Genomic DNA, 72089 nt, shown 5'->3' with positions numbered 1-72089 from the left:
CATGAGGTAGCTGGAGCTCGTTTTTGATAAATGTGGGAAAAGGCACTTCCGCATTGGGCTCACTTTTCAGGCCCAGAGGCAACGTCTTTTACTTTTATAGAGTCTATGAGCGGCGTTAAAATGCTGCTAACACTGTGCTTCCTGCAGACATGGTGTGAGACAGAAATAGCGATGTGGATGTGGTCCTACTTATACACTGGGTGTCTGCATAGGCGGACGTGTTCACACATGTTAGGTGACGGCTACAGCCTGCAAGCAAAGTCCCTGGGGGACTTGGCAGATAACAAAATCTAAAATGTATGTGGTCGAAAACATTTTTCTGTAAAAACAAACTCTTTACCATCATGTCAGATCTTGAGAGAGACATATTTCTTGTAGTAACATATGTGGCAATTTGTCAAGTTGTTTGTGCAAACCATTGACTGAAATCACCTAATGCAGCTCGGACTCCATGTGGTTGCAACGTGTCACATGTTTCAGTCTTATAGATACCACCAAGTGTGACAGATACCATGGCAGACATAATGTACTGTATGTACAGTTCACATGAGGTAGCTGGAGCTCGTTTTTGATAAATGTGGGAAAAGGGGAAGTGGCTGGGCCGTGTGTCATCTTATCTGTGTACCGTCCAAGCCACTGACTGTGCTGCGTCCTGGGAGTGACAAGCACAGTTGTGTGTGTGGTAGATGGAAGCCGCCTCGGGCCTGTCTCTTTCTACTACAGGGGGAGAGAGACAGTGCAGACTCAGAGGTTTTAGCTAATTCTCCCCAGGATGTTCCACTGAGCTGTGAGTTGATATGTACAAAACTGTCCAGAGTGAGAAGAAAATGTTGAAAAGGAAAGCAGAGTAATTGCACTTAGCTCATACCACCAATTTGGCTAAAGAGCAAACAAAGGACGTTTAATGAGTACAGGCCAGAGACATTTAATGAAATCCTCAAAATGACATATGGGTCAATTTGGCTGCAATAACCTTTGAACATTTTCTTCCAAAATGAGATATCCATTATTGGAAAAAGGTGAAACTTTGTCTTGCCAAACAGCACACAATGAAATGGTGAAAATAACTTAACCATAACTTAAAATAACCATTGACAGAACACTTCTACATGCTGGATTCTCTTTATTCTAGAAACAGTGATTAATGATCTTGCCCTAAAGTCGTTCCCCCATAGAAAATATATGTATTACATCTTGGACGTGGACCATTTTCTGCTCCTGCAAAGGTAACATTTCCACCCTGCACAAACCATTGGACTTTAGTTTGAACAAGTTGATTGATTGACTCATGGACTCTGGCCAATGTGTCCTCATTTGAACTGTCTGAATCAGCAAGGCCTCCACTGTGGTGGGAGATAAAGTTAGCTTTCTCCAAAACCGCAGCAGGTGGCCTGTGTTTGTTTCGTACACTAGCTCAGAGTCAAGTTTCCTCCTTACACACATGTTATCAATTAGTATAGATCCTCAGTGTGGTGGAGCCGATTGCTCAAAGCTTTCTGTCTTCTCTCTTCCAAACCCAAAGATATGAAGAGAGCAACAACAGGAACCTGGCCCTGCAAAAATGCAGTTTACATTTCAGCCTCTTTTATAATCAATTAGGTGCTGGAATTTTAAATAAACCTGGGAGCGGGTGGTCCATTTGCTGAAGCTTCATTGGTTGCAGTAAAAATATCATAGCAACCATCGTAGATGTCTATTAGCGATTAATTGAGTTTGCATGAATGTTTGTAGACAAAACATTTGGGCAAGAGAAACTGCAGGAAATAATGCAAGGCCACAGGTGTAGAACGGTAGTGCCTGCAAATGAATTCCTGAGAAGTGAGGCAGGCGTCTGAAGACCCTGGAATCTGACCGGACCCATCAGAGAGGAAAAAAAATTGTGTTTCCCGAAATCGTCCGTCACTTGGTCTCATTCAGAAATATGTCTGGGACTGGTCCTATGTGAAACACTTGTACAAACACACTCTGTCCTTTAATACGTCTTGGCTGTCGGTGGCTCAGAGAGCTGCCTCCGGGGAAGGGTCTCCTTCCAGTCAGTTTCCATTCAGAGGGAACCAAAATACATCCTGACTTGGCTATGGAGACTGTGCGTGTGCGCAAGAGAGACAGATGCACAAGCAGAGAACCAATGTGTAAGCCTCAACGTGTGATATGACATGAGACCAATTCCTTCTGCTGTAGAGTTAGCTATACGTTGGGCATTACATTGAAGGAGTTCCTGGTCTACTTTGACCATAGCTGAAAAATACTCTTCCAGGAAAACACAGGTGTATTTTTTTCAGTTACTGTTCAGCATTATGTGTCACATGGGTAGATCTTTTTTAAGGTTGGTGTGCAGATTTGCCTTTACTCTTATATGACCTCGTCACCTTGTCAGACATGTCAAAAATGGTCTCAGGGAGACTCTGTAATCCTACATTCAGGTGCACAAGGTAGACTCATTCTTCCCGGATCGTCAAACTTAAGCCCCTGATAACCATCTGACACCGGAATAGTTTGACATGTCCACACCCAAATCATTGCAAGGCAAACAAAAGGGATGTCAATTTACTGGTCAAAACAAAGTTGAACAGCAGAGCTCAACACAGCATTGGCATTTTCTTCACTGCTAAAGATGCTGTCCACATCATATTTGAGGGAGCATCTTTAATCCGCTTCCTGTGATAGGCCTACTTTGTCAGCTTGTCGTTGCTTTGGCACAATCCGTACAAATTCTGGCATAATTCCTCGTGCCCGAACTCATTGTTATGCTTGAAGTCAAACACAACAAAGACAAGCCAATTGGCCAAGTTGGCAACACCGGTAGTCTCATCTAACTGTAGGGGACAACACCCACTCTTTTCATGCATTCAATGCATTCTCGCTGCACTTTATCAGTGTAATCTGCCAGTGTCACCTCTATTTCTCCCCACATAATATGTGTTTGTTCTTGTTGTGACACTCATCCGGTGCAACTGAAGTATACAGTGACTACAGGTGAAAAGCAGCATTTTAATGAAAAGAAAATGATTGGGGGGGGGGGACAAAACAACTTTTATTCAATAATGAAAAAAAATATTTTTTTGAAATCAAAATGCCACATTAATGGAATTTACATTAACTGCTGTACATCCCAGGGGCACCTCACATACCTCCTGCGTTACTGCATATGTACAACAGCCGGAGAACCAAAATAAATGACGCAATTGAACACTGCAGACCTTACTTTTGTAAAAATGAGATGTATTGGCAAAACCCAAAACAGGCGAAACCACAAATTGTGCTTTATTGCCGTTAAATCCAGATGTTGGGTTATGGGAGCATTCGGGGTAACAGGTAGGGCCTATGACCTCGTCAGGAACTCTCTAAATCCCTCATCTCCCGGCGCTGGTCCTGATACAGCTCATTAAACTGTGATTATGCTGCTCCCAAGGGTTTGGGCCCTGGACCAGCTCATTATAAAGGCAACAGAAAACAGAGCTCGCAGAATGAATCGTAATAATGCCTCCAATCACTATCATCTGCTATGCTACTTTGTTTCAAAACAAAAAGCTTCAGATTGAACCTTAAGACATGCGTGAGCTCATGTAGTGTGCACAGAAATGTCAACAGGAAACCAAAGCTATACCTAAGAAAAGGAACTTGTGTGAATGTGCCATAGGGTGCTAAAGGCTATTATATAATCAGAATTAGTGGTTGGCTGACCCCACACGCCATCCCAACCACTCTGCTTCCGGATGAATGGCCTGCTTCGCCTCTTAACTATTGCAGGCAGTTACAGGGATCTGGTAGGCTGGTCAGATTAACCTGACCCTATCAGGAACAGATTTTAAACACAGGTGTTTGAGAGGAAACACCAGGGAGGTCCAGTTCTCCCATGAGTCTTTTAATCAAGACGGTTCTTGGCAAAAATTATACTCAAAGGCGGATATTAAGGTAATTTCACACAAAGCTGAACAGCTATTGATTCATACTGGTCAATGTTCTGCTGAAGATGACACACCTAACCCATGTTCATTTTTTAAAAAGGTATCACGATTGTTGTACTAGCAGTGTTGGTTTAGATATTCAAAGATATGTTCACCACAAAGGGCAATTTTTGGAGTTTTCTTGACGAAAGTAACTAAACCAAAAAATGTACACGGAACAGAAATGACAGCAAACACAATTGTCTGTTAAAGGTAGAGAGAAATATGAGATTTTAAGTGTAGAAATGCCACTTAAACACATGGTTACGAAAGGCTTTGTTTCACTACAATACCAATTGAACTGAAACCGCTTCACCGCATCATTTCAACAATCTCTCTCTCTCTCTCTCTCTCTCTCTCTCTCTGTCTGTAACTCTGTTCACCTACTTCTGTCTGGTATTTCCTTCAGGCAAAGATTAGAAGTGGTGTCAGGTATCCTGCTCTACGTCTGGCAATGTAACCCTCCTCTCGTGTTCTGACAGTCATTAATGAGGGCAGATAATGCAATGACGGAAAGTGTTAAAGCCTCTAATGGAGAGCATATCCAAATGTATGCCAAAACAAGCATTCTTTGTGAGGAGAGGACAGGATGTTACTAGTACCTTTGACCGGTGCCAGACTGTGGGGATTGGCCTCGATGATATCTGAGTGCAGTAGATGCCAGGCTGAATACCAAGACAGTGAATTTACAGACAAGGAAACAATGGCTTTAACAGACAGCAATAAAACCTTGGAAAGCCCTCTTTTCAATGGAGATTACACACTACGTTAGAAATGCAATTTAACCCTGCCAGTCATTTTAGTCTTTTTTTGTATTTTGCTAACACATGGCATAACAGTTCACCTGGCATCATCATCAGGTCGAAAGCTTTGCATTAGCTTTACATTATGCTAATAAGTTAAACATGCTAACATGATGAACATGGTCAACGTTATATTTGCTAAACTCAGCATGTTAGCATTGTCTTTTTGACTATGCTAGCATACTGGCGTTAGCATTTAGCTTAACATTTAGCCTCACGGAGCCGCTAGCATGCCCGTTGATTCTCAGTCGTGTTAAAAGTAAGGAAATGACTAAATCCTTACAGTTACTGCAGGAACTTTTAACTGGCTATGAAACAGTCTCAATTTAAGACTGATGCCACTATTTGACCTACATAAGTAAAGGAGTACATCAGCGAGAAGATTGGCTGTTGCAGAAGTAAAAAGAGAGATTTTCTAAAGGGAATCTGGTGATCAACAACACTACCACCTTTGTCCACAGGGACCGCCAAAATCTACACAACATGAAAATTCCTTGGAGTAGCTTTAAATAAGTAAAATTGTACTACTCTAACCATACCACGATTACTACTTTTTTTTTTTACCACATATTTACAAAGATTTTCCATTGGTTTAGTCTATTATGTGTTCCCTCCAAGAACTTCAGTACATCGACAGTAGCCTATAAACCAAAGCAGCATTTCTTCCCTTCTGTTTTTCTGTATATTTGATAGTCAGGTCTGCTGACCGTTTTCCAGAGTATTTTTATATTAGTGTATTTCAAAGCGAGACAGAAAGAGGAGAAGATGGAGGGGCATGACACGGGCCAGATTTAAATCACACACAGCACTGCGGTCACATACCACACATGCCAGCCTGCTTGAGTAACAAGGACACCAGGGCCTTAACAATGAGAAGTTCCTTAACGGAGAAGGAGTGAAATATGAAGGATACTGTAGAGCTGAGATGCAGGACAGAAGCCCTGAGCAGCACTCCACCTCGTTCTGGAGAAAGCTCATGTGTCATGTTCTCCGGGCTTCGACTCAAGTGTTATACAGTGCTGGATGTACACCATGAAGGGGTGGTAACCGTCGTCCTGTTAACAAAACCAAGTCTGTGCACCGGATGTGTTTATTTTAAAATCTCCAGTAATTACTTAGCTATGCCTTAAAGATACGCTCGACAGAAGAAGAATGCTGTGTGTATATTTAGAGTAAATGCTGGGATAGTTACAGTCAAAACACTATATAGCAGCACTAATACACCACTGACATTAAAATGAACGGCTTCCTGGCACTAATGTGCTGGAAAGTCATTCAAGGGAGACCTCGGCACTCGTATTCTATTAACGTTGCACAGAACATTTTCAAATCTGCGCTGTTGAGGGCTGCGGTTGGTGTGCCATCGGGAGAGCTTTCAAACAATGGACAGAAGGGGTTTCCGTTGCTTTATGATGGAGAACCTGAGCCGTGGCTGCATGCCATCCGCAGCGCACGGGCCGCAGTTAAGAGGAAGGAGCTGGCATCAAACGCAGAAATGTGAGGGACACACGCTCGGATGCAAAGGCGCACACGTCACTTTGATCTTCAAAGCAGTTTGATGTTCTCGCTGAAAAGACTAGAGAGTAATCTGGTCCTGCGGTGTGTTTTATCCATTAGAGACGAGGCCAGGGAGATGACTTTAGCAGTGAAGATGGCTACAAAGGTAAAACAAAGGGGACAAAAACATGGACGATCATTGCAGTTAATCATTAATTATTTAATATATATTTTTTAAAGGAAATCTCAGGAACAAACTAAGTACCTAAAAGGTGAAATTTCTTTTGAAATTTGTGGTAAGACTTGAAATGATGTGTAAGTGGTTGAAACAAAACACAAAACACACACACACACACACACACACACACACACACACACACACTTGAGGGAACTTGTTTTTTCGCAATATTGTGACTAACTTATCACGGGAGGTCCAGACTTCTGCCATATGCCGAGCCTGCAGGTGCAGGAAGTTGACAGCTCCAAACACTGGGCACATTTGGGTCTGTCACACGCCACCTTTTGATACTCGACCCAAAGTGTGTTGACTTTAAAGGCTCGTTGCATTGTGAAGTCTTTCAAGCATTCTGTAAAGCATTTAAATGATCAGGAACCAATTTCTTTCCACCAGCCAAACGTCTGTGTAACCAAACAGCAGCAAGGGGTCAGGGGGTTTAGATTGTGTCGTTTATGATTCTTCACTCTATGAATGCGCTGCAAAAATATATTTTTACACCTTTATATACGCAGATGACTTTTGAAATGTTTCTAGTTTTACTGTAACTTGAACTAAATTTGGAGTTGCAATGAAACCAGCTTTTTCCATCCAGCTGGCATGTTTTTCAGAAAAGTAAGAATTTAAAACTGGGCGAGATGTTAATTTTTTCAGTGTGGTCCATAATCGCTCTCAAATCCAGATTGCTTACATCTTCCCTCTCCACTGGGCTGACATGCGAAGTGGAAGCTCTTCATGTCAATGTCTCAAAGAACACTAAAAGAAAATTATTTGAACCATATGGTGGAAAAAATTAATACATGTTTTTTTTTTCCACTCTGTGCAGCTGTGCGTGCTGATTAAAAACACTTTTTGTACCCTTTGAACATTTTTAGAGTGATTAGAAACATGAAACTGGAATCTTAAGGTTGAATCTGAAACCCCATCTCTGACAAAAAAAAAAGTGCAGCCTGCAGAATGTAATAAACAGTAAAGGTTTGAAACAAGGCTACTCTGACAAATATTGTCTTTGGAGTGCAGCCAGATTCTTGTGCCAATGACTCTGTGCCAGAGGCAAAACTCATCCAAGCCCAGAGTACTCTCAAGTGGGCCTGAGTGTTGTTTTAGAGTTTGAGGCAAAAGAGAATAGGCCAATGGCTCCCTGTGAGATAAACTATTAAAACCCACTCAACACAAAAACACAGAAATCTGTGTTTCTTCAAAATGTAGACTGAACAGACACAAGACAGGTCGGGCTTTTGTTGAATCTTGATAGGCCGTATATGAGTAGTTCCTTGTGTTACGGTCCACATGCAGGTAATCCTACTTCAGCCCAACCTCATCTAGCTTGGCTTAGTCATTCATGTACCGTGTGCAGCCCCATTGTTGCACTATATCCTGGCCTTTGTGTACGCTTCAACTTTCACCAGAAGGGACTTTTTGGGTGCTTTACGTGTGTGTGTGTGTGTGTGTTCTGTGTGAGTGTTTGGCAGCTTTCATGCCATGCATAGTTGCATTTAGGAGGTTCGGGAAGTACCATGCTTTTACCATACTTTTTTGCACATACATTTTTTGCACATACATTTTTAAGTGAGATTTTGTCATGGTGTCCAACATTATTGTATTCTGATTACGGTTAATTGTTTATGACAAATTAGAAAAATACTTCAGGGACTTCTGAGAGGACCATTTCGATTCCCCAAATTAATGAAATGTGGAAAATTTACATGCAAACTAAAAATGTAACATCTTTTTTAGTCTGCTACCTTTAAACTTCATGAATAGTAATTAAATCTGTTTATCCCCGTTTAAAGCTAAGCTAAGCTAAGTTAATCAGGTTTGTGTGTGTGTGTGTGTGTGTGTGTGTGTAGTGCAGCCCGAGGCCTCTGTCGTCTTTCCCATGCCCCACTGTCACACAAGCACACAGTCACGTCTCAAGCTAAGGTATTTCCTCTGTCATTATTATCATTATTAATAATATTTCTTTTCATAGCAACCTGGTGAGGACCCCTGTGCTCGGCTGCATAGCTTGCATTTTTGCACACAAGCTGTTTATACAGCTGCGTATCCTTTCGGAGCCCCATTCGGGCCCAGTTGGGTAATGCAGATGTTTGGGTTCTGCCTGGTGCCATCTGGTAGCTCTGGCTCCCTGCAGTACTCAGCTGGACTTGGATTTCATGGTTGAAGAGGAGGGAGGACGGTAGATATGGTGTCTACAGTGTGGGAAATGCAACAAGAACAGGAGAAAAAAAGAGAGACAGGGAAGGAGGACAGAAGAGTGATGAGAAAGAGCAGGGAGCTGAGAAAATGAAAGGGGGCATTAGCTAAGAAGTGATGGAGGAGGGGGTTAAAGTGGTGAGAGAAGAGAAGAGGGATTTAGGTGTGTAAGGAGGCAGTAAGTGGATATAGGCCAGCAGGGGCAAGAGCATGGAGGGAAGGAAAAGTGGTAGTAGGAGGAGAGATGGAGGGGTGGATGGTGAGAACTTAGCGTGTGAACGTGGGCATTAGGAAGCAGGAAACAGCAGGTCGAGGGGGACTCAGTGCAAGTGTTACACAGTGTTCTGGTGAAAAAAAACACCCACACATGTGCGTGATAATCATTTTCTCACTGACTTGATGGATACAAATGTTTCTGTGTGGTGAGTAAGATTTCTAACTCATGCTTGATTGAAACCTATTAAACACAAAGGCTATAACTGCAGTATAAAAGTATCAAACGAACTGTGACAACATTATCAGTACATCAAACCAAACTTTGAGTCGTGGGTTATATATCAGTGATGACACACTACTGCTAAACGCAATATTTGAGTCATTACAGCCAAATCCTGGCCATGTTCCAGTCCCACTCCTGTGACAATGCTAATACGCTGATGCTTAGCAGGTAAAATGTTTACCATGTTCACCAACTTAATTTAGGATCAAGCAAAGTGTCTTGTTGATCCAACCCCCGACGAGAGCCGGCCTCCGTGAATAAAGAGAAATATATATGAAAGTTATACGAATGGTACATTATTATAGAACCAACATTGCTAAACCACGAGGATTGGCAAACCGTACTCAAGTTCATGGCCTCAGTTTAAAGATTCTGTGGGACATGGAATATTAGCCGAATAACTTTTGAAATATTAAATGACAAATCATCAAAATGTACAGTTATGTTTGCTGCTAACTTTGAAGAGCGCCTGTGTAGTTTTAGGAAAAATGAAACCTCGATCAATAATGTGGGTAAATTTAGTTGAGCTCAGCTTTCATCACACTGTAACACACACACACAAGCACAAAATACGTGACATCAAAAAGTAAATTCTTAACTGATCTTGACTCATGAACTTCTACATCGGTGAACAAAAAGAATTGCTAGAAACATCACTGATCTGAGAACTGTTATTCACATATTGAAACGATTATACATTTTGATTGCAAAAATATTCTCAGCAGGGTTTTGTTGAGTGTATTAGTCAGTCAATCAGCAAGGCTGTATACAGCTGTATCATGTTGAAAGAGGGTCAAAACAATGAAACATCTGGACAATTACTGCTCTCCAGGCTTTTGAACAACAATCATGTGACCTTGGCAGGGAGACGTCTGTGCCATCGGACTTGTCATACTTGTCTGAGGGTTTCATCTGGGCAAAGAATTATAGAGAAACATGATTGTGCCGGATACAGTGCTAAAGAATATGTAATCAGTGCAAAATCCATCAGAAAAAGTCCAATATTTCTGGCATTTTTAGTTAGAAATGTGATTGCACAAAAAAGTTTGGAAAGCTAAGTAGAAAAGCTGAAGATTTGGACAGAAAGCAAAAAAAATACAAAGAATAACACCTCAGCTTTTGCTTCTTTTAACTGATTATTTTCTATATTGTCACTCATATGTTGTCATAATCAATCCCATGCAGGGATCCCTATCACAGCACATAACTCTGTCCTTGAACCTTTTGAAATGAGTTTGATTTCCTACCAGACAACAATTGGCCCACATGAGGAAATGGAGTTTGCCGCGACAGACACGGTAAAAATGCCATATTGGCTCACTCCATTTAAAAGTCCATGTACTGTCTGCGTCTCGTAGCCTTGGGCCACGTCAGTCCCTCCCTCCTCGCTGCCTTTCCTGTCTACAATATGCCCCTGCCACTCTTTGATTCAGCTCAGCTGTAATAACAATAAATCAGAGGTTTACAGGTTGTTTAGGATGGAGGGGAAGGAGAGGGAAAGAGGGAGGAGTGGAAGGAATGGGGGAGTAGAACTTTTATTTCATCCAAATTAGTGTACAAATAAACTACAATGAACACTGGTAAACTATACAGTTAAAAGACAATCATGAATCTTTAAAATGTAACAAATATACAGAAGCAAAAGTTAAAGGAAGGACAAGCAGAGTCTGGATGTAGGAGCATTAGCGAAACTTTTATTAGGAGACTGACACACTTAATAGAAGCGTATCCTGTAGGAACCTCCTTAAGAGTTTTGTTACTGCCCCATAGGAAAAAATGACCATACTATAACCTGCAAGGTGTTGATGATCGATTTCAGTGACTTAACTATCGTGTTGGCAAGCATTGACATTTATGGCTTTGAAAAGGTTGCATTTAGATTGCCTGGATTTCCCTATTTTCTACTTCCAAATACCCTTGGAGTGCTGGACAAAAGAATGTGCACTTTTACAGCCCATGTCCTTGTGTAATTGGGAGCTACCAACATCTCCAGGAGAAGAGGGATCAGATGTGGTGCAAAAGTGCAATTTGTCCCACTCTAACAGGCGCAACCAAGCTAACACCAGAGTCAAGGAGCTGTCAATCAAAGAGTCTGCAGACACTCAAGTGGTGTAATCAGCCTAAATAAGTGAAATCACCTGTGGGTGTACAACAGGTGTGCAGGGCCTGTCATTTATAGAATACTTGTTATTTCTCACATCAGAGGTGAAAGTGTCTTTCTTCTTTCACATCTTCATGCGAGTAAGTGCACTTATCCTTGCATGTATGACTTAATTATCGCAAGGTCACATTAGGTAAAGACAAACAAACATAGACTGTCTCATTTTTGTATGTGTGAGAGAATGTTGTGCAAGCAAATGCTGCTGCTGTCAGATCTTTGGTGTTTATTTTGCAGTTACTGATTACCAAAGATGTGTCCATGCATAATGGACATTTGGCTTCCAGACTTACTCCGAATATTCTCTCAGTGTTTAAACCTCCATCTGGTGGTCCACTAGGGGGCGGTGCATTCAAGTCTGTCTGCTTACCGGTGCACGGTTACTGAGGTCAAGTGAAAAAAGGCCCCCACTTACCATTTGAAGAAAAGTGACATAACATCTACTCCAAAACACATGATGACAACATGGGATAAACAAACTGCTTTCTTTTTTTTAAAATGTATTTTAAGCCATCATGTGTATTTCAGGGTTGTGAACGCTGCAGTCAGAAAGGCCTCTTTATCTAACTAAAATCAATGTGTAAAGATTGCATCAAACTGTGAAGATTAAGGGACACTGTGTTGTCTCTGCAAACAGAAGTCCCGGACTGAAACTAACCTCAGTTAAAGTGCAACACTGAATTTCAATGACCCCTCCTAACTGGAGTTGTGTTTGAGTGGAACACTCGCCGTCTGAGAATCTCCAGAAAACTCACATCAAAGTCGCCCTCTCTTTGCATCTCAGTTTTACGTCTTAAATAAGACAGCCCATAACTTTGAGCTTGGACCTGTTTTTCATGTCACAACAGAACAATCGCAGGATCAAAACGTCTCGTTCTCTCTCTCCCACTCTGTCTTGCCACAGACGGTTAAGGTTTTACTCCTTCTCTTCTCACAGAATCCCAAAACAAATCACCTCATAAAATCCAGACTCAGTTTGCCATATGTGAAAATGTATGGCTCCCACGGGTGCCCTGGAGGAAAATTACTGGCTGCAAGACAGCGATAGAGGATCCTTGTTTTCTTGCTTTCCTCTTTGGAAAAAAAAAACCCGAGTAGGTGCAGTCAGAGGGACTGGATGTAGTTTTGGTGTGGCTGGGTGGTGCTAGGCAGGCCTCGTTATCCACTGTGACCTTCAGTCGCTAAACCTGTCAGAATGGGGGAAGCACTTTAGGCTGTTCCTGCCTATCATGACTACAACTTTACAAGGAAATGATGTTTGAAAAAAAAAGAAGCTTTTTATTCAAACTGGTTTCTTGAGAGGATTTCATTGTTCAATATTTCCTCAGGACCTGAAGCCGTAAAGTATAACATTTCATTGGAACTAAACATCCATCAGGTTGTTGTTTTGGTTTAATTAGATATGGGATGGAGGAAATATTGCAAACACTGCATGGAGAAGAAGTTTAAGTATTAAGTCCTTTGTGTAAACAGTGCTGCATGCCATACAGCAGCACTTGTCAAAACCGACATACACATCATGTATGTTCATCAGAGCAGTGTTTGCTTATTTTCAATCTGTGACCAAGGTGTCTTTGTGCCTTCAGTTTATGTTGTCATTAATTCAGACTGTTTCCCCTTTTAAATATATATATATATATATCTTTTTTTTTTTTTAACCATAGACTGGTGGACCTGCATTATGGGACCATTTTAGCTCTGTTAGCTGTCTCACGCTATTTTAAAATCTTTCCCACTGATCTGATTGCCAGGCCTGCTTTATGCCACATGGTGGTAATTGGCCTGATATGAGCCACCTTTGTAGCAGTAAATAGGTTCCTTCAGAGTAAAAGTCCTTCGCCACTTACATTCAGCAATTCCTCGGTTCTTTTTTGGTTTATAACGTGTTTTTAAAATTTGATGTTCGGCAGAGACAGAAGAAGAAAGAGTGAAAGAGACTATGGATTCTTGTCTAATTGTTGCACTGTGCCATCTGTCTGTCATACAGCCCGAGGCCACAGCACATCAGTAACTCTCAATGATTGTCTTCTTCTGCTGAGTCATTTCAGTGAGTACGCTGGAAGTGAATATAATCTTTTCCCCGTAACACAGTGAGTTTGTACGAGGAAAAGGTCATTCAATTTCACACTTTGTTGTAATATCGTTTTAACCCTACACAGAGTTAAACCATACTGTGACTAACTTAAAAGCTTTACTTTCTTCATCACATTGCTGTTATCTGTGTTAATTTTACAGTTTTCTCATTTGAGGTTAGCTTAGTATCTCTTTTTCACAACAATGTAATAGAAATAAAATTTCAACAGAACACTTTTTAATGTATTCTATAAACCACATGAAAGCACATCGTCGATGATGCAATCACGTACACAATTCAAACACACATGCAGACTTGAGTGAGCTTTTCAAACTCAGTAGTAATTGATCACCATGTCATCTGTTATCAGAATTCAAAGGTCAAAGGAGCAGTTGGATGCGTTGGGTATAGATTGCACATATCATTGACGAGGCTGTTTGAGCAGTGTGACTCATGGGACGCTGGGTGTTTAGTCATTACTCGTGACAAGGATGTGTCAATAGTGTACGTGCATTTTTCTACAACCAAATTATTGGGATTTCATTTCAATATTTTAACCACTTGTTCACTGCGGCTGTGAGCTGGGCTACCCAGTGTGTTAGAAAGTGATGCCAAGGGGTCTGACAAAGCGTCAGCATTGTGATGAGTTGGGAAAGAGAACGTGTTGGCAGGACACCAATACTCAGTTAAATGCTCTGAATTTTGAATTTAGCACCATTAATTATGGGCATTATCTTCTGACTGTGTAAGGGACTTAATGGCAAGTTAAGTATTTTTTGTTGTCATTGTTGTTATGTTCAGCTCATTTGCAAACAGTGCCTTTACACCACAGCTGCAAATGTCCGGCCTGGATTTTGTCCTCTCGTGGAAAATGTGAATGTTCGAAATTATGGGAAACTTTTGCTCCACCAACATGTAAACTTTGAAGAAACTAATTGTGGGTCATTATGCCTGCTACATTGCTCTGTTACTCCTCTGTGTTTATTTAACTGAAAGCAAACCCAAAAAGTTTGACTCTAATTGTGTGGTTGGTTTATTTTGTTTGTGTAAAGCAGCGCTGTGTTCCTCCAAGCTTTGGATTATGTTCTGTGATATCTCCCAGTGCGGCACTTTGTGCACGGACTACTTGCATGTCTCCGTATAAAACATTTGGATCGCAAAGTAGTATTTTTTCCCTCTTTTAAGCAAACCCCACAATGCCCTCTCCCGCCATAAAGTCCTGGTTTAACATTTGATCTGAGTGGTAATACGTGCTGCCACATTTATGTTTATAATATGCGTCAGCCTATATTGCTTTTGAACATCCGCCAAGCGCTTCGAGTTCTTCGACCGGCTTGTTGTGACCAAGCTGAGCCACGAAAATGAAATGGTCCGTGCATCAACAAGTAGGCCGCAAGCCTGCAGGCCTGCACAACACTACACACATCACCTGTGTCTGTTTTCTGTCATGCAGGGACTGACATAATGGCAGTGAATGGGTTTGGCACCGCAGTCAGGATGCACGCTGAAGGACAGACATGGGTCTCTCTTTATCTAGCCGAGAGAGGGGCGATGTGGCAAACCTGGATTTCATAAGAGGGCCCACTCTCTGACTCAGACCGTTAGTGTGTGGTAAGGCCGCACGTCTGTTGGGAAGAGACAGAAAGAGGAGTGATCCTGTGGTGTGACCATTCAGCGGAGCGTGGAGAAACCCGTTGACCTCGATATCCCTCTTCTTCTATTCACGCTCCTGCTGTTTCTTTCACCACATGGCTATCATGTACCCACTTTTAATAACAGGCCTGAGTATGTGAGTCATGTGTTAAGAGGCATGCATGCAGGACGTGTGCGTGTGGAGCACGTGTGTGTGTGCAGTATTGATCAGGTGTCTGGGGTTGATGTAGAAAGGGCTGGTCACGACAAATTCAATGATGCAACCGCTCCACACACTTCTGTCTCTCTTTGGCTTTTCTTGTCCTTCCTTTAAGACACTTTTCTGTTGCAAACTGTGCGGACCAGCTTCTCATCTAACAAATCTACATTTTGCTGCGGGGGATTCTACCTAAACCTAACTGGTGAAATAGTTTACGTGTTCTCCGCTGGTTAGGGTTTTAGGTTTTGGATGTTGTGTGTGTGTGTTTGGGTTGGGGGTCTGAACATGACAGTTATAGTTCCTCATTATTCAGACCTCAGCAGTGGTTTCACAGCCCTATGCGGTTTGCTACACCAGACAGCAGTTATCAACAGTCTATCTCTCTCTGTGTCACACGCCACCCACCCCCTGTCGTGCAAACACAACCCACTCAAGATGCAAACAAGTGTTAACCTGTCAGCAAATGTTTTTTCGTAGATAATTATATGTGAAATATTTGGTGATGGCGTGGTTATGTTTTTTCGTCCAAATAGTTTGTCTGGTTATCAGCAATGCTTTATCAGCTAAATTAATTGGCAGGCTACAGATAAGCCGCCTGTGAATAACAGAATTCAAATGCCACGGTTTCAGTTTAAACAAAAGCGGTTGGCTATCAGTTCGTTGGGCAACGTGGGTTATTTGCAGCATAAATCGGTCACAGCTGTGCTTAGTCACTCCTCTCTGTCCCTGTCCTGTATAACTCATTAATGTGTGTATGTGTGCAAACGGTGTGTCCCAATCTCATGTTATATATACAGTATATATATATATATATATAAAAATATATATATATAAATATATATATATATATATATATATATATATATATATATAAAAATATATATATATAAATATATATATATATATATATATATATAAATATATATATATATATATATATATAAAAATATATATATATATATATATATATATATATATATAAATAAAACTATACATTATAAATATACACTGCGTGCTAATCTTCGTGGTATACTGCTTTTGCGGTTAGCATACATGAAATTAACTTTGCTTTTTTGTGTCAGGAAATGATACAAGTCATCGATAGGAACTGCAACTTCGGAGAGATACTGCCAATTTCAAATTTGGAAACTTATCCATGCACCAAACCAAAACCGAAGATACAATAACATACTTTTTGTTTTCCAAGATCTTCCCCGAGCTGTCTCACCACTGTTCACGATGTGTCTTAATTGCCTCCAGATGCTGTTGTGAGACTTTTTCTTTTCCTTTCTGTTGTGGATTGCATTTTGTAACAATGGTGTCCATCAACAGCACATTCAAAAATCAGTTCACTTTGCATACTGACATCTTTAAAAGGTTTGGAGTTTCTTGCAATCAAAGAAAAGTTATGTTCATATTCAGTATTTCTGACCAAATTGAATTGCGTGTATCCTTGAGGTTAAATGCATTTCCATCCTCATAAAACCTCTGTGGAGACAATTTAAAAAAACATGCATTTTTAGATACTGCCAGTCATTTTCTTTTTCACTGCCTTTATTGTCACATTGTCACACTCCTTTGTGAGTTGTAGCGCTACTAGTGGACAAAAACTACACAGCCTACCTTTAAGTATACTCAAAGAGGATTTTAAACAGTAAGATCAGTTTACTGACCACAAGGAGTACTACTCAAAAACAGTTACAAGATGTTTTCTATGGCTCTGGCAGGAGTTTACTATGTTCTGAAAAAATAGCACTGATTGAGTTTCTCAGATTGAGTTTACAGCTTTTATCTTCTTTCTAACATAAAAGAAAGAGTCAGACGGAAAGGAAATAAATAAGATCACAGAAACAGCTAAACAAAACACTAACATATAGAGGGACACATTTTGTGTCGTGTCCCTGGGGTGCACACAGAGGACATCGGCAACTGTGCTCAGATGTGCAGGAGGCCTGGCAGCGTTTAAGCTCTGCAGCTTTGCATCTCGTCTCACGAGAGATGAGAGGATGCAGAGCCTGGCCAGAGGTCAAAGGCCAGCGTTGCACTCTCTCTGAGCTCCGATCGAATTACAGACGTCTGAACCCACTGACACATCGGCGTGTGTTGAAAGGCTTTGCTGACTCATTTGAAATCCCATGGAGAGGTTATTTATTTGTCAATGTCAGGCTTTTAAAATTAGAACAAAGAGAAGAACAAGGAGGAAGAGGGCATCAGTGGGGCTCATATTTGCTCGTGAGTCATTCGAGGAGTTGTGGAAACAGCATGTTAGTCCCTCTGCTTTTTCTTGTGGTTGATAGCAGAGGCATTGCCGTGAAACAGTGTTTCCTTGAAGCACCACATGGATTTTAATTTGTTTTTAGTGTACTCGGTAACATGGGTGGCGTCAAACATATTTTGTAAACATCCAGATGAAAACTTACAGCGTTAGGGAAAATTTTAGCCACCTATCTTCTCTCGATTTACTTTTTACACCATCAAAGAAACCAAAAACATGCGTGCAATATAAGACCTGATGACTGAGCTGCTTGATATTTGGCCCTGGTCAGGAACTGTCACTTTCATCTGCCTTCACCCGTCCACACTTAGGAGATAAAGCTTTCATTCCTACAGATCCTCCTATTGTCTGTGACTGCCCTTTGTCATGTACATCACACCTGACCCCGACACCCTTTGACCCTGCCGGTCTTTTGAAAGAGACATGGTTGTGACAGATGGATGGATGTTTTTCTGTTTTGTTGTAAAGACTTTGGTATGTTCCTAGTGCTGCCTGATAACCCCACGGGACCAAAAAAACGACTGACAGTAAGCGTTCTTCACATTCCTGCTGCAGGAATGTTCAGTTTTCAGACTTTAGGGGGATCTGGTGACATCATAATGCATCATATCCTGGTGGCGGACTCAAAGTCTCCCCCTTAGGGGTCTTTTGAAGTCCAAAAAAAGCAGGAAGTTTCCGAGCAAAGGTCATTGTGATGATGCATCTCACCCTAACAAACTGTGAATGAACTTGCTGATGTATGCAATGGTTTCCGTGGCCCCTTATCTGAAACCAGTTTACCTTGGCTTTGGAGTAAAAGATTCTGCTTTAAATTGACCGTTCCACAAGAGCGATCGTCCAATCATAGTTTAGCAACCATTACCAGGCTCAGCAGGCCTGTCAACTTTGAATTAGTCCACCTGCTGAGGCGGCGTGCAACAGTGTAAGAGTTGTACTAAACATTTAAAGAGATCGAAGGGTGGTTCCTTTTTTCAACCTTTCTAAAGCCAAAAACACAAAATGGTATTAAATGTATTAAACTTTGTCTGTTCTAAAGGTGCAATCATTAGCATTTTCAGCAACTAGTTTACCTACAGTAGTAACCTTAACACTAACATTATTAACTATGTTAGTTTGTGGGGCTACAGGTTACCTTAGAAATGGAGGGTCAGAAAACATACACTGTGTAGTATTTCCACACTGCGTGAGAGCTGGTCCTGGATGCTTCTATATCAGAGTGTAAGGAAATGCTAGCAGCTTTGACCGGGAAGTTTACACTCCAGCAACCCAAGCCAATGTTAAACGCTTTTCCTCTTGCAACGTTAAAGCTACTATGAGGAACTTCAAGTTTGTGTTGATTTTGGCCGGAGCTCTCACTGCAGGTTGAAGGCAGCATCGAAGCCGGTTCTGGATCTGTCCGTGGTGGGCTGGTTGCTGGAGTCTGAGCTGAAGAAGTTTCTGGTGAACCTGCATGATTTCATCTTATTTCGCACCAAATCAGACCCGGTGGCACCGATGACAAGCATTAAGAATAACTAAGTAAAGATAGTCAATCTTCTCACTGATGGTCTTGTTTACTTATGTAGGTCATATAGAGACATCAGTATTAAATTGAGACTTTCATAACAAGTTAAAAGTTCCTCACAGCAATGTTAAAAGTGAAAACATACAACTTTGATGTATGTAAGTATGTAAGCTAAGCAGTAAAACAAGGTTATGTTAGAAAGGTCAGATCTTATATTTTCCTTTATCATATATAATTATACTAGAACTAGGAACAATAAACAAGCCTCACTACAATACAAGAAAAACACTTTTTGTCTGGGACATTTAGCTTTATTCTTTTAGCGTGATATAATGCATGTAGCCATTATATGCACATTTAGGACGGTCAACAGCAATAAATAACAATGAAATAAATTTTGATTGTACTAAATCATGAAGTACGGGTCATTTGTTTTAGCAAAATAATGGTATGACATAACCAGACACACCACTCATACACTTACACATAGAACCATAATCTCACCCCTAAATCCCATTCAATGGCTCACACCCAGACATGGTTTTGTAACACTGTAATACTTTAGGAGATGAAGGTGAATGCTTTTCTAGATCTTAGCTGATCAAGTGATGAGACGGTGAAGAGCTCTGGCAGCAACTTGGCGAGGGCAGGTTAGGAAAGAGGAAGTTTTCTCTGACAACTGAGTGTAAAGAGAGGAAGACTTTGCAGGGACGAATACATTTAAGAGACAACAATGTTTCTGTTGTCAGATCATTTCTGATACCAGGGAAGATGTTCATCAACTCAGGATTTAAACCCGGGTCGTCTAACCTCTTCACCTACGTGCAACCAAATAAAACCCTATTATTAGTCTAGATGATGATACAATCAGTGGAGTATTTTCATGACACACACAGGGACTTCTAACAGAGGTGAAGCAGCTCCATCATGGCAGGTTCAGACACATAACACAAAATTCAAATTGCAAGTCAAAGGGGAAAGAAGAGGGAGATTCAGGGTGTGGTGGGGAGAGGCTGGCTGAGACACGGGGATGTCTGAAAAATCCTTGGAGCAAATATCTTTCCCTTCGCTGACTTCCTGTTTTATCCTGTTTTGGCTGTCTGGCTCATCAATTCCGTCTTTCTTTCTATTTCTCCAGGTTTCTCTGTGGTGACCCAACCCAGCTCGTGTTTTGAATATAAGTTTTCCTTTTGTTTTAAATTGCATTTGTCAGTTTCCTGTACCAAGACATAATACAGTTATTTTTTCTGTGTTAATACAAAATTTACAAAAATGAGAAGAAGCTCTTTTGGCAACCAAAGGGATCACGCCAGCCACGAAGCCAAATCTGTCCAGGGTGTCCTGACTGTTGTGACACTATTGCGTTGACAAAATCTGTCCACAGACAGACAGACATATAAACACCTGGTAAAGTACTCAAAACCACGTCTGGGGTAGTTCCTGAGGTGTCTCCAGGACCACAATTAGCCATGATGACACACACACACACGTAGACAGAGAGAGAGACATGATTCATATGTTAGCTTAAGAAACTCTCCTTAAGGTATTCTAGTAAGTTCTGTGTCCTCACATTTAGAAAAAAAAGTGATGTCCTGCTCTTTTTGTGATGTTGTTTGATTGTTCATTTCTTTATTGGGGGTTCAACATGATTTCTGGTTTTCTCTAATAGAATAAGCAGCAGCCAGGTATTGATTTTGGGGATATAAACAATACTAAGCTGGTGGATTCGTTTTGAAATAAATTGTCTTATACCAAATCAGATCAAGAGATGACTAAATCGATCGTTTAAAACTTAGAATTGAGTGTTTCGTCATGTCATAATGTTCCTCGGTGCATTTATTGTTGTTGCAGATCTTGAAATGTTTGTTCGGCCTGTTGGGTCACTTAAATGTCATGATCACTACACGTCACTTGATGACATTTTTTGCTGCATGTTGTAGCTCTTTAAAACCAATCATGATATATTGCAACGTTTGCGTGCCACTGCTCAGAACATCACTTGCTGTCGTTACCACCCACCTGTCATATTAACAACCAGTTATTCAGCTGGTAAATTACACAGTTACAGTAATTAGAGACTTAATCTGTCCGCAGTGAGGAAGCAACTCAGTCTGCCAGGCAACTTAATGTTCATAATATCTGTCTTGATTAAGTTTCAATTTTCACTTTGTTTCTCGTCATATTAAATCCTTTCGCAGCTCTTTTAAATTAAATGTAGCTGCAATTTGGGAACAGATTATATGAGATGTCAACATGAGGGCAAAAATAGAGCTCTGCAGTCTCGTGTTGCTTTGAAAACTCAAATTTACAGCAGATTGCCAGACCTCTTTTATAACTGACTAAAACTGTGATTTAGTTAAGTTTTCCGTGAGGTGTTTCAAGCATCTGTCATCTCTTCGAGTCATTTCATCACTCAGCCAGTCCACAAGGGAAGGGTTTCATTCCTAAATTTGATATCTGTTTAAAAACGGCAAAACATTTTCTCACAAAATGACTGCTGGATTTAATATTACCGTGTAATATTGAAGTTGACAGTCACGAATAAAACACTTTAATTCTAAGGAACATAATCATCTGCACTGGGGAAGCATTCATCATGTGGTGACAATGTGCATGCAAAATAGATGCACAGTGTGTTACAGTGAAACCCTTCACACTGACTTGTCCAGCAGCCAGCCAGGCACTCTCCAGCTCCAGTCCTCACCCCTCAGGGACAGTGGCTGGCAGGGCGCCCTGTGTTTTTGTCTCAGGCACGCTATGCCTGTCTGCCACTCGCAGTTCCTCTGGCTGCAGTAACTCGGCCTCAGCCAATCACGGTGCGGCTCAGGTCGCCACAGAGGCCAGACAGGGGCGGTGTCCTCCTCTGAGAACACGCAGACGGAGTGGGAGAGGAGCTCACGTGAGACCTGTTTATTTGTCAGAGGAGAGATATCGACAGTGAAAGATAAAGGAGAAAGAGAGAGAGAGAGAGAGAGAGAGAGAGAGAGAGAGAAAGCATGCCTGTGAAATTAAGTTGAAAAAACTTTCAGTTGGCGGGAAAGCAGGAAGGGAGGGGAGGAGGGGAGCAGATGGGAGTAAAGGGAGGAGGAAGACGCGAGACACAGCACTGGACTGGCTTTTATTTTATCGACATTTCCACTCATCAGCTGTTAGTCATTGCTGTGGCTCATAAGCTGCACAAATCACTCTACGTGACCAATTACTTTAACCAACCAGGGACTGTATATGATTATTTTGGTTGGCCTCTCGGGCTTTTAAGGAAATCTGGTGATTAAATTACATTGTTCCGTTTTCCAAGGTAAACCAGTTGATGTACTTTGTTTGGAGGAGGAGAGAGAGAAATAGAGATCAAGCAAATCTAGAAAAAAGTACTGTTTGTTAGCCATATTGAGCTCTTAGCTCTGACCAGGTAGCGGATGAGCTCTCTCACTGAAAACAGCTGCCTGCGCCTGGAAACGAGGCTGTTGAGATCTGTGAGAATGAACCAGAAAGGTTGCCGGGTGTAAAACCAAAACAATGAGCTGAAAGACGCAAAAAGTAAAATCCCAGAAATCCTTGAATCCTGGGAATTGTCTGGAATGCATAAATGATACAACTGGCATGTTGATACATAAAGATGAAACATATACAATTTTCAGCCGTATGCATGACAGTGACCTGTGACCACTGTCTCTAACGACATTGTGGTCTTTGATATTTGTTTGTGTGGTTGTGTAGCTTCCTGCTCCGCCAGCAGCACCTGTGTCGCCTCCATTTGTCAGTGTACACGTCTTCAAAACCTAATAAAGAGAGGAGGAGGAGCTTTCTGAAGAATGATTTGATAGTCACATTACTAATGCTGAAAAAATGTCTTTGTGATTGACTTTTAATTTCCAGTTCAAGTAAAATAAATAGGACTTTTTTCATATGGAAAACCCGTGCCAGAAAGTGTCTAAACAGCCAGTCCAATCCAGCACAACAACTCTAAGAGGCAGAAAACAGATTTTCACTGAAAAACAAAGCTTGCCAAAGCTCCACAGTGCTGTTATAAATCAGCCCAAGCATACATGTCCTGTGTGGATAATATCCCAACTGTCTTTGCAACGGCTCCCCTGCCCTTGTTTTCTCTGCTCGAGTGTTGGTCGGCCTCCAACTAAAGCACAGGCCCCTTTCTACTGGATCCCTTCACATTTCCATCACTATCACTTCACCATTTGGATCTGCAGTGGGCCTCATTTCTCTCTGTCCCATCCAGGAGGTCAGTACGTGGTCATACAGTAATAATTGAAAAAATGTGGGATGAAATGAAGGCAAACAAAGGGGAGATGCGGCCTCTTTTGATGACAAATTGACCAGCTGAGCTTTGTTTTTTGCTCACATTGTAAAACAAAGAAATTATTACGCTATTGGTTATTACATCAGCTGCATTGCAATAATTGGCATTACTTCACTCTCGTTGACGCCAACATGGACTCACACAGGAAAGAAAAAAAGCCTAGTTTTCCTCACCCATCTGATGTCTTTTCCATTTTAGCCTTTAATGTATAGACCACATACAGCTCATTACTGCTTCTGTCATATCATTTCCATTGACCTCCATTGATTCAATTAGCAGTCAGTGCTGGTTAGTTCGCTGACAGAGACCTGACCCCTTTAATGACCTGGTAGACTCTGACTGATTAATTAACTTACTAACTCATTCATGCTTTAATCTTCCATCGCTATATTCTTTAAAAACTGTAGTGTACTTTGAGTACAAACAGAAGTGCAGAATGCAGTAGATGGTTTTGTCATGAATATCATTATCAAGAAAACGTGTTACATTTTGACCGTGGAACCATCTAGCAGCTCCATCTGGGAAAACAGATGCTGGTCTTATTACATTTTCACTTCCCATCATAACAGTAACATCACCAAGAATGTAAATCTAGCAGGAAACGATGTTCTGGCATTTCGCCTTCAGCATCAGCTTTACCATCACCATAACGATGTGATAAACAAATAAACTCCATAGACAGCATTCCTCTGCAGTGATTAATGCGAGGCTGTGACGATCACGTGCTGCCCTTCATTTACAGTCACTGCATATGATACATGTTTCATTGGGTGTGGAAGACATAAACTGTAGTCTACTTATCGATACATGTTTACGATTCAACACAGACACAACACCACCAGAATACAAATCAAACTGATCCAGATCTCCTTATTTGAGTTATGGCTTGCAAAACAACTGATTAAAGCCAAGGCATGTTGTCGTGTTGGACTTGTGTGGCAAGGAGAGATTCACGTTAAACAGGAATGTGCACAACACACCCATCTCTTTCTGTGAGTGTACAAGAGCAACACACCTTCAAACATATGTTTAATCCCATAATGGCCTCTTATGGGTACTAAAAATGTTTGCTCACGCAATCAGTACAAGTACGAGAATATTTTTTTCCCACTTCATGCCTGTGTACAGAGCGTGCAGCCAGCATGGGAAAAGCCTTCAAATGAAATTATACTAGTCACCTGTTCCTAATCCGGAGGCATTAATAGACGAGTGGAAGTCGTGTGAGCTGCCTGCGGTTCAGTCATGGTAAAGACATATACCCGTCTCCTCGGGCACATAAAACAGAGACGGGTCCAGGCACGACAGAGAAGGGGAGAGGGGAGGATGCGTGTGATGGCGAGAGAGAAAAAAAAGTGTAGATGAAAGGTAGCGTGACGGAGGAAGGTTTTTCACCAGTTAACAGGCAATTAAAGTTGACCTCATAAACACACATAACAACGTCCCTATGTCCTATTTGTGAGATCTCACTGTGTTCACTGCATGATATGAATAGCATTAATATAGTTGCCTAACTTAAATGATTATTGTAACATTACTCAAACAAGAGTAAACGTTGCATTTGGTGGGGACTATCCTCGCTGCAGATTAATACACATTTGGTGCCTTAGGGAGTATTCACAACAGCAGAATGATTTCTGAGTTTGTGGGATTGACTTAAAATAAACTACAATGCCCGTGCTTATTGTAATGATGGAACATGTCACCCAGTGCAACAGTGTGGGGCTCATTGATGTGTATTTAACAGTTTTGGGACAACGATGGCGCTCTATGGCAAAGAGGATTAATGTCCACAGTCTCTGTGGGTGTGGCTCCTTTCTTTGTCTGTTTAGGCTTCGTGGCTTTAGCTGCTAAATGCCCACTTCCTCCTTATTTTATGACAAACAAACACTGTCGCGACCTGAGTGCCAAGTTTCAGTAAAAACTAACCTGACACAAGAAATTTAAAACAACATTTTGAAGTTTAACAATACGGGTAATGGGTGAAATGCAAAAGCTTCAAATTATGATTTAAAAGAAATAAAGACAAATGAGCGCAGAATTTGACGAGGAGTGTTTCTTCATCCTGATGACCTCACCATGGCAAAGAGGGCGCCGATTAGTGTGGGGTTTTTGTGTGTGTGCTTATGACTCAGGTCGACAGCACTGTTTGCTCGCGTTTCTTCTTTTAAGCTGAGTTTCGGTGACATCATTTATCAAACAGGACTCTTGCTTGCTCAGACTGCAGGGCTAATACTTGTGTTTGGTTTGTTTTTTGCCCTCTGGTCGGTATTTGCGACAGGAGGAGTTCACTTCCCATCTTAAGCTGAATGCTGCAGGCTACAGACTTGTAGACCTGGAGACGTATGACTTGCTTGTGTCTGCATGTGTATTTAGCTGTTCTTGGCTAAGGGTTAGTAAAGGTTTTTTGTACATTTCCTTGCAACTACAACCGGTCAATCTAATTAAGTCAGATGTGTCTGAACTGTCCAATAAATCCCCCAAAAAATCTACAAAGCTAAATTGACAAATGTATATATACATAGTACGACAGCTTTAGGTTGTTGTAAACAATGATGAGCAATGATGCAGATTGTTTTTTTAACATCACTGTGCTTCACCAACCGAGCAACATTGCCATCCTGAGAAATACTTTAAGCCTTTAAATTTATGCATTAACTGACCATTCCCGTTAGTACATGTGATAATAATATATAATTTAGAAACAAACTAAAAACATAAAAATAAAGCTTTATCAGCTATCTGAACAGCCATGATTCTGCTCTATACGTCATGTTGTTCCTCCCATGCTGAGTCACCGCATTACCAAAGAGGCACAGGTGAGAAAAAAGTTCCACAGCACAGACAACGTGGCACTTTTTCTTTATAAGCCAATGAAAATAAACCCTAAATGATTATTTTCAAATGTGTGCATCTACAGTCGTCCCTGAGAGTAAAATGGTAGAAAACAAACTGTGGTGGAAATGCGCATGGTGGTTTTTTTCAGCTTTCTCAGCTCAGTTGTGATGACAGTGTAAACATGAATTACTGCCGGTTTGTGTGTTTTGCAATGTGAACCGCCGGTTCGAAAGACCTGTGCTGCAAATCAGTTATACCAAAATTCACGTGCAGCATTTCCCAAACTAATTTTAGTTTAAAAAACAGTTGGAAGCACAACAGTGGAAGGGCAAAACCCTGTATATGACTTCACAGAATTTCCTCCTTTTGTTTACCTACATGCTGAGTGTGGCAGGTGTTTGGGCAGCGGTGCCGGCCACCCTGGCTGCAGAATACAGAGTGGGAAGCGGGAATCGCTCTCCTGGGAAAGGCTGCTGCAGATTCGTGGAGTTTGTGTGAGAAGCTTCTGAGCCTGTGCTTGTGTTTGTGCAACCTCATCAGCGCTGACGAGTGATTAAGTACATACATAAGCCTGCTCACACGCCACAACTCAAACAAGCCTGCACGTATACGTGTGTGAGACGTCATTCATTCTGACTGAGTAACTCTGGTAGAAACCAAACAATGCGGCCCTGCTCACACCCTGTTAAGCCGTCACAGTGCAGCCCTTGAACTTACCTTATAATCTTTACCATAATGGGAGTCTTTTTTACAGTAATTGATGTGCTGCTAACACTCAAAGAAACACACACACACACACACGCACCTGTAACACACACACAAACACAGAGTGCGCAAACGGTGTACAGTATTTACATACTGACACATAAAGTAAATATACACGCTCAAACACACATGCACATCGTCTGCATACAAACAGCTACGTGCACACGCTACACGATACCATCCAAATATGCCCACGTGCGCTGTTCTTTTTTGCGTGACCTCAGCTGCAAGTTCATTCTTCCCTTTGCACATATGGCGCCCTGGCACCGTCTCAGCTCTCGGTTGCTGCCCTGCTACAATCAGCACATTTTTAATTGCCTGGCGTTAGAATATACCAGCCTATGTGATGACAGCACGCTTGTTTATTTTTATATGCAACCATAAAGGTCCCAACAGCCCGGACCGTATAAGGTATATATATAATGTTCCCCCCCCCCCCCCCCCCCCCCACACCATTTTTATTTTTAGCAGCCTGCAAACAAAGTGTACTTTTGAGTAACTAAGAAGTTTTCTTGTGGAAAGTGTCTGTAAAAGGCAGGGGAAATTATCTAATGAATAGTGGCAAACCTGACCTCTGATCATATATGCAATGTCATTGGACTCAAGTGACTAAATAAAGGTTAATGTCCTCTCGCTGTCTGGGTTTTTGTGTTTCTGTTTGGCTTGAATAAACAGATTACGCCACAATATTGTGAATATTACCATGGAAGCAGAGCCGAGTGAGACCAATAGGATGAGATGAAGGAAGGCCTCAGTCTCACACAAACGGACATATAATATGATAAAGATTATTGAGAAAGAAAAAAATGGAAAAACAGTAAGAGGAGTCTGGTAATAGCCTGGATACATAGTGTGGACGCTCTTCTCACGACATCGGAGTAACTTACTGTATATCAAACAATAGATACACGTGATTAACCAACTGAAGTACGCCCTCCTTGTTACCACTGTACTGCAACAACCCGGTTACACAAGCTCTGTCAGCAAAAGAGTCTCATTAGAGTGGTAAAGGTTATGAAGGCAGGACATCGCCCTATTTAATTTCATTGTCATAAATGTATTCTGCTTTTTGACATGTCGCACAATGAAGATTAAGATGACAAATAGCATTGTAGATAAACTAGATAAACTAGATAAACATTAGACTGTACTGTACAGTGCTGAGTAATGTTACAAACATAGCAACCAAAGCTGATGGCATCATGGCCTATGCAAATAGTACTGTTGGGTTTGCATCTTTTTTCCAAATCCCCCAAGTGGCCAAAAATGTAAAAGTGCAAACTTAAGGTTAAGGTACAGATAGCTGGCTTTGTATGTAACTCTCAATGTACAGACTCATCCAATAGGAATTTAATTCCTGGGGATACTGGGCTCCTTCAGTCTGGTGTTATGATCCAGTTTCAGAGGTGAAAAGAGCACAGAAATCAATCACTGACCTGATGTGGTAAGTTTGTTAGAAATGAAACTGGCATCCGTGGGGTGTGGACAGCAGAGGGTGTGTCAGCTGATGGGCAAAAAAAAGAAAGATAGCTGCCACACTTTCTCCAACAAAGAAAATGCTTTGTAAATCACACTCGCCATGCAGACGTTCTTGTTTGTCACGTTGGCCCTGTCACTTGGCAAGTGTTTTTCTTTCATTTCCTTTGATACCCATCCCTTTCCCTCCCTGCCAAGATATCAGAAGCTTTCATCGAGAAAAGTTCCCGAGTCCAGCCCTTAAAAAAGAATCACTCTCCTCTACTAGTCATCATACTGAAATAGCTGCGTTGTCCCACGCTCATTCAGAGCAACCCTTATTCTTTATACAGTATAAGTGAAGTTATGTTAAAGACAAATACATACATAGTATGAGCAGCTAAAACAATCTCAACACAAATTCCATTATTAAAAACAGAACCAGTAAGATGGTCACGTATTACCGTGGAAATGAAACCTATTCAGAGCTGCTGACATATAAAAGGTGTGACTCTTCCAGAGGATTGTCAGAGGGTGTGGGTCAAATCAGCTGATGGACTTTTAAAAGACAAATGTCTGCCACACCTTTTTGACAAAGCTAGCACGCCAAGGATTAGTTTCTTGTCCGCACCTGTCATTTACAAGTTAGTTTTCCTTTCATTTCCTGTGGTATCAATCCTTTTGTGATAAACTTGCAAGTCTGTGTAAATGTTTCTATGATATGATGCTGTGATAATGTTGGTGTCAGTCAAGGGACTTACGCAACAATAAATATGTACATATAAGACCCTTAAACAGCAGTTGCAGTAATAAGGTCATACTCTTTAGCTATGTCCAGCTTTAAAGAGCTGTTTGTACTGGTTAGGTCGAAAATATGAAAATTCTAATCTGTGCGGCTTTTCTGACAAATGTTGCAGCTGGAGACAATGCCACTGCTAATTGAGGAAAGAGCCTTATGAAGGAGTGTTACACAGTTTTGGCTTCGACATCCCACATCACGTTTCCAAGTTTTATCAGAGAAATGGCCACAAACTGTTTTCTCAGTTCACTAAACACATTGAGACAGGATAGCTTGAGTATCGCTGTTCGTTTTATATTTTGAAAAACTGACTCACTACCACCCATTACTGTGTTGTGCCCTGTGGTGGGGTCAGAGAACCCTGCTCCCTGATGTAATTTCACTGGCCACCATGTAAAAAGGGTGTAGGTCAAAATAGCAACTTTTTCCTCAACATTTTTGTCCTTGTGGCTTGTGTAAAATATCCATATCTATATTTCACTAACAAGGACCACCCAATAACAGTATGAGTTTCGAGAGGTTTATTGCATAGTGGAAAGATTGTTAGATTCAAGAAGCGGAAGGGATCGAGGGATGAAATAGATATAGGGTAAGGGTAGAGGGATGAAGGGGAGTAGGGTAGAGGGATGATGGGATGTGGGGGTAGGGAGGAAGGGATGTGGGGTAGGGGTCGAGGTAGAGGGATGAAGGGGTCGAGGGATGAAGGGGTCGAGGGATGAAGGGATGAAGGGGTCGAGGTAGAGGGATGAAGGGTAGAGGGATGAAGGGATGTCAGGAAGAAGAAACGAGGAGGGTTTGTAGAAAGAAGGTTAGGCGATCGATGGGGGACCGTTGATGTCCGGCAACTGGCGGGAACGGGGGGACTGTAGACTGTAGGGTGGGGGCCATCTCTTCGGAAGCTCTGGCGGAGCAGAGTCCCCTGTTGTTCCTGTAATCCTACAAGAGAGAGAGAGAGAGAGAGAGAGAAATCGGACGACAAAAAGGGGGTTGGGGGGGAGGGATGTGAAGACGAGAGTCGAAGAGGGAGTGAACGAGTTCGTTGTGCTTAAATACTCTGTGCAGAGGAAATGAGCGGTGTTCTGGGCGTGGCCCCGTTCCTGAACTACGTTTATAAAACTACACATATATATATATATATATATATATATATATACATATATATATATATATATATATACATATATATATATATATATATATACATATATATATATATACATATATATATATATATATATATATATATATATACATATATATATATATACATATATATATATATATATATATATATATATATACATATATATATATATACATATATATATATATATATATATATATATATACATATATATATATATACATATATATATATATATATATATATATATACATATATATATATATACATATATATATATATACATATATATATATATATATATATATATATATATATACATATACATATATATATATATATATACATATATATATATATACATATATATATATATATATATATATATATATATATATATATATATATATATACATATATATATATATACATATATATATATATATATATATATATATATATATATATATATACATATATATATATATACATATATATATATATATATATATATATATATATATATATATATATATATATATATATATATATATATATATATATATATATATATATATATATATATATATATATATATATATATATATATATATATATATATACATATATATATATATACATATATATATATATATATATATATATATATATATATATATATATATATATATATGCGTATATACCAGAAATAATGGGGCACAGTTCAAATTTAATTCGTCCTCATGGCCTATATATTTAGAAATACACATATTTTACCTAAGAAATTCAACCTGCACATTGTGCTTTAACAGAGACACACTGTGGCGTCAGGGGAGGGATTCTCCTGTCTGATTCATTCTGATACTTCTGCAACCACTGTACTTTGAGACAAGTGATCTGATTATTGTGGAAACAATTGTTTAGACAGACATACTGTGGGGGGTGTTAGTGAGTCCAGGCATCCTGCGTCGAAACACAGCGGTGCAGTGATGCAGGAGCAGGACAGCTAACAAGGCTAAACGCAGGCCACAAAATAGATAGTTTGGGAGCAGTCTAGGGATGGTCTACCAACTAAATGACAGTCAATTTACATCGTCCCACTAAACTTTCGGCCTTCTGTTGACTTGACAAATTAACCTGGACGTCATAACCACCACTCACACATGATGAGAGAGAAAAAAGAGAGAGAGAGAGAGAGAGAGAGAGGAACGGCGTGCGACGTGAGGAGTGCTCCCTATACTTAGTGAACTTCTGGCGTTTTAATGGGCCTGACGTAGTTCCATGCTGCGGTCTGAGGTCTCTCAACCAGCATCTATTTTCCCTCAGAAACTAAGAATTGGAAAAAAGCATTTAAGCAGGCTAAAAATGTATCTGATGGCAACCACCGTTGGCTGAAAATAGCCCTAGAAGGGTATTATTAACATTAATGAGGGATAAATTTGTCGGCTGACTTATCCCGGAGTCATGAGCACTTAAAATTATTCTGGAGTTTGCCCTTTTTTTGGCCGGTTTGGCAAAGCTGAGCTATCAAGTCTGTCTGAGGAATGGATGGTCTCCTGCTGATTTCTACTCATAAAGTCAGCTTCCCCTGTAGATCAGAAGAGATCTTGCTGAGTAAACATCAACCTAAGCTCCTTTTAAGTTTAGCTGACACAGAATGGGAGTCTCAGTGTGTTGCTTTATTGACCACGTGGACTGTGTTGCATATTTTAGCCTGTTCACTTCAAATCACCAATGCTCTACATTTCTGCTGACTATGATCCAATGCTAACAATGTGTTTTAGATTGGTTTCCAGGCTTCCATTGTTTTCAGTTCATACCACTACACCATGAAGGACACTATGATTGTTTGTAAAAAGTTAATTTATACCAGTAAAAATATCTTGAAGACTTCTTTGTTGGTGTGTTCAAGGGAAATGTGACATCAGTTTCCTTTCTTCTGTGCTCTGTGAGGCTCTGTTAACGTCAATATGCTAACATGCTGATGTTTAGCTGGTACAATGTTTTCCATGTTTAACCATCTTAGTAGTGTGTAAGCATGCTAACATTTGCTAATTTGCGATAACCACAAAGTACAGCTGAAGCGAATGAGAATGTCATTCATTTTGCAGGTATTTAGTTATCGACCACAGTGATTGAAAATGAATGACCTGGTGGCACTTAAAGTCAGGGATCAATAAAGTCATTAGGATACATTGTCTCAGAACGTTTGTATCAAATGTTGTGCCAATCCATCTTGTAGATATTTAAATGAATAGATTAGATTAGATAAGTGAAAGCTTTGACCTGCTATTGGCACTAGAGGAAATGTGCCAATACTCTGGGATCCTTGAATGTCTGTGCAATCTATCTCATGGCAATCCAACGGTAGTTAGGATATTTCAGTCTAGACAAAAGAGGTTGACCGGCCGACACTACCATCTACTATGCAGCTAGCGTGACTAAAACGTTTAGAATAAAAGATAGACTGACCCTCTGTATTCCTGGGTGGTGACCACACCGGGGAAAAACCATAGACTGTATATAAGAAGTGGACGTAGTCACCATGACGTCATCATTGGTTTTTGACAACCGTTTGGAAACCTGGAGTTCGGTATTTTGGTTTTTGTCTGTCACTTCTCCTTATTTTGCTCCCAGGAAGTGACACGAGAGGATGCAGCTAAATACAGGTTGGTGTTTAGGCAACCAACATGTTGAAGTGAAAACACACTGTGAAAGGGTTAACGTTGTAACTTGAAAACATTGACAACTCTCAGACAGGACATCGCCGTGGTAGTGACCTGTCAATCACAAGGTAGCCACGCCCTAAAGCATACCCTGCTTTATGGTCTATGTAACTTTAAAGGGGACCATAACTTACTAAATGAACATCATGTTGTTTTGAAGGGCACTTGAAACTAGCAATTGAGAACATAAACACATGTTTTATAATGTTTACTGAGGCAATAAATCAAATGAGAAGTAGGGTCATTTTCTCAAAGACTTCTATACAACCAGACTTCTTTTTGTAACCAGAGGAGTCGACCCCTGCAGGTGTAAGGCACTTGAGCATTGGCTTCACTTTTCACCACCATCCCACCGTCCCTTTATCTCAAAGGAATCTAAAAGTATCATTCAGTCTGAGGGATATTGACTTTCAACAGACATTCTGCTGCTATTACATGTGTGTCTCCTGCAATTAACAATTACAGTGTGTGGAAATTTGCTCATTTGTTCCCTCTGAATAAAGGTGGATGTAGAACAGTTACCCGAACAATTTCCAAGCTGTCCTGTCTCTCAAAAGTCTCTCCTCTCATATCATCACATCAGCTGTTTAAAAATATTTAACTACTGGTTTGAACAATAAGAAACATTCAGCCGCATTTATAGGCTTATCAAAAGTCTTCGCCTCAGCTACATTGGGGATGGCTGACACTGGTTGAAGAGGTGTTTATCAAATGTGTGAGGGTTAGGACATCTTATCCGAATTCATTCTGATCAGTCTGAATTCCTGCCAGTGAGTGAGGGCATTTATACCGCAGGAATCTATTCTGGGCATTGGGCTGTTCATCAGTTATATAAATTATGCGCGTCCTCCATGCGCAGACGATACTGATTTATACATTGCTGCTTCTGTTTAATTGCAACTCACCTTCGACCAGTTGCGAGATACTACAACGTAATTCATACACTGAAGGTCAGGCTAATATAGTACATGCTGTTCTTGAGATGCATAGATATAGTAATTTGCATATCTCCACTGTGAATGCTTATAATATCAAGCAGGTCATACCTTCATATCATATATACAGTATATATATATATATATCATATAAATTAGGTTGGATTAAAGGAAGACAGTCAAGCTGTGTCATCTGTGTTCCTCAAACATCTCTTAGACATCTGTGAGTTCCAAAACCAACACCCATGGATTCCATGGCACTGTGATGGTCAACAAACACAAAGAAAAAAAAAATGTCTCTCCCAACCCAGCGTTCCTTCATGCCACCCAAATGCCTCACATACTTTAAGATCAGAGACTTGTTGGAGGACTGATCAAGATCAAGGTTGTCTTGTTCATTCCTGACATCTTATGCATTCATTGCAGATTCCGTCACATACTCTCTTACATGTTGTAGATCACACATAAAATTCACAAGGCAGTAGCTTTGTTATCTGGTAACAGTTGCATACCTTTGCATAAATATTTGTGTTTATTGCATTAGCCACTGTGAAAAAGATGTGAAACTCCTTGAATTGTTATAGTAGCCAAGATATCTTTTAAGTGAGCTTCCGATCTTCCTCTATCTTAAGCTTGGCTACTTCCTTTTGTAAAATATGAATGAATTGATAGTAATGTTAAAATACACTAACACACCTTTACTATGCGCAGGATATCCATGATCATGTGTTCCTTAAATGGGGCTGTGGGGTTCATGCATTAACCCTGCATGAACCAGACGGAGAGAGATAAAGGAGGTGTGACGAGAGAGTAAGAACAGAAAGAAAGAGATAAGGAGAAGTACAGTATGATGAGGTATGCTGTTCCTGATGACCAGGTGGGGAGAACTGGAGCACTCTACAGTTTATGTTCAGGGAGGGAGGATGTGTGTGTGTGTGTGTGTGTGTGTGTGTGTGTATGGGGGAGTTACAGTAGACGGAGGCAGTTGGGTGAGGTATATAGAGGGAATGGGGGAGGAAGGCAGAGTAAAGTGCAGAGGAGCAAGGGAGGACAGGCAGAGAGTGTGAGGGGGTAATCTTATCTTGGCTTGTGTATCGCAGTGGCCAACTATCACGCACATGTGGGAGGTGGAGTTCATTATCGTAAGCCAGGAATAGTCAAGATGACTCTTATGCGTTTTATATATATACGTTAAGTAAATACATTTTTGTTGAAACTGGTGTTTGTGTGTCATGATTTTAAACAGATGCTATTCCATCAGCTGTGGATGGTGTACAGTTAACTATATGCAAGTCTAAATCAGAAATGAAGGCTGCAATAACTTTTTGGCCATTTGGGGAACAGAACAAGCCCTACATACGACATTAACATATCATCGCCTTGTGAAGTTGTTGAGGCAAAAATGTAGAAAGGTTACACGTAAAGCAGACACAAAGCAACATTAGCATTCATTTGTCATCATGTTTCTGGTTACCTTGCAAATATAAGTCCAATAGTCACTCTCCTTTTAGCTCGGGATTGGGCTCCACTAACTCCGGAGAGAAATATCTGTCTCTTTACCTGCTAAATGCTCCACTATGTTCACCAGCTAGTTGTTAATGTTGTCTGTCTGTTATTTGGTGCTGGGCAGGTACACAGTGGGTTTATTAACACTTTTTTCCCCACTGAAAGCTGGCTGGATGAGTGAACCAAAACAATGAGCAGAAAGATGCTAAAACACTCGAGCTGAGGGGAACTGCAGAGTAGGGTGATACTTTTTTGTGGGCTCTTTACTACGAGCGACTTTTCTTGCATTACATATCCAATGTTGATACAAAATATGGATTGCTGCAGCTTTAAAGAAGAAGAAGAAACTATTTCATTGTAATGTCATACTGACACAAATCCTTGCACTTTTGATCGTCTTGCATCAAGTGAAGTACAAAGCAAAATTTCATTTTTGTTAAAGTGATCCCACTGGGAGGGTTAGTTTGAATTTTGAAACACAAGTTTAACATTTGGAGCAAATTATGGCACATAAAGCATTGTGCTGCACAGTATAAAATGTAATTCATATAACACATGAATAAGTAATAAGGTAATCTGTGTTCGTGCTGACAGAGGAACATTCCTACTGAGGGCTGCACGCAACCCAGACGTTTATTGAGCATAATGCAGATTTAATCACTACCTGCATGGCTTGATTTATGGGTGTTACTGCAAACTTTACACCTCTACTCTACACACACAGGTTGTATTTATATTTAGCTTATAACTTCTCGGGTTGACAGCATTGTCACAAGCTTTAAGCACACACCTTTATACATAATGATTTTTTACATTCACAAATGAGCTAATACTGTAGTTACAGTACAGTACACACTTACCAATAAATGCACTTGCACTATACACATACTTGTGCATACACACTATACTTCTGTTGAGTGGGTGCAGGTCTGTTTCTTATTTTTATTCATTTATTTCTATTTGCATCACATCAGGCTATAATAAAACCCTGAAGCATTGTTTTTCATTACTGCCTCTCTGATACAACTTCTCTATAACATACATCTTCTCGAGGAATGGAAGGAAAAACACTGGCACAGATCCCAGTAGTGGTTTACCCTCCCGGACAGGCTTTACCATTGGGTTGGAAAAGTACCTCTATCTGTGTTGAAATGTTCCCTGCCTGCAGAGCAGAGCGGGCAACGTGCCAACACCCTCTGCACCTGTGTCTCCGCCCAGCAGGTTTGGAGGGAAATAGTTGAGTTGCTGGTTGGACCAGTTTGGCTGTTAGCACGAGTAGTAAAATCAGTTCCTCTGATGTGTTTGTGTGCATGTTTTCTTCCACATATGCAAAACCAAAGCTATAAATAGAGCTAGTAATACTTAATCTGCTAAATTGGCTACCAAAAATGATTAGGCCTTATTCAGTCAGCAAAGGGGACCAAAAGAAACATCAGCAGGTTGAATAATGCCTAAAATAATATGCTACTACATAATACAGCAGCTGTTTTTATAACCTGAAATGCAAAAACAGACAGAGACTGAAGAAGAGGACAAAGCAGGTACTAGTATAGTGAGTTCCACATTTTCCTGACTAGACTGGCTCTCTCAAGCCGTATTGCACTGCTCGTTTGTGTGAGTGCATGTGTGGCGAAGTTAACCACAGCCACACCCCTGTCGTAGTAAAATCACACACACCATTATGGCGCAACCCAAACAAAACGCAACTGCTGCAGCAAAACTGCAGTGGCAAGATGAGAATGTGTGCCACATTATCAGCTTTAACGTCTTGTTGTGCTTATAACCAAGAAGCAGTTGACTACTGTTAACTTTTGAAGCCATGTTTGGGTAATTTTTATACTTTCTGTCTCGTGGTAATTTAATATCTGACACAGTTTAGATACAATGAAGGGCTTTGAGCAGAACTGGCCCTGACCAGTTTTGGTGCCCAAAGCAAGATTATAGCTGGTGCCCCTCGCATCGCAGCCAATTCCACCACCAATCACTGTGTTCAGACGCTCACAAAGACACTGCTTAGCTTTCTGACCTTGAGATCTATTTATGCAGATCACACTTCAAAGAAAACTGTGTTATGTTGAAGGTATAGTCCAACTTCCCTGAAAGAGTTTAAGGTGGAAGTAACTGACGTTAAAGAGAGAGAGAAATTGGCTGAATGTTGAGCATATTGCATACATGTGGAGAGTATATATATGAGTGCCAGCACTGGCTCCATTATTAATCAGCCATATGTGGCTGCTCAGTATGGAAAATATTCTGGCGTTTGCATATTTTTTTGGCAGGAAATCAAATACCTCGCATGTCTCCCATGTGTGAAAAAAAGTCCACTGTATACTGCCTATCCAAAGATTAACATTAAACTTAAAAGCTTCAGTATTCTTAATCCATTTAATGTGAATCTCAGGTTGAAGTCTCATCTTTCACCTGTTGTCTCACCCCTTATCTCCGCCTGTCTTCATCATGTGCCTGTGTGACATCACCTTAAATCACTTTTATGGGGAACCTTGGAGACCTGAAGAGATCTCCTGCTTCATACAGCTGTCGGAGATAAAAGCTTGTCCTCGTGCCTGAGCACCTGTCAAACAGCAAAGACGAGAGGTGAGGGGAATAACAATGAAAGAAAGATTTTCGCTCCACCCTTGAAGCTGGATATGTTCCAGCCTTGCTTTTTTTTCCTGGCTCTTTCTTCTCATGAGGCTCCACTTCATCTCTCTAAGCAGGCCCTAATTGGATTAGCAGACTTTATTAGTTGCCCAAAAACCAGCGATTAAAGGTAGATAGACAAACATAAAGAGAGAGAGAAAACCATGAGGTCACTCTTTGATCTGTCTCGCCTGTGAAATATGCTACTTGTCCCCTCCAAATGCCCTTCATCACCGAACATTCACTCTCTCACACACACACACACACACACACACACACACTTTTGCCCTCAGGGATCAGTGCTGTAAGCACGCACACCAGTGCCTGTCTTTTATTTTGCCTTTCCAAAAGCAAAGGAGAGAGGTGGAGGCCAAGAGAGACAGAGAGAGAAATTACGAGACGCGCTCCCAACATTCCTTCCAATTGAATGGCCGCTGTAGTATGTCCTGTTTTGACAAGGAATGGATTTGGGCCCCAATACTCTCCACGATTTCCTTCCATTAGATGACTTATGGCACGGTGGTCGGAGCATATGAGGGGGCTCCCTTCCAAAAATGTTAAGGTCTCAGTTTTGGGGTTGAAACATTACCTGATGCTCATCAGTCATCTCTAGATTTTCTGACCATCAATTAATCATTTTGTCAAGCAATCATCAACATGTAGTAAATGAGTTTAAATGTTTTTGTTTTTATCTTAAATGATGATGAACATTTGAAAGATATATAGAGTTGGAGTAAATCTCATAACAGGCTGACAAACAGTTCAGTTCCACTTTTGTTTGAGTTGTACGCTCCAAAAATAAGTGAGAATAAAGAAAATTCATGGTTATTCACGGCAGGTTCCAGCTGTTGTTTTTCAATTTTCCTTGTTTGACCCTGGATGAATGTTATTGTGAGCTTAGGATAGATGCCTTGTTTGTGTTCTCACCCATGTTTTCTGCATTCAGCTTAGCTCAACTAAGTCCCCAAAAGTGTTGAATAAAAATGACATATGGGACATAACAAACATAGAAGACACGTGTGGAATTAGTATGTAAGCTCGATGTTAAATTTATGGATTCATGAAACACATCTACATTGCTGGTAAAACATGGATTCTGCAAGTAATCTGATTCATTTTCCCTCGAGCTATAATCAATATTTTCATAATAGCAATGGATCAAATTACTATGCATAATGTGAAAGCTGTTTCTCGTAGTGCTGAACCCAAAGAGGGAAAACCTCTGTGGATTTTCCGACCTGCAACTTTGCTGTTTTGGTTCACTTCCACAGCGTCTTTTGCAGCCGCAGGAGGCTCAAAAAGCTCCAAAACCCCAGTGTACCATACCGGTTCAGAACCAAACGGCAGATAATACAAAGTTAGCGACTAGCTGGTGAACATAGTTAAGCATTTAGCAGCCAAAGAACCATACATTTTCCTCATGAGTTGGTGGAGACAAAAACAGAGCTTCTCTGTACAATATTCAGAGCATTATTATGGATATAGTATTTAAAGATATAGTGTAGTAATGTCCACCTGAGCATGGAATGAAGTTGATCTCCCTCTGTGTGTGTTATAATCTGAGTTTCTCTGTGTTTTGCTGACATATTTGGTCAGCAAAACACATTGGCCGGCTAATGGCTCATGGCTCATTGTGTTCATACAGCGGTTACTGCTAATAACAGCGCCAACCCTCCGGTTCCCCCTCAGGTGAACACCGTAAGCTCTGTCAGCAGTGTTGCCGTTGTTTGAACTGTTGAACTGCGCTGCTATCACTGTTAGGCCGGCTCAGCTGTCCCCATGTTGACACGCATTTCCGTGTGAAGGCAACAGAAATGCTCTAAGTATTGAATTTAGCAATGAATGTCACATCTTTCTCCCTTCTAACACAAACACAACATGTAATCTAGTCCATTTTTAATGATTTAATACAAACAAGGTTACCAGACGTCACATACACACAGAAAGTCTATTATACAAACTTGTGCCATAATGTCTCTGCATGGTCACATGTGAGAGTTGAGATTGAGTTTCCCCTTTAACAAAACAAGCACAGCCCTGATAAGATCTCCACCTATCTCTCCCTCCATCTACCTTCTCTACGGCCCGCTGACTGCACTCCTGATGGGAGGAAGACAAACAGTTTGACCGCTGACCTCGCGCTACTCCACTACCTTTGAAGTGGACCAGTAATCCGGAGGTGGATAGGTTTTTTTAACAACACTGGACATTAGAGAGGGCAGTGATAAAACTACTCCCTCCTTTTATGGATTGACCCAGATGAGGAAAAAGGCCTCCCTTAGTGCTAACAACATGATGAAAAGGTGGTTTAATGAGAAACGTCCCAGATGACTGACCATCAGTATACCTAAAGGCATTTGTGGTCCTCTTTCCTGGAATGTTTTTGTGGCTTTTTTTTAACTACACAGTCTTGACTATTACTGAAAGCAAAGTGAAATTAAGAGATGTTTTAGATCATGCCATTTCACAGTTATGGCCAGTCTCTGCTGTAAATGCCAGTTAATTATTTACCAAGTGCGGCACAGGACGTACTTGCAACTGATTAGATGTTTCTAGTTAGGATAGATGTCCTAATGTCACCTGTTTTTCTTTGTGTGTTATGGCTTGCATGAATTACTCATCTACATTACTGCCAGTAATGCAGTAAACCCACATGTGCAGATGAGCAGTTAGCCATCACGAGTATCACTTCATGCACATGCATCTTTTTGCCCTTGCTAGTAGAGATACAAAGGAAATGGACACCTGCTCTCCTAAACCAACCCCGTCTCACACGAGACACAAACCCTGGGGTGGAAGTCCTGTGTTTGTTTGACCCACTAATCCACTTTAACCTCCTCTGTGGATTAGAAACGTATTTGTCTTGCAAAAACAAACAAATGTAACTTAAGAGAAAATATGTTTCCCAAAAATTGTAAATTGACAATGTAGTTTTGTTGTAGTGGAATGTCGTTTTCAAACTGTCTCTTGAGCAGCTAAATGCTCTGCTCTGTTCATTAGCAAACCTTTAACTTTGTCTGTCCAGTCAGTTTATCAGAGCTTTATAAAAAGCTACCTGCTGCGGCTGGAATCCTTGCCATTACCAATATAATTCTCTGTGGGTTTGACACAATCACTCTCACTTGACACTCATTTAAATGATTGTTATCATGCAAATATAGATGAATGCACCTTTAATTGCAGGGCCCTTTAGTATGATGGCAAAATGCAGTAAAACACAATTTACAGAAACAGGGGGAATACATAGACTACAAGACTAACTATTTTAGGTACAAGAGTGCATGTGGTTGAGGGTTCAGAGTGTGCTCTGTGGTGTCGGCTTGCTGTAAGTTTTCGTGAGGAGAGGCGCGGCTGCTGTGTTAATCTGTGTGAGTGCTGTGGTGTTGAAAATGATAATTGTGGCCTTATGGTTTTATCAGACTCCAGAGAAGTGTGTAAATGTAAGATCACTGCACGAGGCACAAGAACCTCAGTAGTGGAGCACAAGATAGGAGAGCTTACACCGATAACAGCAAAATCTAAGTCACGGTTTCCTTGCTGTGGTTTCCCCTCGCCGTAGCTCGTGTTTGATTTAGAGGCTGTTGCTGCCAAACACGCCAGTCCTCCCTCTCTTTCTCTTGAAAGCCAAGACATTCCTGTAGTTGTGTGGTAGGATTTCTCTATTTCTTTCTCTGCCTTTTCTTTCTGTCTGTGTCTAACTCCTCTCCATTTATCTCCCTTTGTCTGTCCGAGCAGTGACAAGCTTCAGCTTTCTTTTCTCTGTTAGCTTTCCTTCTTTCCTTCCTTTTCCTTCCATCCATTTGTGGGCCAGAGAGAAAACTGCCAGCACTGTGTGTCCCTTGGGATGTGACTCAGTGTGCAATCTGAGACAGCCCCCTATCATAATGACTGCTCATTACCTACCATGCTCTCATATAAAGATATATTTATACACCCGAGGACATAACCTCATCGCTCATCTACATAACAATTATGGCTCATTTTATGGGCCTCTTTGGAGCCATGGAGGAAGATCCGAATTCACTCAGTTGCAGAAATGGCCTGAGTGACAGACAGGTTGGGAAATGAACAACAGCCAGCAGTCATATTATGGTTAAATTGTTGCTGTGGCCTGTAAGTTTGTGGAGCGATCTCTTTGGCAGATACATGCATATATCAGTCATTGGTCCGATTGCAATCTGTGTGGTTAGCTGGTAAAATATTGGAAGTGGCGATAGCACTTTAAGACTCACCATCCACTGTAGCCTGTAGACAAAACAGTTTCTTACTATTGTCTGCAAACCACGGATGCGTTAAATGTTGATGTTTATGAACCAAAAATGGGTTTCATGAATACATTTCATATCAGCCTCTCATCACGCTTGCACTAACGCACAATGCCACATCGATCATTTTGGTTTAGGTTTAGGCATCAAACTACTTGGTTATGGTTCGAAAAAACGTCATGATTTGTGCTAAAATAACAACGTAACGTAACAACGTAAATAGCTTCAATTAATAAAGACTGCCTTAGCGGACTGCCTTATGTTCACATAACAAGCTCAAAGTCAACATTTACTTTTGTATTCATGGCACACAAACAACGGTCTCCTTGGTGAAAGTCCTGTGTTTGTTTAACCCACCCACTCTTTGTGGACTTTCTCAGTCTTGATACTGATTATTATACCACGTAATAATAACCATATAATATTCAATAACGGACACTTCATAGAATACGTAATTTGCTCTGCCCGAATGCAAAAACATCTACAGAAAAACAACAACAACAACAACAACAACAACAACAAAACATCCACATTCAACATATCTGTGCATTGCAGAAATGTACAATTCCAAAGTGTTTACTGCTAGCTTGGGCTAGCTAAAAATGACAGTGCACTAATGCATCAGAAAATCTTTCTTTAAAATGAAAAGTGAATATTTGGGACTTGTTTTAAAGATTTATTTCTGCATTACGAGTGAATGAGCTTGGACAGACTAGGTGAGTTATACTCTGTAACTTGCCCAAGATTAAGAAGATCAGACGAACATGTTGTTGGTTTGGTGGGATTGGTTGTCAATAAGAGAATAAATATTGTAAGATGTATCCTTTAAGCAAGGAAAAGTGATCTGTAATCAATGTGCCGACAAACCATTGGTGAGTGACAGCTGTAACCCATTATGACTGCGTTGCTTACGGTAATCCTTCCTCTGAAAACAACAGGCTCTCTGTGACAACCTTGGTCACACTGAAAACAGATAAGAGAGGCCAATTCAAAGCAAGGATTACGACTACAAAATACATCACCTCACTTCGGCCATAATCAAAAGCCATTTTAAAAAGAAAAAGACAGCAGCAAATGTTTGCAACTATTTCACGAGCAACTACCATAATTGCTCAACAAAAAAATGCAAGTCAACCTACTTGGCTGAATCACTTTTAGCTAAACGCACTGAAATCACTGAAGGTAGCACTTCTTTCTCATACTGTAGATGTAAGTGAAATTATTGCATATAGATCATTTACAGCTAATTGTATTGAGTTAGATTACGAATTGTCATTTGCTGCTGATAAGTACACAAGCTCGCTTCTGCAGAAGGACAGAGTTTGAATCTTTTGAGGTGGATGTAGAAAAAAAACAACACAAGTGTAATAAATACCACGATAAGTCAACATTGCATATCGTGTTTCACTCACAAACTAGCCTAAATATGTTTTTTAATATAATGGATATTAAACATACAAACTAAAAAGCGGTTCTTACAACATTAAGCCTGACGGAAGAGTTTATTTGATTTAGGAAAAATAAAAAGGCAAACTTAAGCAGCAAAAACGGTTTGCTGCAATTTATACCTGAACTTTGAACTTACCAAAAATTGAGTTTGATTCTTCCTCCATCTGTCAGTTGATTGTGCACAGTAGACTGCCCTTTGTGCCAGTGCACTTGAAGCAAACCCAAAGTACATTTGCTTACGTGTGACCCTACAGCTTAATTACAGTTAATGATTGACCAATCCAGGCACATTACAGCTTATCACAGCCTAAATGCATCATCATCAGTCATAAAAAAAAAGGGGGGGGGGGGCCATGCTTTTGGATCAAATGCACACAGGTGTGTCTTGTTGATTTCACTGTGGACTGTGTGGACAGATGGTTAATGTCCAGACGGCAGATAGGTGGCTGGTGCTGACCATGCTGATTTGCTTCCCCTGTGATAGTAATATAATAGCGAACAATTCTTACTGAAAACATGTTTTTCTGAGCTTTTTTTCTTCGAGGAACCAACCGAATCCAACGTGTCTCTATGAATTTTAAATAAGTGAAATATATTTGTTTATTTGTGAGAAAGAGAACTTGGTTCAGTGGTTTTCCGTTCACCGGTGATGTACTGGATGTGACATTTGCTTGTGGTTTGGCAGGAGACAGACATGTTGTTTTCTGTTAGAACTCGCTGTTTCCTCTCTCTCTCACACACACACACACACACGCTAGTGCTTCACCAGTGCAAAGCCTAGGTGCTGGTTTTGCTTCCGTTGATCGGATCGATGCCAAATTTCGTCAGATGTCCTCTTTGCCTGTGTTGCATGGTTCTAAACGCTAGTTACTAACTACAAACCAGATAAAAGAGCTGCTTCAAGAGTGAAAGTGTGTGGGAAGTAGTAACTTCAGGCTGTGTGTGTGTGTGTGGGCGAATGTGAAAGTGCATGGACCTGCTAAATGTGTGGGCCATCAGTGGCCCTACCACAGAAATTCATATAGAAAAAAACAGAGTGTGCAGATGTCTGACTTAATTCTTTATCTCTGTATTTGTCTCATACCCTCAGAAAACTTCATATCCGTCTGTTCATCTCTCAACTTGCAGTGTCTCCTACTCATGGCACACAGCAAGGAAAGATAAGCTAATAACCTGTATATATTGCAGGGTTGCTATGGTTGTGCTATTAGTAAAATGTTGCAAGTTGAATTCCTCCAACAGACAGACTTGCTCACCAGTCATATGATACTTAGTAATATAAAATATTGAAAAAGCGAAGAACACACCTCTGTCTCCCACATCTCACCTTCTGCTGCGGTTAATTATACTTCAAAAGAATGGCCGACAGTGTCTATCTTCAACTTAGCAAACCAGTCACAATGACTAATGCTTATCATACCGCTCAGCAAAATGCTGACAAAAATCCACTTCAGCATGAAGCTGAAACTGCAAATGTGGGGTTTTAACATCTGTAAATCATCTCTCGGGGTAAACTGAGACAGCCAGGATAAATGTGGGCGATGGAAGTGAACGAGATGCGCTTCCCTCTCGCTGAACTGGACTCCCAACTGTGGTTGTGGTGGCACTAGGCAGCTCACAGGCCTGATTGTGGGTTGTGTGTGTGTGTGTGTGCTTGTGTAACAACTTCTCCAAAATGAAAGTTGGAGATTATTCTTGGTTGAGGGAGTGTGCAGTTTTTCCAAAGAGACCCAAAAAGAGTGGGGGAAGTTGCTTAATATCAATATGTTGTTTTAGATACGGTCTGGTTTTTCAGATAAATCCAAGCTATCTTCATGTTTACAATGTATTTTATCGACTGTGGATAAGTGGTCAAAGATGATGGTCAAAGTCATCACTTATCAGTTTTAAATGTAAGTGCCTTGACAACTATTGGATGAAATGCACCATCATCAAATCAAAAATGCATTTAGGTTAATTGCCAAATATCTGTTTCAGCTGTACTTTGCCCTTTGTGCTAATTAACAAATGTTGGCATGCTAACACGCTAAACAAAAAATGGCAAACATAATCAGCATGTTAGCATTGTCATTGAGAGCATGCTGATATAAAGCGCTGTGGTTAAGTGCAGCCTCACCGAGCTGCTAGCATGGCTGAAGACTTAGCCATAGCCTGTTACAATAAAGACAAGAACAGAGATATGAAGTTCCCCAGATATAAATATGGAGAGGAAGCACATCAAAACAACATATATTTTTTTTAAGTTCCAGCTGTTCCTAAGAGTTCATGGCCTTCCCCCACCAAGATTTGTTTGTCAGCTAGGGTCATCCATTTTTATACAGTCAAAACAACTGCAGGGCAAGTTGGTCTTCCCTGAAAGAGGTCACAGACGCTCTAATATTGAGCCTCTGCTATCACCCTTATACCACCTCAGCAGAAGCTGTGATGATGACAGTCACATGCTGAACATCTCTCTTCATACACTGTGCTATACAGGGTGTTCCAGGAAAATGGAGGGGTAAAGGTTACACGCAAGGCCATGGTTGTGGTTATGGACTGCTAAGCCTATGTATGCAGTCAGAGGAAGTTCTTCATGGGAGGCTTAACTCAGGGCTGAAAATGACCTTGGACAGGCTCTTTAAACCTGTAAGTGCAACAGTTTTATTCTGTAGTACAAATGAAGTACAGTACAGTACCTCTTCGAGATAGGTAAGCAATCATAGTGAACATTAAGTAGCCTTTATTCTGTTGTCAAAATTATATTTTTTAGAGGCAAAACATTTGCAAGCACCAAGTGTACTGAGTACTTTTCTTACTGCCGTGTTCACAATGCTGTTAGATCCTCGACTGGAGAAGAACGTAGTGTTAAATGTGGGGATCCTTTAGCTTTACACGTAACACCTTCATGAGGTTAAAAGTAGTCCAATATATCGGTTTGATTTGCAAAACGAATTACATTCCCATCAGCCTCTGCTGCACTTGCGTTGCATTTAGTGTTAGTTAGCGAATGTTAGCGTGCTAACACGCTAAACTAAGATGGTGGAACATTAGCATTTTGCTCAAAGCACCGCTTTACCTAAGTCCAGCCCCACATGTGAGAAATGACTAAATTCAGTCTTTTCACATGTTCACTCCAACATCATTTATAACTTTGAAGTGACAATACTGATGTGAACATTTAGGGTGTGGACTTGGACATAAGTGATTTGAAGTGACTGGGTCAAAAACACAAGTATAGCATTTGAAAAGTTAGCATTTTTAAGCTGCTCTGAGATGACTCAAACATGAACAATTTGGTGAAAAGAGAAAAGCCCAGTCTGTCTTGATATTTGACTTAAAAGACATTCCAGATTTGTCACTTGATTTGTGAGCCTCCCAAACCCTCTTTTAGAAAAAAAAGTCCCTGCAGCCTTCATGTAGGGGTTCAGCTTTTAACATGTGCCCTGGCAGAAGGTTGTGACCCAAACTCACACACACATACACACACACACATTAGAGGAGTTTACTTTGCCCTCACCCTGACCTGTGAGTGCTGATACTTCCTGCAGCCACACGTCTGTTCTCAGGTCAAACATTACTCATTGCCAAAAAACAGCTTTCAGGTCAACTGTTCAGAGATCATCCACAGCCAGATTTAATTTCAAAGCGGTTTACTTTTTTCTCAAGTTGCAAACACTCTTGTTAATATGTCGTCGAGGTGATACACTGACAGATACATTGCACAGTATCCACCCCGCAAATCTATCTTGGCAGCACTTAGTAGCCTGTCAAATACAACTATTTGATACCGAAGCCAGAGAATAAGCAGCAAGATTGGATGTCAGTGAATCACACGTCATACTTTGACAAATACATGCTTGTTTGCACAAACACACTAGAATGCAAACACACTTGGGAATAATACTGTGGCTGTGTGGCTTGTCTGTCTGAGGCTCACCTTCCATCTCACAGCTGCCTGAAACCTTGATGTATACAGTCGTAAGAAGAGGCCCTGAGTTATTTGCTAGAGCACGAGTCACCTCAGCAGATGATTGTTGCCTTAATTCAACCGAGTTGTTCTTCCTCTCTCCTTTCAGACACACGTTCGCTGAACCCTCAGGGCCAAATGAAAAAAAATCGAAGGCATGTGACCTGCAGAGGGATGGAAGACTGGTTGCGATGGTGTGTTCGTGCGTGTGTGCGTGTAGCTCTTAAAACTCAAGGGAACATTCAATTGGCCCTGAGTTCATGAAACAGCTTGTTTCCATTACATTAATACAGTGGATTCATCAATCATCAGATACACTTGTTGCTCATTTCTTGTAAGTCTGACAAAGTAGCTGCTGAAGGAGCGTTTGCTGTTAACACCACCCTTGCTGTTACCAACACTAACCACAGGTGTCGCTGCAGTAATGTCTACCTGAGCAGAGAATGAAGCCACACTCCCTCTGTGCGTGTTGTAATCAGAGCTTCTCTGTATTTTGTTTACATCGCCGGGCCGGCCGCACATGTTCGTGCATGTGAGCCGTGCCGCTCTTCACTGCGCTCCTACGACGGTTACAGCCCACCACAGTAGCAGAAGTGTAACAAGTTCCCCCTCAAGTAAACACTATTAGCTCTGTCCGAACTGGTGTCGTCGTTTGCACTGTTAGCTGCAAGCAGCCGACTCTGCCGTTGCCTTGTTGAGAGCCGTTAAGAGCTCCCAATGTAGTCTATAGCATCTTTAAATTGTTAAGCACTGTCAGTCTGCACAGACAACATTACATCTTTTTAAAAGGCAGCAGTTCTTTGTTTCTCCACGTTATCACAGGGCCTTTGTGTGCATTGGTAGAGCACATGGCGGGCCTGTAATGTGTTGGTGACCCCTGCTGCAAGACAAACTAAACAGTCCAGTGCTGTAGCAGCAGGCCAGTCAGCATCTGAGGCCACACAGCCAGGCCGCATGAGTCACAGAGTCCCGAGCAAAACCAAAATGTGTAAAAACTTCGCGTTGGCAGATTAGTTTGTTTACATCCTGCACTGGATGTGATTTGGCCGTGCTGCAGCGAGACACAGCCAAAAAGCCTGACTTCTCTTTCCTTCCTTTAACTCGGCCCTTCACTGCCTCTTTCCTTCATTTGCTTTCATTTTTTTTTTTTTCCCCTCCTGACTATCTCCACTTCATCTCTCCCTCTCTCACCGCTGCCAAGAGCACATGACCATGAGGCAGAGTGAAGCGGAAAAATATAGCAACCCTGCCCTTGTAAAAAAATTTAAATGAAGTTAAAGAAAAAAAAAATAAATCAGACAAATTAATTACAACACCAAACAGATGGGGAAGTTGTATTTCCAGAATAAAACAAGACATTCGTAAAAAAGGAGGGAAAAAAACCTTTCCACCGCCATTGGAGTTTGCCAAGCTATGAGCTCATACTTTGTAGGCCCTCTGTTGAATATCTATTCAAAGCGTCAGCTCCAAGATGTCAGACTTTTACGACCCATTTCTCCTCTCGTTATCTGCAGCAACATTTAGGGGCCTGCTAATTTAACGCTGGAAATATGTAAGTGTTTCCTGACTTGGAAGCAAACTTGTGTACGGGGGGGACTGATTTAAATGCTTCATACTTCTTCAAAAGTAGAATTGACTGTGGCTGCAGCTCCGTGTGCATAAGTGGGCGTGTTTTTCACACCAAGCTAGAGCAGGTCTGCTGAGACCCTCAGCTCCTTTAAATCAAGATTGAAGACTTTTCTGTTTGCTGCTGCCTTTAATTGAACCAGATTCAATTAATATATTAATCAATTTCCTGCATTTCTGCATTTTACTACTGTATTTTATTTCTTACACTGTTTTTAATGTTTCAATGAATGTTCTTAATTGTTTTTAAATCTCCTTTTCTTTTGCCTTATGTTTTGATGCTTTTAATGGTTTTATGTGAAGCACTTTGAATTACCTTGTTGTTGAAATGTGCTATACAAATAAACTTGCCTTGCCTTACTGACGAACAGGTCAGCCCGGGGTAACACACACACACACACACTGCCGGTGGTTTTGAGGTCATAACTGGCACAGCTCTCTGAAAGTAGTGTTGTCATATTTGCGTCATGGCATACTTTTAGAGTTACTGTCTCTCTTCCTGCCCCACCTTCATGTCAAAGTAAAAAAACTAATTCATAGGTCTCTCCTCTAAATCAAGAGCTGCATTCTACTAATGTTGGTGAAACCCTTATATCCTCCCAGAACGTTCTCATGTCATGGCAGAATTTCCCACAGTGGGAGCTACACGGTGCACCAATAGGTTCACAATGGGCTGAAAGCAACAAACAAAGTGAGTGGTGTACCCTTTTAAAGCCTCTGCTCATTCACACAGGTGATCTGAATTCTCCCCAATCAGGGAGATGTCTGTACATGCCCACAGAGTCCTGAGAAGAGGTCTCATCAGGTAAACTAAGTGAAAACAGCTGTGTGGGTGAACCAAGGGGAGGCAGTTTAAATGGTATTATACGTCCTGAATTCAGGATTAATACAGACATTTCACAGACACATGTGACAGTGAGAGGTTAACCTATTCTAATGAATACCCAGCATTGGTTCTTTCATCTTTTCAACACCCTATTAACCCTAAAAATATCAGCTGTGTGCTCTGATTTTGCCATTCAGTGTAACTGGGACTGTTGACCTGGACGTTTGCCTTCACGTGGACACCAATCAACACAGTGTAATTGTAACCACCTGAAGGTTCTGAGCCCCATCAGGCCCAAACAGCCAGGACCTCATTGTCCCATTATGTTTTGCTGTGGTACAGGATTCAGAAAGATAATTTATCACAAACATACGTTAGTGTTACCGAACAAAACAACATGTTAGTGATATTACTCCTTGTATAGTTGCATCTTTGTAGCCACTCAGCTGGTTTGACTTTGTGGAACTACTTTTGCTTCATGTATCGTTTTCATTATAATGTGGCTGGTAACCTGAGAATATTCAGAGGAAATTGGCATTTCAATGACCAGAACTTACTGTCACTTGCAACAAACATCAGCTAAATGCCACGAGTCATGTAAGACTTTTCCTCATGAAAAAGACTTTACGTAACTGGACAAGAGAGGCTCATAATTTGTTAATTTAATGTACTCTACCTGCCATTTTACCATGTCTGATTCCTGACCGGTGTGACTGAATGGAAACGTATCCGGAGGCTTTCCATTTACCTTTTTGATTATTTGGTTTACAGGATTAGTGTGCATGCTGTAAATGTAGAGTTAGAAACACTTTCTAAATGAACATTTACATTTAAATAAAGAAAACTTTTTTAAATTTTATTGAAATTGGCATCACAAGCATGTGATGTTATTTAAACAATAGCTCACAACAGGCCGTGATATGTTGTGATTATTTCACAGGTGGCTCGGCAATCCCCTTAGCTGTGATACGATCACAATATATCATGACATGAAATGAGCTATTGCTTTTATAAAACAGTCATCAAGTATGGCAACATCAACGTTATAGACACATTCTAATTAAAGTGTTTTTTTTATTAAAAGTACTTTATTAAGGATTTAGAACATTAATATAGAGCAAAGCCGATGATATCATGGCTGTATAGAGAGAACTGAATATGCACTTGGAAGTTGATTTACCAAAAAGAAAAAGGGAAAAAGTATTGTTGGGCTCAATGGTCACTATGTATAATTGTCTTCAAAGCCGCTTTTAAATTCCTTTAATTGTAGAGAGAAACAATGCATGTAAAAAATGCTGTGGTCATCCATATATGTTATCTGTTGAAGAATGATGGAACAGAGGTAAAAATGTATAAGCAGCAAAAACAATGCTGGGTGGAGATTGGCGTAGCCTATATTGATAGCTTCTTCTTTTTCTTCATCTTCAGGTTGGTTTTGTGGATTTCGAGGTAATCGTGGTTTAAAATTCAGTAAACGTGATCCCGGAGAGGTTGGAAGGAGATATATACATATGAGAGTATGTTAGCACATCATTAACTAGCGTTAGCACTTCTGTGCTTTTGTTCCTTAATTTCATTGTCCTGTGTCCCGATCACCAGGTGATGTTGTGGTTCCCTTTTACACTGTGATCTGCAGGCTGTAGCTTCTATCTTTATCTTTTTAACCTGTTTCCGCTGCTGAATCAGTTTGACATCCTGGATAAATCCTTCAAAAGCATATTGTATATTGTCTGCTTCTTTCTGAATTTTTTTTTTTTTAGCTTTTTCCAAAATGTAGATAATAGTAATGCAGGGAGTGCAGTTAGTGGCAGTATGGGCTCCATCGTGACTCTAAGAGCTTGACAGAATAGAAGCGGGGGGCGGGGCTTTGCGAGGGGTCAATTGTGCTTCTACTTTTCCCAGATCAGTTATGACGTAAATGTCAAGGGCTCCATAAACTGCCACTTGGTGGCGCTATTGCATTCAGATCAGCCCAAAAGAACTATGGGTTTTCTTAATAACAACACATATTTGCAGTACTTTCCAAGACAGCATTATGGCAATGGTGATAGAACATTATGCTGTCATTTAACATGTCCTGTGTTTAAAAGTAATAAATGTATGATGTCAAAAAAAGAGGAAAACAATGTGTGAAAAGTGTTGCAATCCTCTCTTAAAGTTTAGAAAAAGGGCATGAGCTCACTGTTAATTACTGCAGACTCAGTCAAAGCCAGTAAGAGTTATAGGAATAGCTCTCTCTCGCTCACTCGCTCCGTGTTTGACTCCTACACATCGGTATCAACAGGAAAGAGGCAGCCAATGAAACTAATTGGGTGGTGTGTGTGGTTTATGAAAAGAACAGCCTGTACTGTCCGGAGCTCCCTCCCACTGCTCTCTGACTGGCTGGCTCCTAAGTGGTCTGCTTTTTTTCTCTCCACTGTGATTGGACTCAGGGAAAGCCAATAACTAAAATCTTTTTTTCCCCCCTCTTTTCCTCAGGACATACCTTTGTTGTTTTCAACTTTGGAGGCAGAGCTGGGCTGAGACGATTCAGCACAGTCACAGCCTGCACTCTGGTGCTGTGTTTGCACTCAAGTTGTACACAGTGTCCTGGGTTTTAGTTCAGCCACACACATTACATCATTTTATTATTAGACATATTACTAAATACCAAGTATTAGTAGGAAATAGAGTTCCTATTCGCAAAGTATGGGACTGGTGTAGAAATGCTTTCGGTAGTTAGGTTCCCAGCAGTAAATTCTCTATTATTCTCATAATAAAATGGACGTAGTATCTGGTCACTTAAACCTCATTATAGAACATGTCAGACAGTACGTTTGTTCATGAGGTTATTAGTGGGTAGATTGTGGATAAGTTATGGTAGTTTCTGATCCTATCAGTGCTGTGTCATTCCTCAGACTGAATAACTCATTAAACATCTTTAATAACGTGGTGCATCTCCAGCAGGTCTTTGTGTAAGCGATAATAATCACTATGTGATCATAGTGATTATTATTGCTGTCTGCCAGTTTACATGGGCGGATCGCTTTAAACCTGAAGTGTTTGCAGGGAGTTGTTGTGTGTTTTACAATCAAAAATAGTGAGCGCATGAATTTACTACACCAGCGTTGCTTTTTAACCAATCAACTTGTTCGTTGAAGAAGAAAAGAAAAAGTACAAAACACAGGATATAAAATCGATTATTAGGCTCAGTTTTGCAACAGTTTATTTCTCTTAAAAACAATAATGAAAATATATATTTACAAAAACGTTGCTTTGGGAAGCTATACATATACCCACAACAAAAAGCTCAACATAAATAAGTTAGTATACTTTTTTCAGTGTTTTTGAAAAAAAAAGGGAAAAAAGGCACACAGGTACACTTCAAAGTTTTACACCAAATGAGGAAAGTGTCACTTTGTTTTTCTGCCCTCAAAAAGGAGAAATTAAAAATAGTGCAATTACATGTTCCACATGAATTCCACACCACAAATACAAATCTTTGATTCACATATTTGCATAATAAGTAGCCCAGGGATTTAAACATATTTAATCTATGTTAACCTGGGCTGCACCACATATTAAATGGGGCAGATTATGTGACCCAAAAGGCACTAAAATATGAATTTACCTAATTCAAAAATAAAAGCTAATTCTTAGGATTATTAGCAAATACTGTTAAAATTTGGTTGGATATTGCTCAGCAGTTTTGCCACCCCCCCCTCCCCTCCCCTAACCCCCGAACAAAAGGCACAAACTTTGGTAAAAAAAACAACAACTAAAATATAATAAAATTGTGAAAGAAAAATTTGGGGGGGAAAAAGGAGACCATATTTGCATGTAAACTTTATCTTTCATGAGTGTTCCCAGTTAGATGGCACCTCAACTTACAGTGTGGCCATCTGGGCCTTCAAAAACAAGATATGTAACACTGGGACAAATAAAGCCATAGAAAAAGTGAAGACATTTTGTTTCCACATAACCCTGACTTTTGAAATCTGCATTTTTAACTTACATCAATTACCTGAATGAATGATACAATATGACCACTTAAACAAAATAATATTTCTCTGTTGAAAATTGCACTGCAACTTCCCGAGTCAAATTCACACACTTATTCAAATACATTTAACAAAAGTATGAAAAGCATAATATGCTTTTTTTTTATGTGCTACATCTGAAACATAGGTAGTAGATTAAAAAAATGAGCAAAAATCCATTTGCACACTGCTACATTGTCTGCTGCTTCTGAGGCAATTTAATTAAAATGAGTGCCAAAACTTGATAGTGTACATATTCAGTGCTTGTGCAGCCTCTCCTCCTCCCTTCTATAGGAAAAGACTGCTTTTATATGTTCTCTCCCATCTGTCAGATGATGAGAAAGGCTACAGTATTCCACCAGCAACAGGTCTCCCCGCTCTGTGGGACATGAAGAGGAAACAGGCTGTTGAATGGTGCAATTGAAAAAGCAGTTGCTCATGCTTGATATCCCTCATGCAGACACGCACACACACACACACACGCAGAGGGAGAACAGCCATAGCACGAAGGGGTTGTGGAAGATGAAAGAAAAAAAAAACAAAAAAAATGAAAGTCTGGAGGGCTGATGACGTGTAAGTGTTGTGTGCAGGTCATAATTGCGTTATTGCAACCGTTACTGATGATAAACAAGTACATCAAACTCTATTGGCGTCCAAATTAACAGCCGAGCGTTAGTATTTTACGCATTGGAAACACGTACATCGACATCCATTCCAATGACTTCATAACAGTGGAATAGTGAGATAGTGATTTCTAACCTAGCACTGTTTTTCACTGGACCTCCGCGCTCTGCTCAGGCCTGCTGGGTCTCTTCTCCGCGGCTTTTACCGCCTGACTTCCTGCACCGTGGTCTTCATCATCATCATCTTTGTCGGTGTGCGACCTTTTACTCTGAGACTCGCTGGAGCAGGATCCTGACAGACAGACAACAAAAAAAACACACACACACGTAGAAAAGTTGTCAGGCTGTTTATGTGTAGAGCTGCACGTCCCCTTTAAAAAAAGCACCTGATATCGTCGGAGAGAATATTTTACTACCGTGAACAGCCCGAGTTTAGTTTTTTTTAAATGTGAAAACTATAATGTAATTACTGCGCGACTTTGGTCCCACTACCAAACCTGCATTACATTGCCACCCTCAATATTAACATATATTAAATGACTTCAACATCTGTAATGATATTCTGCGTCCGCGTCTCGCTCCTGCACACTTCTATTTGGCTGATCGACCGATCGTAGCCACGGTTGAACCCCGGACACAACTGGTGCTTGGCGCCTCCGCATAGCGGCACAGTAATGCGCAAGCAGCCCTTCAGAGTAAGTCAAAGTGGCAAATCACCTGAAGCTCCCGAACCTCTTTTCCTCGAACCGTTTCGGTCTCGTTGAGCCGACCTCTCCTCCTGTCTCCCGTGAGGCTCCCTGACATAAAACTCCGGTGCGTCGCGGTCCTCTTGCCAGTCGTAATTGCGCGGAGAGAGCGGCCTGTCGTTGACGGGATCGAAGTTGTACGTTTCCGTAAAACCCTGGACATCTCGCTGGATCGAAGCCGCCACGTAACTCCGTATCTCCTCCGGGTCGGGTTTGCCGAAGAGGTTTCTGCGGACCGACGGTCTGGCGCTGTCCGGCTGCCGCGCATCCACCCTCTCCACCGTCGGGCTCGCGTTAGAAAGGCGAACTTCTGACATCTTGTTGCACATATGACAAGGGGGGGGGGGGGGGTGAAATATACACAAACAAACAGGCAAACCCCCCTTTCAAACTTCTATTTCCACGTAGTATTCCTTTAAAATGATGCAAAGTCACGGGGATGATGCGTGCATACTCCGCGCGTATCATCCAAAACGCGTCCGCGCAACAACGAAAAAATGTGATAAAGTGTCTCCAAGGGCGCAGGGGCGTTTAAGAGAGCCACTCCTGTCAAGTCCGTAGTAAAGCTGATGAAAACAACAAGTCAAGTCATAACAGCCAACATGGCGTTAGGGGCAGCAATGAGTGAAGAAGAAAAAGTTGACATCAAGGACTATTTAAACAGAGAAGGCGATTCATTGGTCTGCGCACAAGGACCGCCCACTGGGCTCTCTTAAAGTCGAACAGGGCAACAACACAGAACTGGATTGGATCTACTCTACACATGAATATGACCCAATTAATCTGTTGGATTAGCTAAATACTTCGAGAACAAAAGGAACACAGGTTGTGGTTATAAATGGGTGCTCATCATGCTCTCCATTAGTACTTCATTTATGACAGCAGGCATCAGGTCAGACATGAGCTGAACACAGGTCATAGATATCATTGGATTTCAGTAACTGTCATTTGTATCTCTGTGTTCATGCACAGTAAAATGTCTTGAATAAAAACAAAATGTGATAAGAACACAATAATAGAAACAGCTGTATCTCACTGCAGGAGTTTAGTGTGAGGTCTTGCTCCGGGCTGGTAATACAATCAGAGGAATCAATTGTGCGAGTGCTGACAGATATCGCTGCGTGATCTGATTTGGTGTCACTTAACTGGTTTAGGCACGTACGTACATTCAGCTACAATTTCAAGGCTATTTGGAGGCCAATGAGACACTAGAATGAGGGTTTTATGCAGGAACACAACAACAAAAAGGCACAAATGTGCCTCCTGGCATCCGATGACATCAGCTCTCTATAGCAGAAAGCCTTCCGTCACCATTGGCACGGTGCCTATCGCTGTCAGACTTTGCCAGTGGTGCCACGGAGGTGGTTTGTGTGCATCACTGGTTGTAATTGCTTGTGTGTGCTTGGAATTTAAAGGGGCACAAAGAGTGGTGCAGCTTTAAAAGAAGAAGAAAAAAAAGACCTTTAAATTCACCACCATTTCCCTCTGGTGGGGTTTCCAGCTGGCCTAATTTATGGACTAGATGTTCTGTACGTCCCAGAGCTGCACAGGAATCCGAGATAACGGAGTGAATGCGTCTGTAATAGTGAGCACTCCTTGTGCCCCAGGAGTGCACGATGTCCCAACTTAAACTGTACAGCGAATGTCGCTCTGCATTCCTCTTCAGCATTTGCCAGAAAGAAAGAAAAACAAATCACTGGGCCTGCCTTAAAGGCCATGCTGTTTCAATTAGGCCTGGAAACGTCAAACATCTCGTGATGAAAACAGCGAGGCCATCTGTTGTATCAATGTTATCACCGGGATCACACTTAATCCATAATGTGTTTATGCTGCTGCAAACCGTGCACGGTGTTGTACAGAGGCATCCCTGAGATCAGAACAGACTGTGATCAAGATGATTAAATGGCAAGCGAGAAATGGGGCGAGAGAACACTCTGTTTGGGTCAGGTTATACTGTAGAGTGTGTACTTTGAAAATGATGAAATGGGAGTAACTAATGATGCAACTGCAGCACATTCTGTCACTAAAACAAACAGTTACACATTCATTTTGATAACAGTCACAAAGCAAAAGAGAAAGAAAGGTCACAGCGTAATTATTTTTTATAGTTTCAGATTACACAGAAAAACGATGTTTTGACTTCACAGAAGTTAGCGGTGCACCGTCTGCAGAGATGAGAGGGATAACAGCGATGCACCCATAAAAAAGGATGTCTTTAGTTAGATAACTAGTCCTGTAAATGTGTGTTGCTGAAAAATAATAAACGTTTTTTTTCCTCGTAAAAAAGGTGTTAAAATATTGCACAACAGGCATTATTCATCAGGTACAAAGATAAATTGTAGGTGACTTATTAATTTTTCACTTTGCAAGAGCAGTGGAGAAATTAATCTGTTTTTAATCTGCCCAGCAACCCGTCTTGGAAAATGTTATTACTTCCACATCTTGAGTTGTAATAGTGGTGTTAAAAATAGTGCTGAATCGGGCTGAACAAGCGATGGGCCAAATTGAACATCCTAGACATACGGGATCAGATATTAGCAATGAACAGTTTTGGGGGGGGGGGGTTTGTTTAACAGGAAATTCGGAGCTACTGTTGGGCAACTGTGCACGTACATGAAAACAGAGTTGTATTCAGAGCCTTTTTCACTTGCTGCTTCTATAAAACTCTCTAGAAACAAATAAATAACACCCTGAAGACTGGACAAAAGCATGATCTAGTGTTGTTCTGATGTGTGGTGTTAATTTTCCACCAAAATAAAATCAATGGCAATAAATTACAGGATGTTTTCATTTTTCATTCGCCGTTTTTGCAGTATAGTTCAGTATGGGTTTGATGAAGAGTTCTGGTAAAGCAGCGTGGCACATTTGGGACTCTTTAAATGACCAAACGTTTCTCATGTTATGGACCTCTTCTCGTCCGATGTCACGAGATGGCAGACTTGGAGCTCGGCTTCTTCTTGGCCAGCTCAGCCTGGATCTGAAGTGGGAACTGTTTCAAGTGCTTGTTCACACACTGCATGCAGAACCTCTTGGTGTAGAAAAGACTGCAGTCCTGAGAGCAGAGAAGAGCACAGTGCAGCATCAATGCTCGGTTTTCATATCAGCAATGGATGGTTAGTCACATTTAGTCCAAGATGGAAAGACGATCTACTTGAGAAGCTGGATCAACTGATTTCAAGGGCATCAGTCATGAAGTTCACCCAGCGCATATAAACGCCACATGATTGCAAAGTTATCTGAGGAAAACATCTAAACCACAGATGCATATTTTAATCGCCAGTGACCTACAAGTGGAAAACTGTCACAGGAGCTCAGTTTGGGTTTGATGAGGAGGACCCTGAGTATTTACTTTGTCTCTGTGGATGACGATATTATTTGATAACCTGAATTACACGATCACATATTTAATCTGTGGCAAAAACAGACTGAAGCAATTCGATTTTAAGACAACCTACCGGTCCAACACAAACACATGTGCTGCACAGGCTGCAGGTAGAGCCCAGAACAAGGAACTTTTCCTTGTCCGGACTGAAGGGGTCCTGGGTTACAAAACACTCCTCGAGCAGCCTGTTGGGCGACACAAGCAGACATAAATGCAAATTTCAAGACAGACTATACATATAACGGATAACAGCTGTAGGGTTAATTTCGCTGTGTGTCTAACGTCGTTATAACTTTACAGGCACGTAACGTAGCAGCTAGCTAACAGCGTTAGCTTTAGCATAGCTAGCTCCAGAGCACTAACAGGAGCGCTTGGCTTAATGTCCACTTACACAATGGCTCTGGTGTTTGGTGGTTTCTGGCCGTAGTAAGTAAAGGGGCTACTTAAATCACACAACTGGCATGTAAATGTTTTTTGAGGGGTAAGGCTTGTAGTTTGCTCCATCTTTCGAAGCCGAGGAGCAGAAAAAAGTCACTTCCTGGTTTTCGCATCGAGTCCAGCCATGTTGTTTCATAACGTTTTAGCGCCCCCTAATGGACCGGGGATGCAAAATGCTAAGACCGTGTATAGATAAAGTACTGTATATAAATACAATTGTATAGTTTATCACAGTATTAGGATGCTTCAAACGAATGTGGGTTGATATATATTATTATAGCAAATATGAAAGTGTAGTGAACCAGCCGAAATTGATAACATGGATTATTTCCATAGTAAAAATAGAATCCTTAGATAATACATTTTACAGCAGCCCTCAATATGCCGTTAAAGGAAAAGCACAGGTGTAATTAATCACATTACTGGCTTACAATGAGACTTAAATGGAACAAAGCTGTCGTTAACATGATTAGTTCCACCTGTGCTTTTCCTGCTATGACATCTCATATGTGCAGTGAAAAATCTTAGCTAAGGAATTTGAACAGATATCATCAGACAGGTAAATAAGTCAGGGTATTACAAATAAAAGTTAAATATATTAGTTTATTTTAAACTACCACATGACGTGATTCATTTTATTGAAACAACAAATGTATTTCTTATTGTACACTACATGATACAAAATATAAACGGTTTTATTCTGACACGAAACAGTGTTACAATACTACATCGGGAGGTGAAGTGTAACGCAGCAAATGAGGCAACAAGCTCCTCTTTTTGAGGTTTTACTGTCAGTGGACACTTTCACTGTGGCAACTACATTCCTGTTATATTTACAAAATAAAACATAAACCAGCTTAACATATTATTGCGTTTGAGGTGTGCTGTCATTTTTTAGTTTTTAGCAGTAGGTTAAGGATTAAAATAAATATATTACACATGAAATTACAATATTTTCAAATGATGGCTGCCATCAGTAGAAGTAAGGTTGCTTGATTCATGATGTGATAATATTCCCTGATCCAACACTGAATAGACGTCTGTTTTGTGGTGTGGTGAATGCATAATGTGTGATCAAAGTATAGGAAATATGAGCTCCAGCATTGAAACATTATGGCACATGATGAATACTGATGCAGGTGTTTCTTCAACCCTACACTCAAAATGATTGAGTGAGACATGGCTGATTTCAATAAGGTATTAATACACAATGAAAGGACATGACAAAGCGTAACCTAATCCAATTGATTTGAATTAACATATCACATGCACTAAATATCCAAAATAATAGGAATATTTTTATATCGAGTTGCCTATTGCACAACGAACATTTCAGTTACCTTTAAGGATTCAAATGTTATAACTTCTCCAACTTGTCTGCTTCTTTTACCACACTTGAACTTATGTTCAAGATCCATATTTAGCATCAGTGCGTCCATGACTGCAGCAGTCATGTCTGGATATCTTTAATATGTGTACACCCATTTTAAATGTCAGGCAAACTTGCAAAGTCTACTCCCTATTTAGCTTTTGTTCAGTCGGTAGAATAAAAGCTGGCATCCAGCACCCAATCCATAGCGATTGGGTGCTCTCAAATCAATGCATTAAAAAAATATTTCTACACAGGTTTGTTCCCCACTGTGTCTCCTTTCATTGAAGCAGCCACTCCACCTACAAAAGCTGCCTTTCCACGGCAGATCCCAGCAGTGTGCAGCATCAGGAGCTGCACGACATACTACTTACAGTACATTGATGTGCATGATAGTATCAGTAAATATTTATGAACACCCAGTTTTGAGTGGCATACATAAATATTAGAATACATGTCCCCAGTTCATGACCATGTGCTATCTACTCAGTACATGTCCCTATATATCTCTTGCAGGAGCGGGTGCAGCGACGTGTCCTCTGTCGTCTTGATTTCCTGCACCAACTGAGCATGCTCGGTGACCAGCTCCCGGAGGTCGGCCAGTTTCTGCAGCAGTCTGGGGAAGAGGAAGTTGTCGTCCGGGTGGTTGGCCAGCAGGTGGAGCCGGAGAGCCAGAACAATGCTTTCCTGCAGCTGCTCTACAAGAGGCACATCCACCAGGCCTGGGCGATCTGGAGGGAAGGGATCAGAGAAACATACAAGGAGGATTCAGATTTGTTTTTGTGCAAATTTGCACCCTTTGTGCACTTCAAAAATAGAATTGTCAGTCACCTCCGCAGCAGATAATGGCAGCCACAAAAAGGGCCAGGTCGCTGTCGTCCAGCTCCAGGGAGTTGAAGCGTGTGGCAAACTGGAATTTGGGCTCCATCATGTCGCCAAATGGCCGCCGCCGGCTCTTGAGGAACTCTCGGGTGATGAAGCCTCCACCCCGGGCCACCAGGAGGCCGTCTTTGTTCATGCAGGAGGCCAGGAGGGTGAAGAGGGCTTCATAAACGCCATACTTCAAGAGAGTCACCTGAAAGTGCAGGTAAGAAGGCCGAAGCATGACTCCGATGTGCCTGCAAATGTTTTTTATGTGTCCGTAACTACATGAACACAAACCTCTTTGGTTCACGGTGAGTAAACTACTTTTTCCTCTACTTATCACATGGAATCACGGCAGACACACACCTGGTCATTCAGATCCAGGTCTTGGAAACCGGGCACCGCCTTGGCGAACTCCGTCAGCTCTGTGACCGTCTCCACCGAGGTGCTCTGGCAGCAGTGGAAGAGCCTGGCTTCAGCCTCCCTCTGCTGCAGTTCCACACACCCTGTGGCCAGAACCACATCCCCAGCTCGAACGCCGCTCTCGTGCTCCGGACAGTCACTGTTCCCCACCTGGGCCGCCAACGTTCTCTCTGCCTGCTGGAACGTCTCCATGTCGTGAATGATGAAAGGCTGCGGGGAAAGACGGAGGAGAAAACATCGGTCGGCGAGGTTATTCTTTATCTAGCAGAGATACATAATAAAGAATATGTTTTTTTTTTTACTGTACCGGCTTGCTGGTCTTGCCGGTGAGTATGAGCCGAGCTTTCGCCTTGTTCATGTTGAAGTTCTTCATGTAGGCCTCGTGGATCTGCCCGACCAGAGTCTTGTGGTCGGTCAGCATGGGGCTTGCCTCCTCTTCCTCCACCATCTTGCATTCTGCCTTTAGCTTTAGCTTCTCCGCCTGAGGCATGCGACCAAACCGGATGGCTGGTGAATAGAAACATTCATCATCAGCACAAAAGCGAGAAAAGTTTTCAAATAGTAGCTGTGTTAGTTTACAGAGACTCCACACAGAGACATCCGACATATCTTCCTACACACACACACACACACACACACAAGTATTCGCCCCCAACAGATCTGGTGCCTTATGTTTTCTTCCCTCTCTTCTGAGGACAACATGTCGTCCTCCTCTCAGGTTACTGAACGTTCTGTCTGCGGTGGGAGGCCATTGCAACAAACCCAATGACCCTTCAGCAGTCAGTGCAGTTGACGGGCCAGATGTGGAGCTATATGGGCCTGTGCTTTGTCAGAGTCAAGCAGGCTCCGGCAGGAGCAGGACGCTGTGCTATAAAAACCCTGTCAATGTACAGCACGCTGATCTGGAGCCAAACCACATTAGGACACATCCTGTTGTTGAGAACACATACCACGGTGTCGGCTGAAGACGTGGTGAGCGGAGATTTGTGTAACTGCATTCATGGCAAATACTTGCACGTGCTTTCATTGCTATATCATCAATTGAGCTAATATACATTTTAAAGCAAGACTTTTTTTTAAAGATAATGGAACACACTTTTTCCATCTCTCTTGCAGATTAATTAAAAGTTAAATTCAGAAGAAATAAAACACACGCTTGCTCAAATTTCTATACCCAGTATTTTACTGATAGAGCCTAACTTGGTCTGGTATGACCCACAGCAAGAGAATGCTGTGTAACTGATGTTAGCGAGTCCATTCAGTGACTTCATGGCTCTTCTCTCCTTGTACTACTGTTACAGTACACAGATATGCTTCAAACTGAGTTGTAGGTTTACCATTGTGGGACATGCCTACAGAGAGGCACTTGTGGAATCGGCAGTACTGGCACTTGTTGCGGTTCTTCTTTTGGATTTTGCAGTTGCGTTCACACTTATCATACTCCAGCTTCAGCCTGATGGTCCTCCTGAAGAAACCCTGGTAGACACAGAACGACGCATGCTGTCATTTGAAGATCATACGATCAGGTTACATACTCTTGTGGTACTTCAGCGCATAAGGAGGTTAACCCTCCTGATGCGTCTCAGGTCTCTACACTCCGTTATGCCTTCCAGGTCAGAAATGACCCACCCATTTGCTATATTTAAAGAGCGATACTGGGATACAGAGCAGTGGGCCAACACATGCTGAAAGATGTCAAACTGAAACATATAATCCTTTCACGCACCTATGTGCATCACTGAAATTTCAGTCAGAGCATTCCTCATCCCTCACTGTCGAAAAGCCAACATAGATTCTCTGGCAATATATCTGGAGCCACACGGTCACGCTATACGTCGGCCATCATCTTACAGAAGGGCTTGTCTGCCTTTATGTTGAAGACACGTTGTTATTGAGGGTTATTATGTGTCTCACACCACTCTTTGTGGTGTTTCAAACCATTTGTGGGGAGAACTGGATGTATTCATCATGGAAACACAGAGGGGAGAAATGTGAAGGGTCCAGGCATATGATAGTCATCAAAAACACATTACAAAACAACAGAACTCCCCATGAGGAGAAAACAGATGTGTGCAGCGTGCAGCGTGCAGCGTGCATGTCTTTGCTTGTCTGTGTATGGGTGCACAGACAGTGACACAACCAGTACTTTAACTATAGATGTAATCAAAGAGATGTATTGAACGCTTTCTTAAGGGCAAATGTCTTCTAGTGAAACCGAAAGAAAAGTTTTAATTCAGGCATCTTGGTGGCGCACCAATTCAAAATAACTTTAGGCTGGTAGATGTGTTTCCCATTACTGAAGGCTTTCTACAACCGCCCTGCTCCTCCAGACGTCCCGTACAAACGATACACCGACCATCGCTTCATATTGAATCCCTCGCACCATAGCATGACAGCACATTCCATTCACATTCCCACGACTTGGAAGCTCCTCTCTTAAAGCGAGGTGTTGAAAGTGATACGCGGAGCGCGTCGAGCGTGCACTGCGACTGCTACATATCACAAAGCCAGATTTTTCCATGACGGCACAATATCATCAGTCAGAGCATTTTAGTGAGTGTCAAAATACTCCCCTCACATGTGCAGCGTCCAAAAGTGTCAGTGTCCCTACTTCAGAGTGGCAGCGGCCTGACTCAGGGGCCGACAAGATCAAGAGTAGCTTGTGTTGATTCTGATGAATGACATGTGGGTCATAACACTTTAACCTTGCAGGGAGATGGCTTGTTTTGCAGCACATGTGCATTGTGCAACTGACAGAATTGACGGAAAAGTGTCTCCAATGGATTAGAGTGAAACTGAAGGCACAGTGCCTGTCCAGAGGAGTGAAAAAACAGATTCTCTCCAGCAGGGCAAAAGGGGTGATTATGTAAGAAACAGAAAGAGGAGAACACCAGTAGCAACTCTGTCTAACCTCAAAGGAAGGAGTGGTACCACAACACTGTCAGCTGTGGCTGATGGGAGAAACCTTTAAAAGCAGGCACAGGTTAAAAAGTCATGCATGAATAGCAAACAAAGGCTCAGATTAGCAGCAGCAACCTGCGGTCGGCTCAGAGAAGTACGAGATTACGACGAGACGACCTCACATGACTTGGCAGTGTTGATCCTTAATGCTTTTAACACACCCAGTGGTCTCAGTTACAAGTCCTCTAGTTCTGTCTGTCCTGGGGAGCTGAACTGTTTCAGGCCTGACGGATACCTTTATTATGATTAAACATTTGTATGCAAACCAAATTCCTCTTATCAATAAATCCCAAAGATGACTCTGTATGAAGGTCATATTTAGTAATAAGCAGAGCAGGGCTCTGTGCCAGCAACAGCTCCATGTGTGTACTGGTGCTTGTGTGTGTGTTAACGTCACTCAGTCAGGCTCGGTGCCAAGCAGCGGAGAGGTGGACAAGTTGAGCAAGGCCACCACGTCCCCCACCTCACATGACCTGGCTGTGTGTCTCAGAAACTTTCCACTGGCCTCCAGGTCAGGCGCCTCCGCATGCCGAGCTTGTTTTGGGTGTGCGTGCGTTGGCGCAGGCATGTAATGTGCACGTGTACACAAATACACACATTTGCCTTTGCAGCACGTTATCACCCGTCTGATTGTGTCTGTCTGTATGTTTACCTCCATATTTTTGTGTGACCTCTATGTCCTTTCTCACTTTGATGTCTAAAGTATGTCAGTACATGCATACCATATGTGCTCTGACTGGCTGCGCTGGGCCTGTTTTAGTCCCACGTCTCTCACCTTGCAGCCCTCACAGGCGTGCACCCCGTAGTGGAAGCCTGAGGCCTTGTCTGAGCACACTCGGCACTCCAGGTTGAGGGGGCTGGCGCTCTCCTCTGGACTCGGCGCTGCCGCACACACCCCCGACGACGGACTGGAGGCTGGGGTCAAGGTGTCTACAGCAAGACAACAGAGCAGAAAGGAGGCAACAGCGAGTGATGTCACTGGGCTAACCTTTGATACCACACATTCTGTATGTTTCAGGAGGACTCACAACAATGCAACAGTCAGCAGCCAGTTAGCTTAGCTTAACAGAAGCTAATGTTTTTGAGCTAACTGTTTTGTACGGATTTAACAGACTAATTCGTGATCTTTAGGTTTAGGTGTTCAGGCTAGCTTTTCCCAGTCTTTAAGCTAAGCTAACCAGCTGCTGGCTGTAGGGTTAGTTTCATACTTATACTTATAGGGCTATAAAAATAACTATTTTCTTTATGTTACAAACATCTGTAATACCAAGAAAACATACTGAACAACCAGTCACAACAAAGGGAAACAAACCCCTGATCTATTGTTGCATACAGCATTATAATGGGGATTTAAACCAATCAGAACAATAGTGATATTGGACTCTTGACAACCAAATTAACCATCTCAATGATGGCGAAAACCAGATATCTGTTCAATAGATCAGGATGAATTCATCTTTTTCCCTTGACGGAAAATGAGTATTCCTGTTAAACAGGCCTCATGAGAATATTAGGTAATTCGTAATGAGGCTTTTTTAGTTTGTGTCTTTGTGTTTTTTTCAAGTGCTGCTCAGGAATTTGGAGACAACATCATCAATTGGTAGACACAGAGAGAAATTAATTGTATCTAATCTTCTGTAGTCAGACAGGCAGTCTCTTACAAAAGGCCTCGTTAGGCTCAATGGAGCCAAAGGCTCAAAAGGTCAGTGTTGTAACTATTTGACGTGACTGATCATGTACCCAGCGACCATTTCTTCCACCCATGAGGCCACTTGACTACTCACCCAGTGCAATGGAGCTCTCGGACCCTGAGCCGGTGCTCTGGTACAGCGGGAAATCAAATCCCAGAGTGTCGTCTCCTATAGACTGGGAGATGTCCCGAAGATCCTCCATCAGGTCTCCACACAGCGGACTGTCGAGCAGGGAATCCCCGAGTGGGGATGGGGGGCTAAAGAGATCCCTGGCCATGGTGGAGATCAAGCCAAACCTGGGAGGAACAACCCCTCACTCACCAGACTGTGATAAGAGGGGAGAGAGAATACAAATGAGGACAATGAGTGATAAAGAAACTGAAATCTTGAGGCAGCCATTTGATTGGTTGAGAGCCCAGCTCTGGAAAAACCCCTGACCCCTTAGATTGGGTGCAAACTCCTAAAGGGATTTTTTTGCTTTTGGAAAATGATTCAATATGTCCGCTCCGACACAGTCGGGAGCTTTTCCGTGAACAAGCCATGTAACTTAAAAATACTTAACTCAAAACTCCTAATACTTCTGCATTTCTATGTGTGATGGCCTAAAGTTCTCTAACACACCGTTTAAAGATGTCAGCACCAGCAGTAAGTGCATCACAAGATTTACCTTATCGTTTATTCCCTGGTGCTTGGACCTGGTTTGTTCTCTTTCAGATAAAACATCACAAACATGAATAAATCGAAGTTAAATGTCATGAAAGCACAAATGAAGATCAGTCATGCAGTGGGGACAGGTACAACTCTTGTGCCACTAATGCTAGAGGTAAGTTCATAATGTGACGGTGCTTTTTTTAATAAGTGAACCTTGCCCGTAGAGTCAGCAGCGGCCCATTATTCACAGATTAAATTCCAGCCAAAGTACACAGTGTGCAGTTTGTTACAAAGCTCTGTATCTTATTTATTGACCGACTCTGATGCTCCAAAGAGACAAAGAGTACATACCGTGCTTTAAGTGACTTTCTCTCTGTTACGTTACGTTCAACAAAGAACTCAGTGTCCGGCTATTCCTCTGGCTGCCCGTCCGCTCGGAGTGGATCTTAAAAAGTATGTGTGGGAGGGAGTTTGGTGGAGCTCTCAGCTGCTCACAGCGGGGTAAAGGACATCTGTTAGAGCCATCCCACAACATCACAGCACCAGTGCTCATGTTCAATAACGCTTCCCCCAACTTCCAGTAATTCATCGCGGCAGATGTTGCCGTTGTTGTTCTATAGATTACAGACTAGGATTTAACGCATTATGCTGTAAAACGTCCCTGTATTAGTAATAATGTGATCACAAGCAAATTGTAGGTTAAAGGCAGACTAACAGGAATCTGCTTTTTAAAAGAAGAGGGGAATTCTCTCCGCCTGACCTCTGCTCCTGTATTATTACAATAACATTTGATGTGTGTCAGAATTCTAACAACGTTATACCATCAAGGCAGGAATCAGCAACTTTATCTCTGATCTAATCTACAGAGAGATTTGGCTGTGGGGCCTTCACAGACCTCATGTGAGCTCAAATGTAAAATCGCAGTTTACACAGCTGCTTACATCTGTAAGCCCAGCATGGAAAAAACACTGGCTGACATGAGATTGTGCAACTTCAAACTTTCGCTGTTGAGAACCACCGACTTTAAGTGGGTTGGTTATACGCTGTCTTCATCTGTGCATACAGGCCAGACAGAGAGGACGTGATAAATCAGAACATGTTTGTTCTTGTTTATCTAGTCTTAGGGTTGCAGCATTTCAGAGGACAGGTCTGGACAGCATGCCAAAGTCGTTTAGGCCTAAGTGGGAAATCTGTGAGAGTGTAAAAAGCCTCATAGCTAAAGTATGTTGTACCATGTAGACTTCACTGTAGAGGCCGTACAGACTGAAGCAGCTAACTGATGTCTGACTGGTCTGTCGAGCTGCTTTGCAATAAAAATAAAATAAAATCGTCATCAAGGGGCGGATTGTGCAAATGCATTTCTCTTGCAGCACAATAACTACATTTATACTTCAGTGCATTGAGTTCATCTTAAAATGAACCCATTGTGTCCCCCTGCATCTCTAGCCATGGATGTCTCTTTACTAGGAATTTTAAAATGAGATGTTTTGAGAGTGCATGACCATAAGCCTACACTTATGCAGAAAAAATAAGTAGGTCTGAAATGTATTCAGCCATTAAATGACAACCAGCAGTAACTTAAAAGTCAATTCTATAACTGACTGGTAGCCAGTGCAGAGAAACTGAGCATCGGTGTAATGTGTTCAGCTTTCTTAAGTCTTGAGATGGTCTAGTCCTGAGAAAAGACCATTACACCACAGTCTAACGTACTTGAGATGAACACATGAATTAGTTTGCCAAAATGAAATTCTCGATCTGTATCAATATTAAGATTTCTGCTAGGCCTCTCGGATATGGAGCCATATTCCCCGTCTCGTAGGGCTCTAGGACCGTGCGTGAAAGACCAGCCCAGTTGTTTTTAGTCCAGAAAGCAATATTTTATGATCAGCTGTTTTGAACGAAGCAGCAGAGTTCCAATAGCATAGAAATGACGTCTCACTAGAGTGTGTTTAGTCGGAGGTCAATAACAACTTTAAGAGAGATAACCATGAGTGCAAAACGAAAGTGAGTGCATAGTTATTTTTAGTTGATGATGTCTGAGTAAAAAGGATTGTCTTGCCTGGTCTCTTTTTGTAGTCTGGAGTTTAAAGTGTTTTTTTTCCATTCACGCTCAGCTTTTCTGCACTCTCTTCTGTGGATTCTCACAGCTGCAGCATTTCTCCATTTTATTTGCCAGGAATTCACGACCTACGAGATCATCGGCAGATTTTGAGGAGTGAGTCGGCAACAAAGAGACGGCTTCTATTAAAACTGCAATAGAATTCTCCTCGACATTGATTGATACCGTTTTCTGACAGTGTCTGATCTTACATGGAGCAAAGTAATGTACTGCTGACAGCAGCAAAACATACTTTAGACACCAAAAAAAAAAAAGAGGTCCACCTAAAACAGTAATTTTCCCTCGCATAATGCAGGTGTCGTCGGTCCGTTTGTATTATTGTGTGAATTTGGTTATTTCAGATTCACCAAAGTCAAACAATAACACAAACTAACTCACGGACCGAGGCAGCCGTAGACCAGCAACTCCCGTCTTCTGCGAGGTAAAATTACCGTTTTGTCCAAACGGTATCCAAAGAGAGCCATGTCCAGGAGAGGAATATGAAATTGAAGTTATTTATTAGTAATGACTAATTCGATAGTGATGTGTGTGGAGATAGTGGACTGTTGGAGAACAGGTATTAGGTTATTATGTTTAATAATGTACTTGCAGAACGTGTTGAGCACTGACAGTTGCACAGATCCAAACGGAAAAGGAATGGGATAAACTGTAGGGTGAGAGGGTCCTGGCTCCACATGAGGAACCAGTCACACTGGTGCTAGGACCCCGGGGACGTCAACAGCCCAGACCTGCACCTGCACCCAGAGCTGCAACCAAAGTCCAATAATCAATTTGTGTTTTGGAAGAAAATGAATCCTGCAACTATGTGGAGGCTCATTTGAAAACGTTTCAAGCAACAATGCCAAACATTTTATGGTTCCAGGTTTTTAAAGGTGAGAATTGTTTAGAGTAAATTGAATATTTGGGTCATTGTTGCACTGTTTTTATGATGTTTTTCAGACCAAACAATGGCTTAAATCTAGAAAATAATCTGCAGGTTAATCCCTTATGAAAATAGTTATTAATTGAATGCCGAAAGCTGCACTGACGCAAGTTCTGTTCCCTCTGTTTCCCTTTCATTATTTCATTATTGAATTCAATAAGTGAATACGTTGATGCTGACAGCTTTCTAATGAACACACCTGGTCTGTATAACTTGAGCCTTTTTCATTCATGTACTATAGCCTTGCTTAAAACTAGGTTGACGACTAACTCCTAAACTGTGTTGATATGACTTCATTGGCTCTTTCGTAGATGACTCTGGACCAGCCCATGTTTCCCCATCACATCAAAGAACATTGTGTTTTAATTCCCAGAGGAACTATAATCCCAGACAGCGAGGCTCTATCTTTAGGTCACAGGAGAAGAGGAAACAGTAACTGCACTGAGAGCAGTCAGCTGAACTCAACAACAGCTTGTTAACAGATAACAGCGAGGATACAATCAAGAGAAAAGAAAGAAAACGTACACCCCCCAATCCCCCCGTCGGAAGCCCCGAATCAGGATCAGATGATTTGACCTTTCTAATACCTTCTTAAGTCTCTGCAACAACAAGGTCATCCATGTGCCTCACATACCAACAAATCTGCAGCAGAGGAGACCCAAAACAAACATCTTGATTAAAACAAGTTGTGCTTTACAGAAGGGTCGTGTTGACTTGTCACTATGCTGCACAGATAAGGAAATGGAAATCAGTTTGAAGATGGAATTTATGGCCAACAGAAAGATATGTTCCTCTCAGAAAGAAGCATTTCTTCACACCATGTGTGGGGGGGGGGGGGGGGGTGTGGTTTTATTACAAAAGCAGGTGCGGGCTCGAGCAGTCAGGAAGTTCATGTGGGGCTCATTCGCCACACATACTGAGAACAATTACATGCTTTCTTCTTCATGCAGGCATAGGAGCGAGAAGCCTACAGCTATTATATAACAGTAGGCTATATAGTCTTTTGAGAAATCCACTCATGCAGCATTACTTTCTGCTCAGGCGTCATACAACTGTAACCCCACGCCGGACCCTGAACGATAAAAGTTTGTTAATTCTCCTCAGACAACAGGAAAGTAAGCTTATAGTCACACTTACATAACATAGCAGAGCTTCAAGTGAAGGTTGTGAATTACCTCAGAGGATGCTATCCGGAGCATTTCCAGATGCTGCTGACGGCATGGACGCCCCTCGGTCCCGGGACGCTCCGACGCTCAGATCCCCGATCAGCTCTGCTGGTAAAACTTGATGCGTCGCGTCCCGGCGCGCGGTCAAACTTCCGCTCATTCTCTCTGCAGGAAATAACGTAGGGACTGACGGAGACGCGGCACGCACACCCCCTGACACACCTATGGTTTCCACCAATGGGCACGCGGGGATTTAAAAACGGACCACCCATCTCTGGGTCTTTTTTTTTTTTTATCAGGCTGCAACTACTTCCCGGTGGCTCGGGACGTCACCGGACGACGGTGCATGTGAACCGGGGGACCGTGACGTGGCCACTCCTCCGTTGTCTCATGTGTCGATAGAGCACAGCTCTCTGGCGTGATTGTCTCTGTCTCAGAGCAGC

At 41.5% G+C, this 72089-nt stretch overlaps 3 protein-coding genes across 3 annotated transcripts; all 3 read right to left on the bottom strand.

Annotated features, from left to right (window-relative positions):
• Positions 1–53460: 53460 nt before the first annotated feature.
• Positions 53461–56288, bottom strand: cdkn1ba (cyclin dependent kinase inhibitor 1Ba). Its single transcript, XM_076111671.1, has 3 exons — positions 55632–56288; positions 55051–55206; positions 53461–54670 (listed from the first exon to the last, which is right to left on the bottom strand). Exons 1-2 carry the CDS (start codon positions 55987–55989, stop codon positions 55064–55066), a joined length of 501 nt encoding a protein of 166 aa, XP_075967786.1. The 5' UTR covers positions 55990–56288; the 3' UTR covers positions 53461–54670; positions 55051–55063.
• A 1456-nt stretch (positions 56289–57744) lies between these two features.
• On the bottom strand, positions 57745–59607 carry cdpf1 (cysteine rich DPF motif domain containing 1). The gene is made up of 3 exons (XM_076111672.1): positions 59434–59607; positions 59116–59227; positions 57745–58712 (listed from the first exon to the last, which is right to left on the bottom strand). Exons 1-3 carry the CDS (start codon positions 59544–59546, stop codon positions 58584–58586), a joined length of 354 nt encoding a protein of 117 aa, XP_075967787.1. The 5' UTR covers positions 59547–59607; the 3' UTR covers positions 57745–58583.
• A 456-nt stretch (positions 59608–60063) lies between these two features.
• On the bottom strand, positions 60064–71853 carry LOC142971164 (peroxisome proliferator-activated receptor alpha-like). Its single transcript, XM_076111803.1, has 8 exons — positions 71656–71853; positions 66882–67113; positions 65873–66027; positions 63474–63612; positions 62444–62643; positions 62080–62346; positions 61681–61924; positions 60064–61580 (listed from the first exon to the last, which is right to left on the bottom strand). The coding sequence occupies exons 2-8, from the start codon at positions 67063–67065 to the stop codon at positions 61336–61338; spliced, it is 1434 nt and encodes a 477-aa protein (XP_075967918.1). The 5' UTR covers positions 67066–67113; positions 71656–71853; the 3' UTR covers positions 60064–61335.
• Between the last annotated feature and the right edge of the window lie 236 nt (positions 71854–72089).

The sequence above is a fragment of the Anarhichas minor genome, unplaced genomic scaffold (genome assembly GCF_050575085.1).
Source record: "Anarhichas minor isolate MPS153535 unplaced genomic scaffold, ASM5057508v1 ptg000045l, whole genome shotgun sequence".
In the NCBI taxonomy this organism is placed as follows: domain Eukaryota; kingdom Metazoa; phylum Chordata; class Actinopteri; order Perciformes; family Anarhichadidae; genus Anarhichas; species Anarhichas minor.
Note: the sequence above shows the minus strand (reverse complement) of the source record. Positions and strands in the feature narration are given on the sequence as shown.

What these genes read in the sequence shown, in the direction of transcription:
- LOC142971164 (XM_076111803.1), bottom strand. Translation starts at nt 67,065, where the DNA reads ATGGCCAGGGATCTCTTTAGCCCCCCATCCCCACTCGGGGATTCCCTG. An exon ending in TGTAGGCATGTCCCACAATG is followed by an intron (nt 62,644 to 63,473) that starts GTAAACCTACAA and finishes TCTATTCACCAG; the next exon opens with CCATCCGGTTTGGTCGCATG. An exon ending in TGCCATTATCTGCTGCGGAG is followed by an intron (nt 61,581 to 61,680) that starts GTGACTGACAAT and finishes CCTTCCCTCCAG; the next exon opens with ATCGCCCAGGCCTGGTGGAT.
- cdkn1ba (XM_076111671.1), bottom strand. Translation starts at nt 55,989, where the DNA reads ATGTGCAACAAGATGTCAGAAGTTCGCCTTTCTAACGCGAGCCCGACG. An exon ending in AAGAGGTTCGGGAGCTTCAG is followed by an intron (nt 55,207 to 55,631) that starts GTGATTTGCCAC and finishes TCTGTCTGTCAG; the next exon opens with GATCCTGCTCCAGCGAGTCT.
- cdpf1 (XM_076111672.1), bottom strand. Translation starts at nt 59,546, where the DNA reads ATGGAGCAAACTACAAGCCTTACCCCTCAAAAAACATTTACATGCCAG. An exon ending in CCAAACACCAGAGCCATTGT is followed by an intron (nt 59,228 to 59,433) that starts GTAAGTGGACAT and finishes GTCGCCCAACAG; the next exon opens with GCTGCTCGAGGAGTGTTTTG. An exon ending in CATGTGTTTGTGTTGGACCG is followed by an intron (nt 58,713 to 59,115) that starts GTAGGTTGTCTT and finishes CTCTGCTCTCAG; the next exon opens with GACTGCAGTCTTTTCTACAC.